Raw genomic sequence first — 70,627 nt, 5'->3', positions numbered from 1 at the left:
TTTAGCCCCTTTGTTCTTTCTAGTTTGCTTTAGCCCCTTTGAAGAACGATGAAGACAAACCTAGCTGTCTGACCTTGCAGGCCAGAGACCAGAATGCCCACAATCTCAATACCATGCCAGGTGCACTTTTCTTAACTGGACAGAACAGCATTGTTTTCGAGGCCAGTATTGAGATAACCAATAAGTGTACGTAGCGCTCGCTCTTTAATGAAAAAGAAAGTTCTGCCTGTAACCTTGCCCAGACCTTGAACTCATCCTCCCTAAGCCCATCGCGCGATGAACAAAGCAAGTAAGTGAAGGTCGAAGTCAGAATAGTAGGGTTAAAATTCAAACAGTAGTTTTTACCCAAGTATAATTGCTACCATAGTTCAAAGTCAATTTATTTAAAGTCTTATAAATAAATAAAAATTATTGAGAATATAACAAAAATAAGCTCAAGATGTTTTAGCTTTTCCTCATTCTTGGAAATGAAGACCTTCTGTAAGTATGAAGACTTATTGACGTCTTATAAAACTTTTAGAGAACATCCTTCTTTCCTCTCCTTTTGAACGTTTGCATCTTGCAGTTTGCATCTCCTCACACATGCAGTTTGAACTTCTGTTCATTTAAGACCATTACTTATCACCTTTCCCTCAGACTTCCCAGTCCCTGGAGTCAGACACACCCTTCACCAGAATCCCACTCTCGTGGAATGCTGTGTGGACCAACATCACCCTACAGCCCCTGAAAAACTGTCCTTGAACATGAAGACCCTCTTTTGTCATCCTATTTTAATACCAATGCCTTACGAGACCCAGTGTTACTCTTGTTAAACTATTTGAAGAGACTGGTCCCTTCCTGCTCATTCATCTTGACATTTATTATATTGGGAAATCTCTGGGCACTGCAGGTGGGAAATAAAAACCAGGAAGGAGATCTGACTCGGTGAGTTTCAGCTCCCCCCAGAGCGTTCAGCACAGCAGACACAAGGAAGCTTGTTAGAGCATTCCCCAGCACTGCTCCTCTGTAGGAGAGAGTAAGGCATTCACCGTGCACATGTGGAGTGCTGAACAACTCAATGCGAACAAGGGTATTTAGCAGCAATGACAGAGGGACTTCTCCCCTCTCCCCCCGGGAGGGTCCCTGTGTCCTCAGAAGGCAGGCGGACGGACAGGCCCGGCGCTGTTCTCTCTCCGGGCCTCCTACTCTCCCCCAGCCCCTCCTGCCACTGGAGCTCTGGAGCAGCCAGTTAGCAGAGGGTCACACTTGGGCTTGCTCTGTCCCAGAGGTGGGCCTGCAGTTTTCTCCATCCCTCTCAGGATTACGGGGGAAGATTCCAAAGCATTTGTAAGGTATGTCAGAGCCAACCTTAAAAAACAATGGCATCATGTAAGAAATGCAAACCTAAATCTTAGCACGTGGAGGAAAATGAGGCAGCACCAGCTCTCAGACCTCTTGGAATACAGCCAAGCACTGTTTCTGGCCTGGTACAGTTTGCCTTCCACGAGGCTCTCTGTCCCTTCCTCTCTCTCTAAAGTCAATAAAAACATTTTTTATAAAAAAAGTAATAAAACACAAATTGTTAGCTAGCCCAGAATCTATCTTCTCTTTCCCTCAGAAAAGAGGACAACAGAGAGACAGAAAATGTACTTAAAATAACCATAGAGGGAATTTAAGGAATAACTGGAGAGACTTAGTCCACATAAGTAGCCTAAGTCTATGAAAATATTTATCAAATCTGATGTTAGAAAAATTAAAAAATTTAGCAAGACCAATTTCCACAGAAATAGAGAAACTTGTCAAAAACTGCCCCCTAAAAAGCCCTCAGGCCTAGATGGTTTCATGGGGCAAATCTGTGTCACTATTAAAGTTCAATAATTCCAATACTTTTTAAGCTGTTCCAGGTCACAGAATAAAATAGAAACTTTTAGAATTTATTTATTTTTTAAGATACATTTTTATTTATTTTAGAGAGGAAGGAAGAGGGAGAGAGAGAGATGGAAACATCATGCCGCACATCATGCCCGAGACCTTGGCATGTGCCCCAACTGGGAATCGAACCGTCCCTGCCACTCTGAGCACAGTGGGCAGCTGAGGATGGGGGTCTGGAGAGAGGTGAACTTGGAGCACTCTGCAGACTATTGTTTTCTTGCTACACTCTCCAGTTCCCATTTTACACGGAGGAAAGCTGGTTTGATCAAGATCAGACAGCAGAGAGGGGTGCCAGCTCAGAAAGACCCCAGAGGTCAAGATTGGCTCGTTGGTGACTTCTGAGACTACAAATGTTCGATTAGACCCTCAGGACCCTTTGGAAATGTTTGTGGCTGGGACGCAAGCCTGAATCAGTCTAAAAGCTCCTTAGCAGGGTGGTCCACGCCACCTCCCAGACCAGAGAAGATGGTGGCAGCTTCTTCTGGAGCCTTGTCACCTCTCCAGGACCTGGAGTGTCCCCGAGGCAGCCCTGCCGCCGGAGGCCCGGTTTGAGGTGATCATGGTACCGCCGTCCCTGGTCCTGGAAGAAGGAGGTCTCGCACCTCTCAGCATCCTGAGGAAGCTGGCAGTCAGACGCTGTTATTGATCCCATTTAAAGGACGCTCCTCCTCCAATGAGCAGCAAGACCTGTTGACGTAATTGATTTGATTGGTTCTCTGATGTGAAACGATGTTCACAGGCTAAGATGTCCTGCTGTGGGAGCGCTCATTATGCAGCTCTCGGTTTATTCCCGAAGTAAAATGTTCTCGTGTTGCGCAGCCATGTTCCCAGAGTCCCTTATTTTCCTATTCGGAAGGGATACCAGGGAGGGTGGGGTCGTGAGGGTGGGGTCCCTCTCGTTATCTGGCCTGGGTGGCCATGAGGAAAGACATGGTGAAAAGAGGTAGTTGCTCTGAGAGGAAGTGGATGCTAATCGCGAAAACCGCTTTGCACACCCTCCCTGACGGGCAGCCGCTCGGCCTCGGGGGCTTCTGACGGGCACGGCTTCCAGCGCACGCCATCTGTCCGTGAAGCGAGCACTGGGTCCCGGGTCACCGGCCCCGGAGGCCAGAGCTGTCCTTTGGGTACGACGGCTTGGCCCCTGGGCTTCAGGGCAAACGGGACTTTGAACCACGCACTTACGTAAGTCAGGGTCCGAGCGTTAGAGAGCAGAAGCCCGGCTGTGGCAGGCGGCCCTACGGTTCAGTCCCCAGGCCTCTCTCCCACCAGCCTCACCGCCCCCGGGCTTGAGGCTCCAGAGACGTGCCACTCGCCCAGCTCAGTCTCCCTCCCGCGACATGGAGGACTCCTCGACTCGAACCAGAAGGTCATTTACAGACAAGATGGGAACGGATGAGCCAAAAGCCTGTCCTGTCTGACAGCCTCCACCTTTCGTGACGTCTAAGTCACCGTCCCCCTCTCCACCTGCTCCTTCCGGACGAAGATGCTGGTCAGTTAGAGCCCAGGCGTCTCGCAGCCTGAGGAAGGGCTGGTGCAGAGCCCCCTCGCACCACCCCGACCAGGCAGCACCACCCCGACCAGGCAGCACCACCCCACCAGGCAGCACCCCGACCAGGCGGCACCACCCCGACCAGGCAGCACCACCCCGACCAGGCGGCACCCCGAGTGCTGGGGAGGCGGCTGAGTCTTAGTGGAAGGGGCGGGAGCAGAGGGGTCCACAGTAAGGCGCCTGATGGATGGGTGCCGAAGCGGACACAGCCCGCTCCCCTCTGCTTCCTCAGCCCCAGAGCCCACCTCACGTGCCTCCCCTGGCAGTGCGGTCCTCTGTTTCAAAACCGGCCACAAACCAGCATCATCTGGGAGGTTCAGCGTTTGTTTTATTTTAAAAGTAATGGGAAAAGTCAAATAGGATGAAAGATGTGAAATGAAAAGTAATCCCCTGCCCCCAGGCCTTACCCTCCAAGAAGCACTGTGGGTGTTTAATTCTAAATTCAGGTCCCTGGGCCTCACTCCAGACTTCATGAGGCAGAATCTCCAGCGTCCTAGGAATTCGTGGTTGTTTTTTGTTTGTTTGTTTGTTTGTTTGTTAAAAAAAAAAAAGCTTCCTAAGTGATTCTGATAGACTTCCGGGTTTGGGAATGAACTCCTTGGCTACATAATACCGGAGTTCCCATTCAGTAAAATCTGTCTCCCCATCCCCGCCCCCAACATCATAGGATTCGGTTTGCCAGCTGCTAACGGGACAGCTCTCCGTGACTGAGGGACTCTTCTTGCTCACGCGCCTTCTCTCCCGTCTCCAGCGGCGCCTTCCCTCACTTCACCGTTTTCCTGAACTCCTTGCCCCACACAGCCGGGAGGCAGTGACTCATTCCATTGCAGCTTTTTGGTTGATCCCATAGACCAATCAGTGTTAACAAACCTGCTGATCCCTCGCCCAGGGAACACCTGCTTCTGCCGGTCCGGTCCCCTGAGACACCCGACACCAGCGTGCGGTGCGGGCTCCTCCATGGCAGGCAGGGAGGCACTTTTACCAGCAGCGGCAGAGAAAGGCGATGGAACAAGCATGTCCGTGATGACCACAGGTGCTCGTCCAAGTATCTGAAGAAAATAAAAACATGGTTAAAAGTATATTAATGCTACCAAAGAAATGTCTGGGAATCTAAATTTCAATTAAATGAAGTGGTTGTTAGTGACGGAGAAGGGGGTTTATTTGATACAAACTATCCAGACTCAGTTACTGCAGGACAGAAATCACCACCCAGACTTCGTGATGCCGAAGCCACCCAAACCGGGGAAGGAGCCCAGGCTGGACCCCTGTGACAGGAAATGACGTAAGCAGACAATAAAAATGGTTTCCAGGCCGAAGACAGGAAGCACGGACCTCAGGCTGGAATACCTGACCCCTGCGAGACTATCACACAGCCCTTCTGTTTGAATACACACGGCATTCCTCCTATCGTCTCAGAGAACGGTTCTGTCACTTTAAGAAGTCCCTATCTGGAGCGAGGGGCCAGGCAGGACCCCTGCGCCTGATTTATCTGCAGCAAATCTGGAGTCAAGGGCTTGGTGACGTGCCCGGTTCTAAAGGGAAACCTGGGTGCGCGTGCCGCAATCCTGACCGGCAGAGGAGCATATGTGATTCCATGTGAACCTGTGTCTGTGACGTCACGTGCAGACTGTTCCCCTGTGAGGGAGGGCTGAGTGCAGACCATGTGCCCGTGTGAGGGAGGGAGGGCTGAGTGCAGACCGTGTGCCCCTGTGAGGGAGGGCTGAGTGCAGACCGTGTGCCCCTGTGAGGGAGGGCTGAGTGCAGACCGTGTGCCTGTGTGAGGGAGGGCTGAGTGCAGACCGTGTGCCCCTGTGAGGGAGGGCTGAGTGCAGACCGTGTGCCCGTGTGAGGGAGGGCTGAGTGCAGACCGTGTGCCCCTGTGAGGGAGGGAGGGCTGAGTGCAGACCGTGTGCCCGTGTGAGGGAGGGAGGGCTGAGTGCAGACCGTGTGCCCCTGTGAGGGAGGGCTGAGTGCAGACCGTGTGCCCGTGTGAGGGAGGGCTGAGTACAGACCGTGTGCCCCTGTGAGGGAGGGCTGAGTGCAGACCGTGTGCCCCTGTGAGGGAGGGCTGAGTGCAGACCGTGTGCCCCTGTGAGGGAGGGCTGAGTGCAGACCGTGTGCCCGTGTGAGGGAGGGAGGGCTGCGTCCAGACCGTGTGCCCCTGTGAGGGAGGGCTGAGTACAGACCGTGTGCCCCTGTGAGGGAGGGCTGAGTACAGACCGTGTGCCCCTGTGAGGGAGGGCTGAGTGCAGACCGTGTGCCCCTGTGAGGGAGGGCTGAGTGCAGACCGTGTGCCCGTGTGAGGGAGGGAGGGCTGCGTCCAGACCGTGTGCCCCTGTGAGGGAGGGCTGAGTGCAGACCGTGTGCCCGTGTGAGGGAGGGCTGAGTGCAGACCGTGTGCCCGTGTGAGGGAGGGCTGAGTGCAGACCGTGTGCCCCTGTGAGGGAGGGCTGAGTGCAGACCGTGTGCCCGTGTGAGGGAGGGCTGCGTCCAGACCGTGTGCCCCTGTGAGGGAGGGCTGAGTGCAGACCGTGTGCCCCTGTGAGGGAGGGCTGAGTGCAGACCGTGTGCCCCTGTGAGGGAGGGCTGAGTGCAGACCGTGTGCCCCTGTGAGGGAGGGCTGAGTGCAGACCGTGTGCCCGTGTGAGGGAGGGAGGGCTGCGTCCAGACCGTGTGCCCCTGTGAGGGAGGGCTGAGTGCAGACCGTGTGCCCGTGTGAGGGAGGGCTGAGTGCAGACCGTGTGCCCGTGTGAGGGAGGGCTGAGTGCAGACCGTGTCCCCCTGTGAGGGAGGGCTGAGTGCAGACCGTGTGCCCCTGTGAGGGAGGGCTGAGTGCAGACCGTGTGCCCCTGTGAGGGAGGGCTGAGTGCAGACCGTGTGCCCGTGTGAGGGAGGGAGGGCTGCGTCCAGACCGTGTGCCCCTGTGAGGGAGGGCTGAGTGCAGACCGTGTGCCCGTGTGAGGGAGGGCTGAGTGCAGACCGTGTGCCCGTGTGAGGGAGGGCTGAGTGCAGACCGTGTCCCCCTGTGAGGGAGGGCTGAGTGCAGACCGTGTGCCCGTGTGAGGGAGGGCTGCGTCCAGACCGTGTGCCCCTGTGAGGGAGGGCTGAGTGCAGACCGTGTGCCCGTGTGAGGGAGGGCTGAGTGCAGACCGTGTGCCCCTGTGAGGGAGGGCTGAGTACAGACCGTGTGCCCCTGTGAGGGAGGGCTGAGTGCAGACCATGTGCCCGTGTGAGGGAGGGCTGAGTGCAGACCGTGTGCCCCTGTGAGGGAGGGCTGAGTGCAGACCGTGTGCCCGTGTGAGGGAGGGCTGCGTCCAGACCGTGTGCCCCTGTGAGGGAGGGCTGAGTACAGACCATGTGCCCCTGTGAGGGAGGGCTGAGTGCAGACCATGTGCCCGTGTGAGGGAGGGCTGAGTGCAGACCGTGTGCCCCTGTGAGGGAGGGCTGAGTGCAGACCGTGTGCCCCTGTGAGGGAGGGCTGAGTGCAGACCGTGTGCCCCTGTGAGGGAGGGCTGAGTGCAGACCGTGTGCCTGTGTGAGGGAGGGCTGAGTGCAGACCGTGTGCCCCTGTGAGGGAGGGCTGAGTGCAGACCGTGTGCCCCTGTGAGGGAGGGCCGAGTGCAGACCGTGTGCCCGTGTGAGGGAGGGAGGGCTGAGTGCAGACCGTGTGCCCGTGTGAGGGAGGGAGGGCTGCGTGCAGTCCCTCTGGGACCTGCCAGACCCCCTGCCGCACCCGGCCAGCCGTGCTCTGTGGGACTCCCTATGGTGCCTCTCTGCTCCCACAGCCCCGTACATGGTGTGCTCCAGCCCTCCGCTCCTGGGTCTGAGTGGTCAGTGGGAAGGCTGCAGGGTGTGCCTTCCTCTTGCTGAGCCCGCTTGCACTTCAGGATGTTGGCTTCTGATCCCCCTTGTTCACCTAGCAGCTGGGAAGTCACCAATGCATGACAGGCAGACCCCATCTCTGTCCTCCCCTCTGCCCACCTCACCACTTCCCACTTAGTGCTCAGAGAGCCGGTCTTAGAGACGCTACAGACACAGAGTGAGGGACCTAGAGTGAGGGAGCCAGGCACCGGGACATACTGTCCATGATGAGATCTGTCCCAGCCATCGGGGAGGAAACAAGTACATAGCCAAGACCTCTTCATTTAAAAAATTTCTTTTTGAAAACAAAGTGTCACGGAAATGCATTGGATGGAGAATAAAGTGAGGATTGCATTACTGCTCGATTCAGAGACCAGCGGGCTCTGTGTGTCATTTTCGATAAAGCAGGAGCTAAAGATGCAGGCTGGACTTCCCTGAACAGACACCTGTGCATCTGACCGGAACTTCCCCCGAGACAGGAAGCTCTGCAAGCACGAAATCATCGAAAGGAGGGGAAGGAGGAAGTGCTGGCCAAGAGAAAAGAGGAACAGGCACCACCAAAGTGGTTTAAAACGGACCGGAGGGCAGTGGAGTGCCGGCGTGCCACTGAGGTAAGCAGGAACCCCCTGTGCTGTGAGGAGACCAGCTCAGCTTCATCGCTGACGGCTTTTGCCGCATCAAGCCTGTCTGGGGTGGCGGGGGGTGGTGGTGCGGGTGTGCTGCTGGTTCTTTGCAGGTGTGTCTGCTCACAATGTGAGGTTTGCTTGGCTGTTGCGTTGTTTCCAAACAGAAGGGCAGGGTCTGACTTTGAAAATCCAGAAGTTTATCAACAAGTTGTGATTTTAAGACAAATGAAGAATTGTTGGGTAACCTGTTGGAACTATTTTCAAAACACACACACACACACACACACACACACCAAAAAGTCTTCTTCCAGATTGAGCAAAGAGAAGCTTATTGATGGTGAGACTAAAAGGCTTTTGTTTACTGTGTTTTCATTCTACCAGGTCCTTGTGTATGTATTGCGGGGTTTTCCCGTTAACTTACTTTGAAGAAAAGAAAGGGTGCATTTATTTTCCTGTAGAAAGTCCTCTCTGTCTAAGTGACACATCTCTGACGAGCAGTTGTAACACTGGGGTGTCCTGCAGCATCCGTTCTGCTCAGAGCAGCATAGAGGTCAAACACAGCTCCTCCTGGGAGCTGAGGGGCGACTCCCCAGTGGGTGCCGCCTGGCGCCTTCTAAAGAGCTGATGCCTCTCACCCAGGGTTTAAAATTTGGCTCCCATGTGAGCAAACAATTGTTGGAGTGTGTATGTGTGCTGTAAAACAGAACGAGTGTGATCAGCTCTCCGCTGTGTCCGAAGTGACACGCCAATCCCTTGTCCTCAGAGTCGGGCGTGTGGAGGAGGGATCCAGAAAAGTGCCCGAGAGTCCGTCATGTGTCGGTGGGTTATGGTCCCTAAGGTGTGTCAGACACATTCACATCTAGTGTGTGTCCGCCTGATGGATTGTAACCAGGAGTAGCATGGACAAGGTCTCTATTGGACTGGACGAGTCACAGAAAGCCAGGACCAGGTTGTGGGCTTCCTTTTTCCTGTTCATGGTTCTATGTTACCTAAGGCAGGCTGCTCATTCATTAACCAACCCTTGATCAACTAGCCATGCTGGTCACAGAGGTGAATTAGATCAGCTCCCAGCCCTGGAGTCACAGCGACACGACAGCTGTGTGTGTCAGGAATCTGGGTGAGAATAGTGTTCCGAGGAAGAAGTTTTACTTGAATCTTGATTCAGCAGCTTCTTGCTTGTTAAAGAAGTGACTTACCTGCTTTAATCTTGTCTTTTCTCATGTGTAATGTGGAGACTACAGCAGCGTCTGCTTCGTGTGGCAGCCACAGGGTTGAAGGAGATAGTAATCCAGGGAAGGGTGTTAGAAGGTGACCAAAGGGAACTCTGAACTGGAGATTAATTAATTAAAGATGATAATCCTTTCACAAGCACAATGAACTATATCCGGTGACTGTATTGTTAACAATATTGCATATTTGAACAGATCTTAAAATTTCTCACCTCAAGAAAAAAATTGTAACTATGGGAGGCGATGCGTGTTAACTGAACTTAATGTAGCAGTCACTTCGAAATATACACACCTGTCAAATTATGTGGCACATCTTCAACATATATCCAGTATATGTCAATTACATCAATAAGACAAAAACAACTACTGGGTGTAACCATTTCTCTGTATGATTGGGAAAACACTGTGATATTTTGTTGATAAAAATCAAACTAGAGCATCAATACAGTCCTTTCTGTTTCTCTGTGCAATTTTAAAACATTGAAGAAAACACTCTAACATTTTAATTGAATGGAAGTTGTTGGCTGGAAGTTTTGAGAATGGTGCTAGGAAGGCTTCCAACAATATTTTGTTTTATGTCACATTTATCTTCTCTTAAGCATAAACTGTTCCCTCCTGTAGAAGACATATCTTGAGGTATATTTTTAAAGGTGTTTTTTTTTTTTAATTGATGTTTAGCTAGAAGAAGGGAGAGAGAGTGAACATTGACGAGAGACCGAACAACCATTGGCTGCCTCCTGCACTCCCCCTGCTGGGGATGGAGCCCGCAGCCTGGGTATGTGCCCTAGAACTGGCCACCTTTTGGTGCATGGACAACGCCGGATCAGCTGAACCACGCCAGCTGAGCTGTATCTCGAGTTCTGAAGCGTCAGTGTAAGCAGGTTGGTGCGGGATTGGAGCCAGTTGTGTGTTCCTCGTTCCTTCAGCATCACTGATGCCTCCTCTGCGCCAGGTCTCTGTTCTCTAGCCTGGAAAGATGCCCAGGCCTTGCTGCCCTGTTTGCCAGGGGGGAGGCAGCCTCCACTCCAGGCAGGGGTCGTCAGCTGTGTGGGGAGTGCTGTGGCTTGGGGTGTGCGCGGCGAGGAAATGCCCGCCTTGTGGGGCCCGAAGGCCCTTGTGGGGTGGGCCAGTGTGCGCACGCTGCCCTCCGGAATCGGGGTGTCGGTGGGAATGGAGTGTCCTCAGAGGTGACCAATATGCTCCTTCTTCCCCGCAGGCCCCGGATGGCAGCCCGCCCTGCCGTGCTTTCCCTGGGTTTTCTCTTTTGCTGCTGCCTGCCCGGCCAGGCGGCCTCGCCTCCCCCCGCAGCCCCGGAAGGACCGTGGGGCCCGGCGCCCCCGGACGCCGTGCAGCTGCTGTGGGACGGGCACGAGGTGCGGAACCTCAGCCTCGACGACCGGCTCCGCCTGGCCACCGCCTGCCTCCGGGCGCTGCCCCCCGCTGTCCTCTCGGGCCTCAGAGGGCGATGCCTGGGGGAGCTCCCCGCGGCGGCCTCCACCCAGGACCAGGACCAGAACCAGCACCAGCACCAGCACCAGCACCAGAACCACAGCCTCCGCGACCTCACCGCGGGCTGCGCCTGTGAGTTCCTGCGGGGCCTCGGCGTCCCCCCGAACGCCACGGCCTGCGCCGCGATGCTGCAGGGCTGCGCGGGCGGGGCCGGCGTGGCCGTGGCCGTGGGGCTGTCGCTGCTGCTGGCGGCGGCGGCGGGCGGGGCGGCCTGCGTCTGGCGCTGGAGGCACCGGGGCCGGCCGCCCCTCGCGCTCCCCGGCTTCCTGCGGCGGCGGCGCGGGCGGGGGGACTACTCTCAGACGCTCTCCGCGGGCCGCCCCGGCGGCGGCGCCAAGGCCCCCGGCCCGCACCCCCAGGACCCCCAGGGCCCCCAGGACCCCCAGGACCACTACGAGAACCTGCCTGCGGGCGGCCGCGGGCCGGGGCTGTACGAGAACGCGGGCCAGGCCGCCTGCGAGGAGCACGTCTACGGGAACCAGGCCTCGGGCGACTATTACAACTTCCACGCGCCCGGCACACCTGCCAGCCCGCAGGACGAGGACATCTACATCCTCCCGGACGCGTACTGACCGACTGCGGCCACCGGAGCCAGCCGAGCCACTGCCCTGGGCTTCCCGTGGAAGGTCACTGGGTCCTGCCCAGTCTCCGTGGGCGCCTGGGGAGGAGTCTCAGCTCCCGCCCTGCGCTCCCTCCCTGCCTGCGCCCCCCTCCTCTGCCTGCGCCCCCTCCCTGCCTGAGTCCCCCTTTGCCTGCGCCCCCTCCCTGCCTGCTAGGCCCGCAGTTCCCCAGGACGCTGCCAATGTCTCCCCGAAACACCTTCAAGGGCCACATCAGTCTGTAGCCTTTGCAGAAGACCTGATGCATTTCTGACTGCGGGATTCCTGGCTCCCACAGCTGGTTTCCATTTCCCTCCCGGGGACTTCTCTGCTTCCTCACAGCCACCTGGAAAGGCCCACTGGCGGTCCCTGCCCCCTTCCTGATCGCGCTCACCTGCCTCTGGTCAGAGCCTCTGCAGGGCCTGCCAGCCCAGGACACTGTCCTCCTCCTGTCCTGACCTCCGGATTCTGCTGCCCATTTACACACAGTGTGCTGTGGCACGTTATATGTGCGATGTCCCAGGAGAAGGCCTTGAACTCCTCACGAATGCCAAGTGCCTCACACTCAGAGTCCGCCAGGGTCTGGATCGAGTCCAAGGCACTCATTCCTGTTCAGGGGACAAGAATGCACATTTTGCTAAGCAGTTGTTGTTTGTTTTGTTTTTAAACGAATGTGTCCGTCCAAGGAGAATGTACTGAGTGCCTCTGTCTGCTTCTCACTGAGCTGGGCCGTGGGGCTGGGGAGAGGGGGGAAGAGGCCTGGGTCCCAGAAAGAAAATTCAGTAAAAACCAACAGAAGCCGTGCTGGCGAGTGAGCTGACCCCTCCTCTCCACCCCGCGAGGCTGGCTGGGCTGTGCCCGCAGGCACTGTTCCCCCACACACAGATGGACCCGAATCGGGTTCTGACTAGGTGGGCTGAGGGAGACCCCTGGGGACCTGTTCCTGGGTCCTGCCATCCTGTGACTGACCCAGCATCACGGCCAGTTGCAGATGCTCGTTCCTTCCAGCCCTCCCGCCACCAGTCCCTCCACCTGTGGGTCAGCAATGCCAGCACCTGCCAGGCAGCACCCTCCCACCCCTGGGCTGAGAGCCACTCTCCAGGGCCCCTCCCAGGTCTGGTCCGGCCCTGCTGGTGCCCCCTTCTGGTCCTGGTGGTCCCAGCCCTCTGCTCTGGCTGCTTCCTGCCCCACCTGCCTCCGTCTTTAATTCCTGACTTTTCCATCCCTCAGTTCCTTTTTGGCCAATTTTCTATATTCGATTCTCCCTGTTAAAACGATCTGATTTGTGTTTTGTGCCCCCCCCCCCCCAAGTGGACCCCAAGTGGCACAAGGAAAATGTATAGCAGGTGCTTTAAAGGAAAGAAAATGTGTTCTGCTTTTGAGAGCCATGGACTTGGGATGGAAAGCAGGTTTGGATTTAAGAAGGTCAAAGGGGCCTCTCTGAGGACAGACTTGAACTGAGACAAGGAAGAAACAGTTATTTGTGTAAATGTGATGGGCAGGATGGGGCCAGCTTAGGGGGAGGATCAGAGGCATGAAAGATTGGGGCACTCTGGGGACCTAAGACACAGTGTAGCTGAGTGTAGTGGGGGCCTGTGGTGGCACCAATGGGGGTGACACTGGGTGGGGTTGCAGGAGGACCCGGAGACAGCTGCTTGCAGGGCTGGTGTGTGGCTCAGAGGCCAGCACAGCAGGGATGTGATGACATTTGCGTTTTGAAAGGAGACACTGCTGAGGAATGAATGACTGCGAGGGGCCAGGTGGAAATTTGTGATAAAAACACATAAAGGTTAGAAATGGCTCCTTTTGCCTTCTCCAGAGAAATGGTTACAGCGCTCTCTGGACAGAGCACGGGGCCATGTTCAAGGCCCAGGAGGACGCCTTCTGCTAGAGGAACCACTCCCCAGACCTCCACAGCCCCTGTGACGGGGACAGCCTGACCAAGGCCCCCAGTGCCTGTGCTGGGAGGGCCGGGAGGGGCTGGGAGGACAGGGATCTGGGCGGCAGCAGCCAGAGTCCTGGTGTGTGTGTGTGTGGGGGGGGGGTTACCAGAGAGGCTGGCCCTGGAGAAGCCCTGGGAGGTCTGGCCTGAGCAGTAAGGGGGGCTATCGTGCAAGGTTTCTGTGGTTGAGGCAGAACCAGGATGGTGGAGCGGCCGTCACCTCGGCGCAGAGTGTAAGGCAGAGGGGGGAGGGGTTCAGGTCACAGCTGAGAGCAGGTGCCATTGCCGCTGTTGGCCGTGGTCCCAGAGCCCAGATCTGTGTCGCAGGCCAGATGAGCCCGCGCTTTACACCACAAGCCACACGCGCTGTCTCCTCTCCCTCCCCCGACATCCTTCCTCATAATCGTGGTAATGTGGTCACTTTTGCTAGTAACACAACACAAATCCAAACGGCTATTCTCAATAGATGTGGACAGACTTTCTTTATCTTGCAGAGACAGCTTGACTCCTGGGTCTTTAAGAAGGCAGAGAAATGTAATAAAGGATGCAGATAGGACACAGAAACTGAAGGGGTGCAGGGAGGAAGAGGGAGGAGGAGACTTGGCAAGGGGTGAAAACGAGAGGAAGACAAAAGAGAATAGGAAACAGGGGAGGACAAGCATGGAGCATGTGCTGAAAAGAGAAACTGAATACAATCTCCATTGTTCTCTTCGACCCCCATTACTGCTAACAAGGTTAGCTGTAAGAAGAGCGAAGTGTTTGCGTGTATAACCTGGTTGAATGCAGACACCAGCTAGCTGCTAGCAGATACCTGATCCCTGTGCCCTAGGCAGGGAGTGATGGGTCTCTGACCTGCCTGCCCGGCCTCCCACCTGCCTGAACTTGGGACATGGCTGCCTGGCGGCCGGACGCTCTTCTCGCAGACGCCCAACTAGTGAGCTCATCCCATTTAGCTCTCCCACAACAAGACACCTGCCAGCCAGGCAGAGGCTGAGGGAACAGTGTTCCAGAAAGAGACAAGGAAGCCCAGAGCATGGGATGTGTTCAAGATCCTGAAGGAGATACACGCCACGTACCTGTAGTGTGAGGACGAGAAAAATGAGAGGCAGGAGTCCCGTGAGCTTAGGCCCCTGGCACAGGGTGGGGCTTTGCCTGACAAAGCTGGTGTCCACAAGGCACATGGCTTGGAAGAGAGAATGACGCGGACTTTTCAGCCACTGGATATTGCAAGCCATGAATTTCTAAGCTGAATTTCTAAGCTGGGACAGAAGGTGGGAAGAAAGGTTCTGAGGTTCAGGATATAGACCTGGATATCAGCGAGCACTGTCTGAGTTTCCAAATAAGCAGAGCTCTGTGGTGTCTAAAATTATATATAGTTTATGGATTTCAGAGAGGAATGAAGAGGGAGAGAGAGAAGTACCAATGATGAGAGAATCATTAATGGGCTGCCTCCTGTATGCCCCCTACTGGGGACCGAGCCTGCAATCCTGGCATGAGGCCCTGACTTGGAATTGAACCCTGACCTCCTGGTTCATGGGTTGATGCTCACCCACTGAGCCATGCAGGCCCAGCTATGGAGTCTTACTAAGGCTCTGCAGCTTTTACTTTAAATTCAGCTCCTGCAATTTTGCTGTTTGAGATTCTCCCAGCAGAGATGGGAACTGAGCAAAGGAGAGAGGCTCACACAAAAGGAAGCGCAGGAGATGGTAGTTGCAGATGCATTCAAGGCTGCTGAAGGTGTGACTCTGCCATTGACCCATGCCGTTGCCATGGAAACCAATGCTTCCTGGCCCTGTGGTATTTCCCTTTTTTAAGGACAGATTGGCTTTCCTGAATAGTTAAGGCTGCAAATCGTGGGAGCTGGGCGATCCGTCACCTCTTGGACCCTAAGTCCCTGCTGGTGACAAAGGCAAGGGCTAGCGGGGCTGCCATGAGCCCCCCGGGGCCTGGAAGCTGCCTAGTGCTCCGCTGGTCCCTGAGACCACCTGCTCAGCGTCCCTGTATACCAAACGGAGCACTGTGTTGCTCAGAGCTCAGGAGGAGGAATGCAATGAATGAGGTTTGACCTCTTAGCAAAGGATTTTTAAAATCTCAAATCAGGAGATGGGAAACTCGTAAAGGTAGTGCACACAGACATCTGCTCTGGGCTGCAGGGATGGCCTTGGAGCAAGGTCCATCTGTCCTAGGGAGGATCAAGAAGACTATTGGGATGTCCTGAGCAAGGAGAAACCTGACATGCCATAAAGGGAGAGTCTCCTTCTGAAACCAAAAGATGTAAAAGCAAATGCAAAGGGATAATTACTTTCTCATTTGCTAGATCAACCAATTAAACCTCAGATAAACATTTGGAAGAGGGGAGGAAAAGTGCATGGGGAGAGAACTTAGAAAAAGTAAGATGGAGACATGCACAAAGAGGAAGCCTTGTTGGGTTCCTATAACCCCCTTAGTCGTTGTCAAAAGAGAGAGTTTTATAAGAAGTTGAAAACTCGGCCATCTGCAAGGCGAGGCAGGGAACATATGGTTGTGAATTAGGGAGCCAAAGGCCTGGGTTCTCGGGTTCAGCAGGAGAAACACTGTCTGAGTCGCATTTCCAGATGTTCTGCAGAGAAGCAAACTATTTCTCAGCCCTAAGTAACCCTTTCCCACTGTTTCTCATGCATCCTGCAGGTCTGTGGGGAAGGTGAATTCGGCTTAATTTTCCTTTTTAGTAAAAAGTCCTTTCTAGTGAAACATTTTTGTATGACGATACATCATATTAAAGGAAGCCGGAGAGGAAGTGGGACTCTATTCATTTAAGAATGGTTTTCATTTCCTCTTTTCATTAGCTCTGTTGCTTAACATAGCCATGCCTCCTTTACCCACAGGTGTTGAAGAGGAAAGCTGGGAGGCTCGATTTAGAATGAATCTCCTTGAATGCACTTAACAGAAAAATTAAAGCTGTAATAAAGGTTGTGTATTTCAATATGTGGGCTGAGATCCTACTCTTGCTTCCTTCCCAAAGCCCAGGTTAAATCCCAGGTCACATCTGAAGCCTTCTTCAATCCTAGCAGTCCAAAATGACCGACCCATTTCCTGACTTCCTCCTTTGTCTGTCTATCCATCTACCCATTTATACATACACTAGTGGCCCAGTGCACGAGTTTGTGCACATTGAAAGGAAATTAATTAGAAGTATTTTAATATTGCTATTCGCTTCCTCTATAATAGAGTGTCAACCACATTCATGATCAATAGTGACAGACTGAAACACACGCATGCACCAGCAAGAGCTTTATATGTATCACACATGCGAGAGTCAACTTAGCCTTTTATATACATAGAATAAACTTGCTTAATTAGACCTGCTTTCTGATGTAGCTAAACTTTTCCAGCCCAGTGAAGTACCCCAACTTTTCTTTCAGGTAATTGTCAGTAACACAGCAGTAAATATCAACATGAAGTAGATTATTATTGTAGATCACACAGGGAGAACAAAGGGTAAAATATGTAACTGCAGAGGTGTTTGACTATATTCTGATCAGTGAGAAAAACTGAAGTAATTTTCAAGGTCCACCATCTCTTCTTTTCAGTCGGGTCAAGTTTCTAAACTTTCTTTTTTTTTTTTTTTAATATATTTTATTGATTTTTTACAGAGAGGAAGGGAGAGAGATAGAGAGCCAGAAACGTCGATGAGAGAGAAACATCAACCAGCCGCCTCCTGCACACCCCCCACTGGGGATGTGCCCGCAACCAACGTACATGCCCTTGACTGGAATCGAACCCGGGACCTTTTTTAGTCCACAGACCGACACTCTACCACTGAGCCAAACCGGTTTCGGCAAGTTTCTAAACTTTCTAAATCTCCGTTTTCTGGCTAATGAAAAGAAAATAGGATTCCACTGAGTCTCCTATCTACCTACTCTAGGACTTCTGTGAGGATCAAATGAGATGAGACACAGGAAAACCTTCAGACATTTGTTTAAAGTGTGAAATGTTTGCATCTGGCTATAAAGTCATGCTCCTGGGCTGAAGAAACTGCAAGGAGGCTAGTCACTAGGAAGGGGAAGCCAGGCATTGCTCCATGATGTCATTACCCGGTGATCACAGTGACCATGTCCAGGCTGGACTGGGCTGGGCTGGGGCCACATTTTGTGCCATGGGGTCTCGGCAGTGTCAGCTGTAATTTGGTGGGCTGTCGCTCTGGGGTGGTGGTGGGGCCTGTGTCCCACTTGGGGGAAGCCAAGTGTTGCTTTGTGGGCGCCAGGTCCATGGTGCTGTTTCTTTGTAAATGGCCAGTGCATGTCACGGCTGCTCCTGTATTGAGCGTCTGCCCCTGGTGGTCATTGCATGTCATAGCAACTAGTTGGAGGGACACTTTTATATTTTATAGATATATAGATAGAGAAATACAGCCATTCACATTTATTCAACAGATAATTATTGAGGGCCTATTATACTTACAGACCCAGGACTCAATGGTGAATAAAAACATTTGATGCCTACAGTCTAGATTAAAAACAGAAAAACCCCACACTAATAAATGCATTATTAGAAATATAAATAATTGCTATGAAGGAAAGAAAAACAGTGACTTTAAGGCTTGCAGAGAAGATCTTGACCTGACTTACTGAGTTGGGCATGCTGCTACCCTGGGTCACTAATGGACTAAGTGCATAGCAGAGTTTACCTGGGAGAAAATAGGAATTAATGACTGCGTTTCTGCGTTTCCTTCTTACTGAACATTGCCGTTTGTGCTTCAGCTTTCACCTCTTTTGCTGAAAGGTGAAATCTCAAGTTACTTTGAAGGTTTCTTAAACTATTAAAAATAATTAGAAAGAAACATAAAAATATGGGTTGAGAGAAATTCATAGAGCTTTCCTTCTACACAGGGCTGGTGCACAAACAAGCATTTTTAGGTGTTTAATTCTTAGGAAACCTATAGCTGACCTACAGTCTTGTCAGCTGTGATGAGTATTAGCATGTGGCCTTGCTATTAGGTCTCTGAGCCAGAGAACCCTCAGCTGAAAGACTTAAAAACCCCTCAAGGCTGTTGTGAAAATGGGATGAGATGACATGTGAAAACTTACATTTTGTGGTGGTGCCAGCCTGTGGAGCACAGACCCAGCCTCCATGCCACCTGCCTCAGTGACGGTGCCTGCGTTGTGTTGGGCTTTTCTTCAGGGAGGACGGCTGATGGTTTCCTTCTTTAGAGACTGTGCTTTCAAGTATTTTTCTCAAAATAAACTTCATTTATTATATAATCATTTCTTTTGGAATTGCAGCAATCTCATAACTACCAATCAGAACTTATGATCAGCATCGTCACAACTGACTTGCCATATTTTCAAATTACAAACAAAAAACAAAATGAAAACAATTGCCCGCCATCCATTCCACTGTTTTATCTAGTGTGTGTGTGTGTGTGTGTGTGTGTGTGTGTGTGTGTAAGGGGAGAGTGGGGGAGGAGAGATCTATTTTTATTTTTTTAATATATATTTTTTATTTTTCAATTATAGTTGATGTACAATATTATATTAGTTTCAGGTATACAGCCTAGTGAGTAGACATTTACATAACTTATGAAGGGATCACCCCATAAGTCCAGTATTCACCTGACTATTACAACATTATTCACTGTATTCCCTCTGCTGTACTTTACATTACTGTGACTGTTCTGCAACCACCAATCTGTACTTCTCAGTCCCTTCACCTTTTCACCCAGTTCCCCAACCCCCTCCTTTCTGGAAATCATCAGTCTGTGTTTGTTTTGTTTGTTTGTTTTTGGTGTTTTGGGGTATTTTTTGCATCTGTTTCTGTTCTGCTTGATCATTTTGTTTTCTAGATTCCACATTTAAGTGAAACCATGTGGTGTTTGTCTGCTCTTCTATTTCAGTCATTGTGATACCATCTAGGTTCATCCATGTTGTTGCAGATACAAGATTTCCTTCGTTTTATGGCCATCATTTCCGTTGTGTACCTGCACCACTTCTGTATCCATTCATCTGTTGATGGACACTCAGGTTGCTTCCATATCCTGAGTATTGTAAATAATACTGCAATGAACATATGGATGATAGGTATATACTTATTGACATTTTATTATTCATAGTTTGAATCTTTTTCTTCTTGTTAAAGACCTTTTAACATTTCCTGTGATTAACTCTTTTAGCATTTCCTCCATGTCTGTGAAGCTCTTTATATGACCTTCAGTTCTAAATGGGAGCTTTGCTGGGTAGAGAATCTTCATTGTAGGTCCTTTCTGTTCATCACTTTGAATATTTCTTGTCATTCTCTTCTGCCTGGCAAAGTTTCTATTGAGAAATCAGCTGACAGTCATATGGGCACTCCCTTGTAGGTAACTAAATGCTTTCCTCTTGCTGCTTTTTAGATTCTCTTTGTAACCTTTCACATTTTAATTATGAATTGTCGTGGTGTGGGCCTCTTTGGGTTCCTCTTGTTTGAGACTTTCTGTGCTTCTTGGACTTGTATGTCTATTTCCTTCACCAGGTAAGAGAAGTTTTCTGTCACTTTTTCAAATAGATTTTCAATATCTTACTCCATCCATCTCCTTCTGGCACCCCCCTTATGCAAATGTTGGTGCTTGAAGTTACTCCTTACACTATACTCATTTTCTTAAATTCTTTTTTTTTCTTTCTGTTCTGATTGGGTGTTTTCTGCTTTCTTATCTTCCAAATTGCTGGTTTGACCGTCTGTTTCACTAATCTACTGTTGATTCTCTATAATGTGTTCTTCACTTCCGTTATTGTACTCTGCAACCCAAACCTTTTGGAATGGAGCAGAGGAATCTGCATTTTTATGCATCTCGAAGCTGTTTTTTCTATGATGTAAGTGTTACGGAAGCAAGAGGCTTCATCACATAGACTGCTGCTAATTATGATGTAAGAGTATGATGCTCACACGATTTCCACCTGTTTCCAATCCGCCAGCAGGACAGCCACGGGAGGGGAGGAGCACCTGCCACTCACTTCACCATGGGCCTGAGACCCCTGCCCTCGAAGGCTCAGCTGACACTTCCAGGGAAACACTGGCAGAGTGAGTCCTTTCTGATCTTTAATTCCACCCCCTCTCCCCCATTTGTCTGTTTCCTTTGATAATAGGATGGCTCATTTCATAGTCACTTATTCCCCTTTCTCTTCCCTGAACCTGATCTCAGTGACAGCTGCCACTTTCTCACTTGGCCTGGCCACCGCCTCCTCTCAGCCTGGCTGCTGCTGTGGGGGAAGAGACCAGAAACCGGAACAAAGCAGAAGTAGAGGCACCTGTGACCTCAGGCACCTGGGGGGTGACTTTGTTCTGTGCAATCATAGCACAAGGCACGAATCTCTCCTGCGCTTGTCCTGAGCTGCCCCACAGCCTGGCACAAACCTACATATGTAACTGTGATCGGTAAGTGCAGCTGCAGATGTTCAATAACAGGGTCTGAATGCACGAGCAGCCACAGAGCAATGCAGGGCAATGCCCTGTCTTTTGTGTTCCAGATGGCTCCCTGTGTCTCTCTCTTGCTGCCCTTCTTCCTACACAAATCTTCCTGCCACCAGAGGTCCTCGCCTGGGCATATGTTTTCTGATATTTTCTGAAATAACCTCTACTAACCACATGCAGTCCTGCTCCATCTATTTCTGTATCTCTTAACTTCCAGATTGTCTAGACTTAAAATATAGCTAGGTCATTGGGCAGGGAAAAATAAACTGAATTACAGTATTTTTTATTTCTTTGAAACACCTGCTTTATTCAAATAATACATGCATAGTCATTTTTTTTAGCAAACGAGGTCACCCCCAGACCCTTCTCTTTCGGGAAGAGGCTTTTGCCTTCTGATTTTATGTGTGGGCATTGCAGGATTTGGAGGCAAAGGTTTGGTCAAGTTATAAGATAGCAAGGGGTGATAGTTGAACTGTAGTTACAAAGAACTTCGGTCTTGATGCGTGTGAATGGCATGTTAGTGTTACTCATGTGATGTTGGCTGAGTCCTTATTGGTCTTTGAGCCTTGATTTTTTTTTAATCTGCAAACTCAGAAAGAAGAATTAAATTACCTTTCAGCTCCTTTGAAGGCATCTGAGTCTGCCTCTCACTCCACATTTGCAGTTGGGGGCCCACCTCATCCGGAGGCACCAGCTACTCTCCGTAGACCTGCCCAGCCCTGCCCTGATCACTGGCTCTCGGATAAACCCCGGGAACATAGCTGAGAGTGGGCGCTGCCAGGCCTGCTTCGTGCCTCCTCACCCGTGGTGTCAGGTTGCTCTTACCTGTTTCTGGGTCTGGCCTCCAGAACCAGTTTGGAGCCCCTTGAGGATGAAGACAGAGTCCCTTTTGACTCTCCATTCTAACTACAATCTGTAAACCTAAAACCAACTCCATGGGAGTAATGTATACACACAGAGTTGATTACATTAATGATTATGCTTTCAGAGCAGTCTTCACCAGGGTGTGTCAGAGCCCCACAGCATCAGGCGAAGTGTGGAGCTTAGACAGCTGTTTTCACTGTCCTGGGACCTAACTCCTTTTTAAAAATATCTTCTTATTGACTTTAGGGAGGATACTCACCCTGTCTGTCAGTTTTCTTCTTTGTGAAATAAGGTTGATGACATGACCCTGAAATACTATCCTGGATTAGATGGAATAGCACATACAAAATGCCTCCCACAAAAAGAGATAGAGGAAAGGTAGCTATCATTAATAGACTCATATTTGTGTTATAAAAAGAAAATTGGGGTGCAGGTATTTATTTTTAAAGACACCTTTTATATTGGTTATGTGTGGGTTGGAAACATCACAAGCAGGCATGAGTTAACATGGTTTTTCCTTTTAATTAAGAATAAATCAATGACATGGTGGGATGTGTGATTTCTTCCAAAGGGAACATGCCACAATCAATAGCATTTTTAATTTGAGTGAAGCACAGAGTTGGAATCAAAGCCGGGGTGGAGTCAGAGAGGGCGCTTGACTGGAAATGGCCGGGGCGGCATCTAGGGTAGACACCTGCTGTCGGGCTCTGTGGGTGTGCCGGGGCCTGCCGGGGGTGTCAGTGAAGCCCCGTCCACCAAGTCCCAGGCGTTTACATTTCAGTGTAAATCCCAACAGAGAGGTGGCAACAGTGATGGAAACAAAGCATTTATTTCTATTTGTGACTTAACCAGCCACATTACCACTAATTAATACTAAATTAACGGTCTTTGTTCTTGGCCCTGTGTTAGCCAGATTATTCCCACTTGACCCTACTTGATAGAATTTCACTGTTTAATAGAGCTGACACTGACACAGGCTGGTACAGATGTAGAAAAACTAGATAAATACAATAATGAGTGAGTATTAATAAATGTTCAATAAACACGGAGTAGCAAAAAGCCAGTTTGCAATGAACAGTGATGTGGGACAAGGAGGAGAAAATGGAAAGCAAAGACAGACTGAAGAGTCTCTCAGCCACGCCTCTGAGACGTGACCTCAGGACCTGAGTCTGCTCCAGGTCAATGCTGAGGCCCACGTTGCAGACTGACATTCACGGTGGCCCCTCTGTGTTCTATTAACTGCATTTTTCCTTTAAAAACTTTTCCCATCAACTAACCCAGATTCCTCTGAAAGTGGAGCAGGCTCCCAAAGCTCTCTCCCCGTTTTCTCAACAGGAGCTGGAATGTTCTGACTTTTGGGTAATTCCTTGATTCTGAGGCTGTGATTGCTGTTCAGTCACAGAGATCCGTGGGAAGGGTGAATGTTACACAGGCTTTTCCATTTCAGCCACTCGGCAAAGGGGAAAAGCTTTCCCAGAGTCCCCCTGTGCCTGGGGTGGGGACTACGCTGCCTCCCAACATTCTTCCCTTCTTCTGTGACAGAATTCCCGATGTTCCCTGGGCACCTGTTCACCCAGAGTAAGGACTACATAAAGTTCCTTCCTTCCCACCCGCCTCCAATAGCACTCCCCTCGGACCTCAGCGTCACGACCGTATGGGACAGTCCTGCCTGTGGGCGGTGCAGGGAACATGGGCGGCCACACATGTTAGCCAACCCAGAGGGAAGGTGGCTGCAATAGTGAACCATGCGAGCGGCAGGAGAGTGGCTGCATGCGATGAAGCCGGGCTGCCCTCCAGTGCCGGCTCTGGCTCCAGCGATGCGCGCTGTGCTGCTCCCTTTGTGGGGCCGGCCTTGGTGAGCAGCCCGCCGGGCCGGGAGGGGCTGCCCGCCCGGTGGCCCCGGCGCGCGTCCTGGGAGCCCGTTTGGTGGCGCCTGGACGGCCCGCACCTCCCAGGGAACAGCCTTCTGTCCGCGTCAGCCGGGCGCCCACGTCCCTTCTCCCTCCGTCATCCTCCCTCCCCGTCTTTGTGCTGCAGTGTGTGCGCCTCCTGCAGAGACCGCGCCTCCGGGTGCAGGAGCCTGACCCGGAGCTGCCGCGCCCGCCATGGAGCTGTACGGGAAGGTGAGCGAGGGCCCCGGGGTTCCGCGGGCAGCGCCTTCGGACCGGTGTTTGTGTGTGTGTGTGTGTGTGTGTGTGTGTGTGTGTGTGTACGCCTGAGCGTCGTGTGCATGCATGTGACAGTGCGCGCGCACGTGTGCCTGTGTGTGCACGCGCGTGCGTGTGAGGGTGTGTCCGTGTGAGCGGGTGCGCGCGTGCGTGTGTCAATGTGAGTGAGTGTGAGAGTGTGTGTGTGCGCGCGATTGTGCGGGCACCCACTTTGCTCTTGTGAGTGCTGCTCGTCGTCTTCTCCCCGCGTGCTTGGGTGACAGTATGTCACCAGCCCCCTTGTCTGTGGAATAAACTTTCTGGGTCGGGGCGGCAGGTGCAGGGCGGAGAGTGGGACCCGCGCGGGCGTCCAGCGGTCCTGGGTGTTGCTGTTGGTCTTCAGCACCGGGCAGCGCTCCTATCGGGAATACAGTGGAACCAGAAGCCTGCTGTGAGCCGAGCTAGGGTCACGGTCGCCTGCACGGGGGTTGGGTGGAGGTGGAGGACGGGCGGCCGGGCTGAGCCCGGTCCCAGCAGAAGTAACGGGCCTAGCGGCCGGGGGCGGCGGCGGTCCGGCCGCTGAATCGCCCGGAGTCATAGTTCCAGGCTCGCAGGCTCCAGGACACATCCCGGGCTCGGACTACAACTCCCAGGAGCGCGCGCGCCGGCGGGAGTGCGCATGCGCTCAGGCGGGGACAGCGCCGGTGCTGATCTCGGGCGGGTCGGCGGACCCGGAGCGGAGCGGGGAGCGCGTGCCCGGCCAGCGCCGTCGTCCCCGCGAGCGAGGACCGAGAACAATGAGGCACGAAGCTCCGGTGCAGGTGGGTCTGGGCGGAGCGGGCGGCCTCGGAGGGACTGACCGGGGGTGCTCGGCCAGGCGACTCGGTGCGCGGACACACGGTCCCCGCGCCGCGGGCTGTGCGGGCTGGGGCTCCGCAGGGACCCGAGCGCTCCCGGGAGCCGGGAGCCGGGAGCCAGGAGCCGGGAGCCGGGAGCCGCACCGTCTCCTCGGGCCTGTGGCCGCGGGGCGCGCACGGGCGTCGGACCAGCGGGCGCCCAGCGGTGCTGGGGTCTGGACGGCCGAGCGCCTCGGGGAGCGGGAAGGAGGAGGGGCGGCGTGTGCTGGTCCGCGGCCCGCCCTCCGTCAGGGCCCGCACAGCCTCCCAGCACGGGGGCGGGGGAGGGCGGTGCGGGTTGGGGAAGGGCGCGTAGGGTTTGGCGCACCCGAGAGGCTCTTGCCCTCTTACCCAGGCTGGCTCATCCCTGCCCTTCACCTCTGACCCCCGCAGGTTCACCTTTGACTGGGCAGGTTCAGCCCTGCCCTTCACCTCTGACCCCAGAGGTTCCCTCCTGCCCCCAAGCCCCTGCTTCCCCCCAGCGCTGGGCCCCGTCCCTCCCCCTGGGGTCGCTTCCCTGGCCACAGGGCTTGAGCATCGCGATTACATTTATTTTCAAGTGAAGACGGTGAAAGGTGAAAGGTGAACGGGGCATCGGCCTGTTTCCCCGCCGCGCACAGCAGAAAGGCCCGGGGGTGGGGTTGCAGGAGAGTGGGGCTCTCCATTTGCCACTGGTGTCTCTCCGAGGACCCACCTCTGCTGCCACATCCAACAGTATAAATACTTGACCGTAATTCCTGCTTAAACGTTTTCCACTGATACTCTTCATGAATCAAGGGCGTTGAGCATATGCCTCTGTTTGCCTTTCATCCATTTTGTAGGCCATGTGCATTAAGGTAGACAGTGATTGGGTTGTTAATGAAAAATCCAGTCTGTAGGATCTCTTTGTTGAAGGGCTATGTGATGGAAGCCCTCCAGTTGCCTTGTGAGTTACTGGAAACCTGATTTCTTCCCGAGGACCGGCGCCCCATTGTGTGTTTCCTGTCACTCTGCTTGTGACTTGGCTTTTCATTATGAACTGATGTGAAAACAGTCTGGACAGACAATAAAGGGACAGGCGGTGGCAATCAGGATGTATTGGCTTATGATAATCTGCCCTTGCTGGCAATCCTGCCAGGAGCTAACTGGCTCAATTAGTTGTATTTGATTAGAAGTAAACATTGACAATGGAGTTTGCAGGTAGATGGGTAGTAGTTAAGTCAACCCTCTATATGCACTGAAGTCAAAATAAATTATGAAAACACACTGCATCTTGATTTTTATTTTGTACAAGAGTTGCTTAGAATCTTTAGAGGGTCACTAAAATGTTACAAAATTGAATGAAATTAATGCCTTAGGAAATGTTTTAAATTATTTCATATAACTATATAGTAGGCACTGAAATGAAGAATTAATATAAAAATAGGTGATGAAATAAATTTGTTCAGGAATGCAATTATTTTCAAATTTATGATATACTTTATTCATTGGACTAGATTTTTGAGATTTAAAAAATTAAATGCCCCAAAACTATCATGAATAATATGGACATTTTAAGAAATAAAAAAATCTAATTTTCTGTAATATATTTATTTAAAGCACATTCATTGATTCAATTGAACAAGTATTATAAATTGTTGTTTTGGGTGGCCAAAACATTATAATCAGGTTTTCAAACATAATGATAGGAAAAATAAAACCTATAAACATGCTTTATATTTCTTAAGTGCCAATAACATCTCAGCACCCATACTTCTGAAGCACAATCCTATTCTGGGAGACTTTGCTATATGAAAATGCAATGAGATAAATAGTTGACATTTCTTTTTCTTTTCTTTTAAAACTGAATAAACTACATCATTATTTTAAATATACGTCCCAATTTTTACTTAGGTTTCTGGAATATGAGTAACAAGCAAAATTTCATCCGATGATTACATTATCTTAAGATTCTTTTCAGCAGTTAAAAAGATTTAGTTTGTTTATTGATGTGGAACAAAGTGAGCTCTTTAATTCTTGATTTCCTATTTTACTTGTTTATTTTCTTAAATAAAAGAAGCCTTTGAAAATTATATAAGGTCTTTTAAATGTGTTCTGTTCAAGGTAGTTGTTTTTGAAATAGGCATATATTTTTTAAAACTATTGCTCTTTGAGTTGATACAAAGTGATGGATAATAATTGTTTTTTATAGTGACTATTAAAATAATGTACAGTGATAATACTTGGCACCTGTATTTCCTTCATAACTAAATAACCAGGAGTTGCACTGGTTAAGTGTTCCAAGTGATGGGCTCGCATGTCAGTGCAGGAGATGGTCAGTGTGTGCCTGCTGCTTCAGTGCCTGCACCAATCCGGAGGCCGAGTGACCTGGGCAGGAGCAGCACTCACGAGGCAAAGACTGATGGACAAACTGTCATTTGACTCAGGAGCCGACCGAACAAATTCCAGTTCATTGAGAGCTCTGTCTGCACCAAGCACCACTGTGCCTTGCATTCAGATCGCGGGGTGTGTGTGTGTGTGTGTAAAAATATAAAACCGTCCTAGAGGTCACCATTTCTCATTACAGCCACAATGCTGCAGCTTATTAAGAATGAAGAACTTTCCCAGCATGGTGGGTTTGAGACCCTGCCAGAGCTCTGTCTAGAGAGCCCAGGCTCTTCCTTGTGGTTTTGGGCTCCCCAAGAAGATGCGGAAGGGGATTGTGCAGAGTGAGGGCTCTATTGATGTAAATTAATCCCTTCGTTCTGTTTGGAAGGAAGATTTGTCTCTATGTTCTGTTTATAAAACAAACACGTATGAAGTAAACCAAATATTTCAGAAGGGCTAGTGTTGTAAAACAGCTGGCTTTTGCTTCCTGATTTTAATTTCCTGCAGGTTTGCTTACTCTCTCACAGGACCAAGTGGGATGGATCCATCGTCTGTCATTAAATGCTTAGTGTTCAGTTTTGTTACCCACAAACTTTTTAAGTCATCTCATCAATGCAGAGCCTTCTGACTATTTGGCCAATTTCAAAGGAAAACATCTACCCAATGTATGAAGCAGGGTGTCAAGACAAAATAAAAATAAAAGAGGTTGTTTGGCTAAAAATGAGAAGGATTGAAGAAAGAATATAGATGCAGGCTGAAGATGAAGTTGAGGTGAAAAGCCATACTCGCTATTAAACATAGTCATGCTGTATAGAAACAGTCATTGTTTCATTTGACCATGAAAAGGACATAGCACTCTTGCAGTTCATTACTGTTGAACTTCTGACCCTGTCTAGCTTCAATGATGATCCCTTTATCTTTATAAGAAATGGAAATTTAGTTCCCATCTCTTATAGAAACGGAGAAAAACCTGGTTGACATTGGAGAAATGGTCCTCCTCCATTTGAGCAAATTTCTTAAGTGCCCACCTTTCCGCTGTGAGTATAGAAAGGGAGGTTAGCCTCATGGTGTGAAAATGACTTTCCAGTTCCACGTTTCAGTCCAAGAAGGTGTGGGTTCATTACATGCATAACCACAACTTCCCTGCCATTTTAAGCGTATACTGGAACTAGAAATTCCTTTCCTCACCATCATATTCCAGGAAGGAACGAGATTTTCGTGCTCAGGGATGGGTTTTCCTGTGATTGTTCTGACACCAAGGACACTCAGCTTACTGTTTATCAACAGCTGTGCTATTTCAGTTGTGCCACCTGAAATAAATGCTGTGGAGGTTAAACATTTCCCCCTTTTCATTCGCTAACTGGGTTCCAAGGTTCTAGAGCAGGGGAATGTCTGGCATGCAGGCCATATGAGGCCCGTGAACTCATTTTGTCTGGCCCTGCCAAGACATTAGGGGTGAGTTAATTAAATGTTTGACCAGCTATAGCATCTGATTTTAAGTTGACAATTCTGTATGGCCTGTGAATGATGTTATAAATATCTGATTGGCCCTTGGCAGAAGGAATGTTCCCCACTCCCGGGCTAGAGGTACCATTGTAGTGGGTCACTGTTTACTGCCAAGGACGCTGTTAACTGTGAAGATAACACCGTTAAGATTCATTTTGAATGACATAGACCTTCAGCATTTCTCATTTGTTCATTTATATTTTTTTGAGATATTCATATACATTGAAATGCAAAAATCTTTCGTGAGCACTTTGATGAACTTTGGTAAATGGATATACCTTTGTACTATACAGCACTCTAAATATATAGGACATCTCCAACCAACCCCCACACTTTCTTTATTCATGTTCTTTTTCCAGCTAATCCACTAACACAATAGTCTTAACTTTTTTCACTTAAATCAGTTCTATTGTAGAACTTTAAGTAGTTCTATAAAATATGCAATATCAAAATACAGTACAACATACAGCAGGCACTCTCAAGTCCAGCTTATTTTCCTCAGAGTAGAGTCTCGAGGATCCAATATTGTTGCATTTATCAATAATTCACTACAGTCCATTGATGTGTATTATACAGTTGTATCAATCTGCCATACTCTTTCAATCCATTCAATGGACTTGAGGTAATTTCCCATTTGAAGCTATTACGATGAAAACTGTAAACATTATTGCATTGGTCTTTCTATAACACAAGATTTACATATAACTTGGGTAAATGCCTAGAATTGGAATTGCTGGTATCAAAGGTAAGTGCATGTTCAACAGTATAAAGAACAGTGAAACCTGGAGCCCTGTGTAGTATCCTGACCTTCCCGTTTGACCTTCCCACCAGCAATGTGAACATTCCAGTGGCCCCACAGCCTCGACAGTGTTGGCAGTGTCAGTGGCCTTTCTAATGTCAGCCCCCTCATGGTGCTCTGTGGTGTCCCCCTGTGACATGAATTTGCATTTTCTTGATGACGAGTGACGCTTTGCATATTTCCATCTGTTTCCTGGCCATCAGTATGTCTCCTTTTCTGACATATCTGTTTAGCCTTTTGTCTGTGTCAGGCTGTCTTTTTATTGTTTAGTGGCAGGAGAGCTTTATAATTTTGAAATTAGTTCTTTAAGTATATTTAAAATATTTTCTGCTAGGGTGTAGCTTGAATATTCATACTCTTAATATATTTGTATGAGTTTACCACCCAAAGTCAAATCTTGGATGGAATCTTTATAGCAAATCTCTGGAAACATTTTTTGAGAGCTTAAATATTTAAAAATAACATTTAATATTTTTTAAGTATTGAACAATGACTATTTCTTGGGAAACACATATATTAATATTAAAATTTGGTTTCCCGTCGGGAATTTTTAGAGTATTTCACTAGGTGTTTTTGAGGGAGGTTTTCCTTATATGAATATGAATAGCTGGGTGTGTCCATTATGTCTCTTTCTTATTATCTGGAAGGGACTCTTGCGAGAGACATTCTTCATCTCTCGGTTCCAGTTGGAGGCAGCACTGCAGCTCCGGTGCTTTCTCATGGTGCATGGGAAGCAGAGTACAGCTGTGTTATTTTCAAAATGACTGATGGAGAAGGTCAAGGCCACCTTCCACAGCTGGCTGAGCAGGACCCCGCTCTGCTCTGAGGACATGCTGTCTGCCCTAGCTGGTATGACTCAGCAGATAGAGCATCAGCCTGTGGACTAAAGGGTCCCGGGTTTGATTCTAGTCAAGGGCACATGCCCTGGTTACAGACTCAGTCCCCAATAGTAGGTGTGCAGGAGGCAGCCAATCAATGATTCTTTTTCTTCATGGATGTTCCTCTCTCCTTCTCCCTTCCTCTCTGAAATTAATTTTTTTTTTTTAAAGGAAGGACACAGTGCCTTCTTCTTACTGGGTGGACCTGCTCATGTCTGACAGGGAGTTACAAGGGGTCACATCACAGCTGACCCCTCAGTGGGCCCAGCCTCTCCCTGGTGGGGGTGGGGTGGGGAAGAGTTTCCAGAACTCAGCTTGTCTGGGCAGCGGGCATCCAGTGTGCAGACCTTTTGCAAAGCTCAGCGCCCAGGGTGAAGGATTTGCGCCAAGATGGCCAATTCCTCAGAGAAGACCTCCACTGTAGAGGTCGCATGCATGGATGTACACATTCAACACCATAATAAATTCATTGTTTTGTCTTCTATCTGATTTGCATTTTGACCAGGGTCTTCAATGAATACATTAAATTCTTATTGATCAAACTTATAAATGACACAAATATGGAATGGATAACTATTTTTTATGAAAGGACATAAAATGATCAGATCTGAATTAAATCACAGATAAAAGCAAACAAAAGAAAACGTAATAGGGTCAATATAAAGACTGACATTTCTATTAAAAATAAATTGCCCAAGGATGGGCCAGGATTGAGGAGACCTGTGTGTGTGTGACAATTTATGTGAAAAGTACTGAGCCTTTCAGGAATCTTTACAATCAGTCACGTGTGTTGGGACATAGCGGCATACTTTCCCCTGTGCCAACCACATGCGGGGCTTCGACCCCGGAGAGATGTCCGTGTGAGCCTCGCCGCTGGGACTACCCAGCAGGAGCAGGTGATGCTTTGGGGCCGTGTTGGCCCCTGAGACACCAGGGGTCCCTCTGATGGGGGAGGAACCGCCGGCAGAATTTAGAACACACGGGCAGGAGCTACAGGAGGGAATTGTCACCAAACCCTAGAAAGAAATGTATAGTATTGCAGTTGTTTAGCCATGACAGGTTGCTCCAGAGCCTGGCTCCCTCCTGCCCCCCCTCCCCCCCGTGGGAAGGGCAGGGCAGGGTCTCCTGAGCCTGGGTGCTGGGAAGGGGGCTGGGGTGAGGGAGGTGGCACTGCCCTCAAGACTTGTTTTCCTCTGTGGTGCTTTTGTTGGAAATCAATTCAAGATGAATGGAATTCAAAGAGTTATCTTCTCTATATCCTTTATGAAATCCAGTTTGCTCTGTGGGAGGTTACTTCATGCCTATTCATATTTCCAGATTTCAACTCTATTTTTCCACGAAAATGTGGAAAATATCCGCATGAGTTGGTGTGTAGGGCGTCAGTAAACTCGCTCAGCGAGTGCCTGTGATTCCCTCTGTTCCCGTCAAACTGCCTCGTCTCTGTCCTCAGCAAGGCGCCAGCCTCTGTCCACCCTCTGAGCCAGGATTTTCTTTATTTCAAAGTTTAATAACACTCGTGTATTCCCATGCACAGCTTCTTGGCTCTGTGTAAGTCTTATTGGGGATATAAACGAGGAAATAGTAACAAAAAATCTTCCAGAATAGTGGTTAGCAAACTCCTCTCATTAACCCTTCAGAGGCTCGGGGTCCCCATCCCCGCAGCTCTGCCTCTCTCACCCCAGCCCTCTGTGCCCACCCTCCCTCTGTGCCACCCTCCTCACTGCTCCCAGCACAGAGCATTAGCAGCGCAGGATGGACAGCGAGTTCCTGTCCCGGGAGAGCTGCCCGGGGGTGTCTGTTCTCACTGTGCCTGACTGCACGTGGCCAACCCAGAACCAAGATCTGGGCTGCTTTCCATAGAGATGGTGACAGGCTCCCAAAAAGGCACTGGCAGGCTGACTGAGCAGCTGCATGAGGTGAGCGTTCCCTGCTGGGAGGACATCGGCAGGAATGTGTCTGGCATCAGCCCCCAGGTGGTCTGGGCACCAGGGGCCTCAGAGCCACACCCCCTGGCTCGCCAGACCTCATGGTTAAGTCCTGGGTTCGCCCTGAGTCAGAAAGGGAAGTGGGGGCACCTGCCCTTTAGTGGCCAAGCCTTCCCTCTGGCCAACGCTGTGCACGTCGTAGTGAGTGGAGACCTCTGCGTGGTTACTTAGGAAGCGAGTGTGAGTGCAACCAGCATGCTATATGTCGACTGGCTTTCCTTTGTCCTTGTTCTCACACACACAATTGAGATCTCCTACTGGCAGTGTTTGTCGAAAGGGAATATGTTATCTCACTGTCTCCCTTTCTTCATGGCCCTCAGATGTCTGTAAGCACACACACATGCACAGGCACACACACACACACGCACACGCACACGCACACGCACACGCACATCGTACACCTGACCACAACAACCTTGGTGTGGGAAAGGCTGAGCACTCGGTTCTGTTTCTAGTGTCTGCCCCCTGTCCGCTGGCCTCTCTCTTTGCTGCCCCCCGCCACCCCCCCCCCCCCCCCCCAGGAAGCTGTAATGTTGATCCGATTCTGTGGGAAATGGAAAGGATGGTGTGGTCTTGCTCTGCCCTGAGGACTCTGTCCTGAGGACTGTGCTGGTGCCTGCCTGTCCAGTGCAGTGACCATGGGCGCCTGTGATGTGTGGCAGATGGTCATTTGGATGATTATTTCATTCCATTTCACTGACATTATAAAAGGCGACGGTGACCAGTAGTGATCACTGGAGAATTCGTGGCATCAGAAAAGGGGCAGGAAGACTATGTGACTCGGTGTTCCTTCCACATGCCTCTTCTGTGTGAGCCCGATGGCACCGGGAAGGAAGGCTGCTTGGTTTCTGGGGATGTTAGGACGATCATTAAAAAGAAAGAGAAGTCACAGCCTCTGAGAGGCACGTGTGATTAACACAGAGCATTCTCTGCTCCATGCTGCTGAGCCTCCAGCCCTCCTTTTAATGTGGGGACAACGAGGCCCCGCCCCCTGCACAGTCGTGAGGGCAAAGGAATGATGGCCCGGCACGTTGTGTGAACCGTATGTGCTTGCCATGTCATTGTTCTCAATTTGGGAGAGCTGCCGTGTGTTCGGCCGCTGTTGTAACGCAACAGGAATAGAGGACACAGACACCGGGGTGTGCTTGCCCAGGAGGCCGGAGCCTCTAGTCATTTGTGCTGCCTTTTCCGGGGAGGAGTGGGGGTGGGGGGGAGCCCACATGCCCAGCTGCCCTCACATCTTTGCTTCTCAAGTCGCCCATGGGTGTCCCCTTGGTGCTCGGGTCGGCTGAGTGCCGAGCGGGACCAGCACCAGCGCAGAGGGGCGGCTGTGGGCCTGCCCCACCTTGCAGGGCACTGAGGGCCATGGACACGCCTCAGGGACAGAGCCACTGCCCGCCCCCAGGGCCTGACATCTGCTCACCGCCCATGCGAGTGGGAGCTGCTGCCGTCCATGGTGGGCTGACCCCTCCTTGTTCCCCCACAGATGGCCACCGCCCAGGACGCCCGGTCTGGCCAGAAGGACTCCTCGGACCAAAACTTTGATTACATGTTCAAGCTGCTCATCATCGGCAACAGCAGCGTGGGCAAGACCTCCTTCCTGTTCCGCTATGCCGACGACTCCTTCACGTCTGCCTTCGTCAGCACCGTGGGCATCGACTTCAAAGTGAAGACCGTGTTCAAGAACGAGAAGAGAATCAAGCTTCAGATCTGGGTAAGTGGCTGTGCTGAGTGTGCTCGGTCCTGGGCCGGCAGCTCGTGAGGAAGAGGGAGTTTTAAAATTGAGGCTCTGGTGTTACTTAAGGGTGGTCAGACCGACAGGTCAGCAGACAGCTGCCACCCACACATTGGGTTGAACTCACGGATCCCAAGCCAATCCCCGGGAGGTCAGGAGCAGAGGGAGATGGCCTGTGGCAGGAGCTCCTGTGGCGGTGTCAGGAGTCTGCCCGTTCTTAAGAAGAGACCACATGGCAGAGAAAATAGGGGAGTTCCTTGGGAATTCCGGCGTGAAGGAGATGAGGCAGTGTGTGCTCTCAGCCCCTGTGCTGCAGGAACCCTGCATGTGGATACCGAGGTGACTAGTTAGGGTGTTCCCCCTACCTTCTTGTGTTGTCCAGACAGATCCCTGTTTCTAATAACATTTCCTGGGCTCCTCTCACTGTAATTAGCAGGGCTTTCCCTATTTTTATCTGCATAAGCGAGCGAGGAGGTAAAGTCTGACAGGCAGGAGAGTGTTTGCGTAGTTCCGGTGCATCTGATGACTTGTGAGCTCAGCTTCCACCTCCCCATGTACTGAAGGTCCACTATCCCCTCCTCATCGTGACCCTGGGTGCAACTCCAGATCACACATTACCAGCTCACGCCCCAAGGCTACTGTCTGACTCAGCTTCTCACAACTCACCCTGTTACACCTACCACTTCCCAGGAGAGCGCTGATTTGTGGGAAATAAGAGTCATGCTTTTTCAGGGAAAACACTTTGATGTAGATGACAATTGATGGTTGTTGTCTTAATTAACCTTATAATCTGCATCCAGCCTTCACAATTTGATAACATTATAGCCAGTGCAACTTGCATTCCAATTTTTATGAAATAATGAAATAGAAGAACAATTTCTGAAGACAACGTGGAGAGAGAAAAGAATTAGACTTTACTTGGGCCCTAAAAACAGCCATAGGCATGACCAGCAGCACCGAGTGGGGGTGTCCTGCACCCTGAGGCCATGGGAAGGCCTCCATGTAAGAATCACATGGGTTTTAGAGCATGGAGGTCTTCGAGGACAGGACTTCCATCACCTGCTAGTGGACCCTCCCCTTACCCGTACCTGGGAACCTCAACGGACAGGCAGCAGGTCCCGCTTGTATGTAACTGGTAATTAGCTGGTCAGACGGACCGCTAGTCAACCTGCCACATTTCCGTTTGCAAATTTAGGCAAATTGCTCCCAGGAGAAAACATACACACAAGTGCCTGATTGGGCTCCATGTGGACGCAGGGCTGAACATCCTGATTTCCCAGCTTCCAGGCATTCAGGGCCTCCTGAGGGCCCTCCTTAGCCGCCCACATGTGACCTGGCTCCTGAAAGCCTTCCTGCTCCCGTTCATCACCTTCTCGGTTCACGTAACTGCTGCCGCTCGTGTGTATTCTGGGGCATTGCAGACACCAGAGCGAGTTTCCTGGGGGACGAGAGCAATGAAGTCAACACTGGTGTCAACCTTGTCCTTGGTTGTCAAGAGCAAGCACCACGAGGGTGGAGGACGCTGGTACCTTCACGCACTGCTTTCCTGGCTCCTCTGTAAGTGTCCTCTGAGCAGAGCTCAGCTTCCTCCACAGGAGGGTGTGTGACACAGGAGCAGCACCTGCTCTCCTCCTCCTGGTTGCCATGCCTTGAATTTGATGGGCTGTGTATTGTACCCCTGTGGACACAGTGTGGCTGGTGACTAGACTTAACTCTGTTAAAGCAACCACCAGAGTGAGTGTGGGAAGTGCAGTTAAAACTCAGTTAAAAAAGCAGCTGCGTCGGGAAGTTGAAGGGCCAGGAGCCCTGGGGGTAGAGTGCCCAGCCTGGATGGAGCCCTGGGCACAGCCTGTGAGTGCTGTCGTCCTCCGTGAGCTAGCTCCTGAGGCTGAACGCCCGGCCCCATGGAGGTCTGGTATCTGTGACTTCATCACGTGCAGACTCAGCAGATTAGCCGTGTAGAACCAGTGCTAGGGTGGCAGCCAGAGCTTCCCATCAAGCAAATGTCATGTTGGGCTGGAACAGGTGCCCAGCTCAACAGCAGCCCTGTTATTCAGCATCACATGCTGTTCCCATTTCGTAGAGGGAAGCTGAGGGACATGGATCCCAGCTGTATTCCTCCGGTCGCAGGCAGAGCCGGAATGGGACACTGGTGGCCTGTGCTCAGTCACCACCACCCATGGACCTCCCAGCGCTGGTCAGGGAGGCCCAGAAGCCTTAGCGTCAATAAGGTAAACAGTGATTCTCTTCCCCATCGCCGGTTTGGAAATATTGAAACAATGCCCCTAAGAATATGAGTTAGCCCTTCCAATGAGTTTCAAGGAAACTGTTATTCATGAGGTTTCCCGAGGAAAACCTGTCAGCAGTGTCATCTTCACTAGTAACCCATCCTCACCAAGAACTCAGAGTGAGTGGGCCATCCTCACTTGGGGAATACCTGAGCCCACACTGGCTGCAGGCCCACATCGGCTGTAAGACCCACACCGGCTGTAGGACCCACAACTACCCACAGGGCCCACATGGCTGCAGGAATCTCAGACCCCAGCCTGTGGCAGGCAGAGACCCAGGGTGTGGGCAGAGTTGGTGGCTGGTCAGGACTATAGAGATGTTACCAGCATTGCTGACACTACAAATTAGATTTTCCAGTTTTCAGTTCTCATGCTGCCTGTGATTCAGCATCACGTGTGCCTCTTGGGGCTGCAAGAATCACCTCGTCAGGATGAGGGAAGGAGGGAAGTGGCTGGGACGTGGCAGGTTGTGGGAGGAAATGCCAAAGGGAAGAGGGAGAGGGACCCGAGGAGCTCCATCAATGAGGGAAGAAGGGGTGAGTGGGGTCTGGATGGGGAGGCTCGGTTGGATGGGCATCCTCTCATGCACTGAGAGGTCATGGTTTGATTCCAGGTCAGGGCACATGCCCGGGTTGCAGGCTCGATCCCCAACAGGGGATGTGCAAGAGGCAGCCGATTAGTGATTCTCTCTCATCATTGATGTTTCAGTCTGTCATCCCTCTCTAAAGTATATTTTTAAAAAAGGTTAAAGAAGTCCTCAGGACAAGGCCAGGGAAAAGGAGGAAGCAGGACCTTCCAGCCTCTGTCAGTTCACCCGGGACTGGTTCCCCTCTGCAGCCCATCTTTAACGCCTTAAGGGCCGGTGAGTTTGGGCCTCTCCTCTGGACGAGGAGGTGCTCAGCAGGTCGCAGGTGATCAGTGACTGTCGCTGGAACTGAGCACATTGCACAGGTGTCTTTCATCCTACAGGTGGCAGGCCTGGTAGTTCTGCTGAAGGACTTAGCCCTCAGCACTCATTCACTGGGGTTTCTATCTAGACACAGAAGGTCTAGGAAACCAGCCCGATAACCGTGTGAGGCAAGGAGAACTATGGTGCTGCCCAGCTCTCTGGCCTGGCTGTCTCTGCATGTACACCGTGCGTGCGTGCGTGCGTGTGTGTGTGTGTGCGCGCGCAGACACAAACTGCAGTGAGTAATCATCAGCAGGTGTCCTGACTGGTCTCTTTTTTAGAGCTAATTAACAGAAGTTTTAGCAGTTACTCCTCTGACAACTGAGTTCTATGGCTGTTTGTGTCTGTCTTTTCTTTGTTTTGTTTCTCATACTCATCCTCCCTCCTCACCCCAACCCTCTACCCCACAACACACAAACACAGTTTAATTCTTAGGGCTGCTCTTCTTCTCAAATGGGCAAGAGAAGAGGACTCTTATCAATACTTCTCTGGAAACAGATTTGTAAGTAACAGGGTGGACTCTTTGCCCACCCAGGACACAGCCTAGTGATGCTAACATGTTGAGGTGAGATCCCAAAATGGGCATTTGGTCTACGGCCATACCACCCTGAAAGCGCCCGATCTCATCTGATCTCAGAAGCTAAGCAGGGTCGGGCCTGGTTAGTACTTGGATGGGAGACCAAAATGGGCATTTGTATTTTTTTCCTAATGTTTTGAATTAGATTTTCTCTACTCTGCTCACCTATGAAATCCCTAGAGAAACAGGTCAGATAAACCCATTTGCCCCTGATTGGATTAGTGTGAGGAACTGGCCACCTTATTCTTTAGCCATAAGTGAGTCACTCTTTCCTCTTCATACCATGAGGTTGTGTTCTGATGGATGCAGGCACTCTTGGACTGGGCGGATCAGTCTAAACTTACCCTAACCAAACAGTGACCTTTTCAAGGACAGAGCACCATGGACAAGCAAACCTGCCCTGTTTCCACTAAATAGTCACGTGTTAGAGCATGAAGACAGTTCCTGATGGGTGACATTTAAAAACACAAAGCGTGTGCAGCACAGTAATGTGGGAGTCGGGTTGCTTACAATGTCAGTACATCCCCACATAGAGGCATGTCCCTTTCTACTGCAGTGTTTTCTATCCTCCAAGCTTAGCTAGTAGAATGTTTATGCACTTAAATGTTTAGCTAATGTATTTGTCAAAAAAATAAATAAATTGATGTGCCATTTATCAGGAATGGGTGTGTATTTAGACAATATATACTAGTTAGAAAGTTACATTCAGGGAAAAGGAAGCTGCTGAGGTGATGTTTGGAGCAGTGGGCCGAGCATGAAGTCAGCGGCACACGGGACACAGGCCGTGAAGGAGCAGCCGGGGCAGCGAGGCGCCCGTTTTCATTGTGGAGGTGACAGCGACGTTCCATTCTATGGAAGTCAAACCAGGCGCTCTCCTGCTTCACCAGTGTCATGAGACTCCCCTGGGCCTTCACATATGTCACATGTGTATAGATTTACACACTGTGTCTGACACACATGCAGTCACTATTCAAACCTGTACCGAAGGATAGCGAGGGTGCTTTGCCGAGCGTGAGGCTGTCATTGTCCTCATGGGGCTCAAAGGCTCTGTGACCACAGCCCTCCGAACGAATGCATTTCCCTCGTGACCCAGTTCCCACACCCGCAGACACCCTGGAGTCTGCACTCGGCACTGTGGGTGTGCCTGGTTATTTCCTCTGACCCCCGTGAACCTACAGCTGCTGGTCATGGCCCACTTCATGTGCTTTCTGGCCCCTACAGTCACTGCCACGTAGGCTGCGTGCTTGTCCTGCAGATGACCTGCCGACACGGACAGCACAGGCGGCCCCGCCCTCTGCACTGAGGAAGGCTGCCCTCTCTCCTGTGCGGCTCACCCTCTCCCCCTGCCAGTTCAGCCCACAGCATGGCCTCCTAGGAGCCTCTCGATGCCCAGCACACACCTGTGGCAGCTGGAGCTCTGCATTCCAGCCCGACGTCTGTGGTAACACTCGCCAGGGGCTCTCTGTCCCTCTCCTGCTCACACACCGTCTCCACTTCCTCTTCCCTCTGTTCCTCCTTTTCTTTCTATAGGGAACATTATAAGCTTTATTGATTTATGTTAGAGAGGAAGGGAGATGGGAGAGAGATACACACATTGATGTGAGAGAGAAACAACCCTTGGCTGCCTCCTGCACGCCCCCTACTGGGGATAGAGCCGGAAACCCCAGGCATGTGCCCTGACCGGGAATCGATCGACCTGGTGGCTTTTTGGTGCACTGGACGATGCCTAACCATCTAAGACATACCAGCCAGGGCAAAAAAAAAAAAAAAAAAAAAAAAAAACAGTACAAAAGATAAAAGTCCTTTGTAAAAAATGAAATATAGGAGAATAAGCAGAAAATAAAACCCACTCTAAATCAACCCTCCAGAGATAACTGCGAATGTTTTCACAGAAGATTAACTGCCTGAGGTAAGGGAAAACGTTTTTATTTCATTCCCAAAATAAATGGTCGCCAGGAAAGCATAAAATATTTAAGCATCCTGCTTCCCTCCCTATTTTTGAAGACTGGTCCACGCTGCTCTGTGCCTGCCTCTTTATGGAAATGAAGAAAGTAGACGCAGCTTCGGGGAAGGAACCCCGTATCAGAGGAGTGCCGAGTGCAGGCAGTGTGCTGCAGGTGCTGGTGGAGACCTCGCCTCGTGGCCAGGTGCAGGGTTTCCTGTGGCAGCGGCTCAGCCTCTGGGAGCCCCGAGGGAGAGCGTGTCCCTCTGCCATGGCCGCAGTGTTGCTCTAACATCTGCACATATGTGCTAAGATGGGAAGATTTGCTTCTTTTTTATTTTTTTAAATATATTTTATTGATTTTTCACAGAGAGGAGAGAGAGGGATAGAGAGTTAGAAACGTCGATGAGAGAGAATCATCTATCAGCTGCCTCTTGCACAACCCCTACTGGGGATGTGCCCGCAACCAAAGTACATGCCCTTGACCAGAATCGAACCTGGTACCCTTGAGTCCACAGGCCAATGCTCTATCAACTGAGCCAAACCAGTTAGGGCTCGGTTGCCATTTTACATTGCTATCCTTGCTGTTTCTTTAGAAGTTATCTCATCTTTTGTAGACATGTAGGGAATGTGACATTCTGATTAATGAAATGCTTTGATGTGTAGAAGTTTAAAATATACAAAAATATATCTAGAATAGATAAAATGAAATTAACATGGACCTGGCACAGTACCTAACTGGTAATAGGCATTCACTAAATGTTTATTGAATGAATGAATGAATGAAGAATGAATGAATCAGTCATTATATAGTCAAGATACTGAGCGTGATTTCATCTTTCGTTGATAATTCAGAAGAGTTGCTTTGGGTAGAACTTAGCCACATCCAGGCGAAGGTGTCCCTGCTGCTTGAATGCTAATGCTCATGGGCTGTGCATTTGGAGCCACTTGCTGGAGACACAGTGTGTCTGTGCTGCCATCTCCTCAGCTTCCGTCTGTGGCCTTCCCCGTTGGGTTGCTATAGTCTGCTTCCTTTAAAGCATTTACATTATTTTTGTTGACAGTCTCAACAGCAGTCTGTTTTGTTTTGATTTCTCCAAATATAAAATTACCCACTTTATCATGTACAGGATTCTATCTACTTTCCTCTGTCTGAACATTCAATAAATGTGTTTTGCTTGTGGTGATATTATTTGAGTTATGTTTCTTTACTAATGGCTACTTCCATTTTCCGTGTAATCCAATACAGAGGAAAGGAACCACTAAGACAGAAAACAATTACAGGAGAGCCCAGACCTCACAATGAAAGCCGTCTCCTTGGTGTTAAAACTGCCTCTTGTCTCCACAGGGCCTCCTCAGGGATGGAAAATGCAGCACAGATTTTAAAGTAAAAAGCATGTTGTAGCAGAGAAATACATTCAAGACAAAGACAAAAATGTCAAAATTCAGACAGAAATGTTCCCAGCTTCTATATTTCAAGCTGCAAATGTTTCCCATTTCACAGTCCTTTTCTTGACAGATAGTCAAGTGTTTGCTAATCAAACCTGTCATTAAAACATTTGTTCTGAAAACCTGATTGAGAATCAAAACATTTAAACCAACTGGAGAGATTTACTTTCGTAAAGAGGGAGACGAAAACAGCTCCTGGGAGAAACCTGCGTTTCGGTCCTTTGTCCCTTGTTTTCTCCGTAGGAGAGTGCCAGGTGGCTTCCATCGCAGGGGCCTGTGTTCACGGAAAATAGGCCGCTGGCCGCTATTAGGGTGAGCTGGTCAGGGGAGCAGCAGCTCCAGGGCTTGGAGCCATTTCCCAGCAAAGGAAGGGGAGGGGCCGTTCACTCGCCTCCACGGCCACGTGTGGTTACAGAGGGGCAGGTTCCAGTGCGAATTGTTCTTTTTCTAATATCACCTCCGTCCTCATCAATAAATGGCCGAAGCAGTGAAGCGCTGTCTGACCTCGTTTTCTCCCTGATGGCACAGGAGAGGAAAGCTCATGAGCTCATCATCCTGAAATTGTTTCCATACCAAAACCAGCCCAGGCCAGCGTGTCTGTTGCCAGCTTTGTCCTCTCTCCTGCCCTCTGCCGTTGGAGGAAACTCTGCATTTCGCACTCACTCCTTAGCTCGGTGCCTTTCCATGCTCCCGAGAGCTTTCCTGTGACAGTGACTGCAGTTAGTTAGATGGTGTTTCTGGGTTCAAGATGAATGAGGGTTCTGCCCTGCTAGGCCTTTAGATCTTCTAGATTAGCTTCGATGTTCGTTCCTGAACGCTGTGTTTGTTCTCTCTCATGTTTAATTGCGACATGTTTTGGCTCTCTTCCTATGGTTTCCTGTCACGTTTCTGTCATGGTTTCGCCCTGCAAAGCCTCCATGTGCTCCTTGCGGAATTGGTGTGTGGATGACACCAGGGCTGGTTCTTTACTGTGTCTTTGAGGGGAGCCATAGGGAAGAGGTCAGGGGAAGAGGGGATCATCATCCCTCCACGACTCTAGGCCCTGACAAGGACATGCCTGATGGGAGAGGGCACCGGGCCCCAGCTCCACTCCTGGCTGTTTCTCCGATGGGATGGGGCGCAGGTGCTGTGCAGAGAGTGGGAGGGGTGGGGGTCCTTGCCTGTAAGAGAGCTGCTCAGTTGCTGCCAGAGAATCTTTTACCCAGAGAAGAAGAAAGTCATTTAAAGTTAATTAACAGTTGAAAAAAGGAAAATTTCGATAATTTTCTGGAAAATCTGAACTCAAGTCACTGTGGGAGTTTTAAAACAGAATGAGTTGTTATGAGAGGTTTTGTTCCCTAATGAGCTAAAATATATCACCCAGCTGAAACTGGTTTGGCTGAGTGGATGGAGCATCGGCCTACAGACTGAAGGGTCCCGGGTTCGATTCCGGTCAAGGGCATGTACCTTGGTTGCAGGCACATCCCCAGTAGGGGGTGTGCAGGAGGCAGCTGATCAATGATTCTCTCTCATCGATGTTTCTGGCTCTCTATCCCTCTCTCTTCCTCTCTGTGAAAAATCAATAAAATATATATATTTAAAAATAAATAAAAAATAAATAAAATATATCACCCAGTCTCCAACTACACCTTATTTCCCAAACATAGTCTTTGGGAATTTGTTCAAGATTGGTTTCCTTCTGCCGAGTAAATGTGTTCATTTGTCCCAATTACATGCAGTAATGACATCCACGCTTTCTCTAATGTATAAAACTAGAGGCCTGGTGCACAAAGATTTGCACAAGAACGGGCCTTCCTTACCCTGGCTGCAGGCACCGCCTTCGCTCCGGCTGGAGCTACCTTTCCGCCTTCCCACACTGCCCAGAGTCCTCCTAGTGGCTGGGGCAGTGTGGAATGCCATCCTGCCCAGCCCTGTGCCCCTTGGCGCCTGCATCTGCAAATTAACCTGCCATCTTTGTTGGGTTAATTAACATACTCGATCCTGATTGGCTGGTGGGCATTGCGAATGTATGGTAAATTTACATCTTACTCTTTTATTAGTGTAGTTACCAAGAAAAGTACAAAAGATGTTTAAATAATGGCTAGGTAGCTTCTGTATAGACGTGAAACTATGCATTATTGTCTTTTTAAAAAATATATATTTTATTGATTTTTTTTATAGAGAGGAAGGGAGAGGGATAGAGAGTTTGAAACATCAATTAGAGAGAAACATCAATCAGCTGTCTCTTGCACACACCCCTACTTGGGATGTGCTCGAAACCAAGGTATATGCCCCCTTTAACCTGGGACCCTTCAGTCTGCAGGCTGACGCTCTTAACCACTGAGCCAAACCAGTTAGGGCTGTCTTCCTATTATTATACTTGGGATTCAGCTCTTTTATGAAATAATTAGCTATTAATGTGCCAGTTTACAAAACATTTTAAAATTAGAATATTTAACCTAATCTATACGATTTCTAACACCACTTGGTACATTGAAGATATCACTCTTGGTCTCGGGTACAGTGTGAATGTGTTTTCCAGCTTGTGATGTGAGTGTCTCTCTCCACTGTGCGCACAGGGTCTTTCTGTACCTGAGGAATGGCCCGAGTGACCTGTGCTGGAATCTGCTTGTCTTCCTCCCCGGTGGGTTCTGAAGGCTCTCCACACAGGGTTGCTTTGTTTCTGCTCTTTTGGGTTCCGTGCTGTGTTCACCTGCCCTTTGGATCCTTATTTCCCTGATAATTTCGAATGAGCACCTCTAACCAGGGCGGCCTGATCCCTGTCCACCACGGCCTCGCGGGTGCTGCCAAAGCCATGGCATCAGCTCCCGTTTCACACCTGACACTCTCCCAAACCATGTGCGGATTTCTTCAGTCTGGTCCCACCACCTTCTCTGAACTCAGACTGAACCACTCCAATCAAGGGACGTTGGGAGCAGCCCTGAGTCCCCGCTGCTGACCCAGGGCAGGGTAGCGTCCCAGCGGGAGGGGGAGAGATGAGCCATTCCCATGGGGAGACCAGGAGACGCTGGCTTCACTCTATGATAAGGAACCTGTTTGTGGGCATTTGAAACATTAGCTTTCCCTTCAGGCCTGTTGAGTGTTGGGATAAGTGGGGAGCACACTGAGTAAGAAGAAGAGGAGGAGGCCGCAGGCAGGGGAAGATCATACTTCCGCACAAACTGGGTTCAAAGTGCCAGTCTGTGGAGGGATTCCAGGCCCGTTGGGGTCCTGGGGACCACAGCAACCAAGCCCTGTGGGCTGCTGAGTGGGCAGTAGTGCCTTGAGCTACAGGACACAGTTCCTGTGACCCACACAGGCTATTCTGGCGACGCTCAGACTTGGCTCTCCCAGGCCTTCTCCTGTGGCTGGGCCTGAATCTGTGGGGCTGTCTGATACCACTGGGTGTGTGCCAGGCCCACACGTTCCATGCCCTTAACCCTCCGGAGCAGCTGGGCTTGCAACATCAAGGGACAGGCAGGAGCTCAAGGTCTGTCTGAGGCCGACATCTGCACAGAGAAGAATCTAACCTCACTTTACAGCAGAATAAACCGAGAGCCAGTGCTTGCTGTACACGCAGAGACCTTCCCATAAGTGTAGCCCCCACAGCGACACACTGGCAGTCACACAGACGGAGCTAACGCAACCTTCTGTCTTAACCTGCACCAAACACCACAGAATTGGATGTGTGTAATCTTTCTTTTCACTTCACTTTCTACAGTGAGCTGCTGCCAGTGGGAGTGAACTAATAGAAGGTGCTTTGAGGTGGATCTTTGCCAAATAACAGTTTTTCATAATTTGCAGACATAACCCATGAAAATGACTCAGAAAGACATGACTGAGGCAGATACCAGCTATGTGTGGCTGCTACAGCTAGACTCTATTGGGCCTGTTGGGGGTCATTCGTCACGTTCTAAAACATGCATGGCCTGTTTTCAGAGCTTGTACTGTTCTTTCCAGGACACGGCTGGCCAGGAGCGGTACCGGACCATCACCACAGCCTACTACCGCGGGGCCATGGGCTTCATCCTGATGTATGACATCACCAACGGGGAGTCCTTCAACGCCGTGCAGGACTGGTGAGTGGCTGGCTCCCCCTCAGTGGCTGCCCATGGGGTAGCAGGCTCTCACACGTGTCCTCTAGGCAGCCCCGCGCCAGCAGCACCCGGAGTGGCATGTAGGGCCCGATGTGGTGTTCTACACGCGGTCCCTCAGGGCCTGGCGTCCTGTCTCCCTGCTCTGTGGGGCCGGGTCCATCACTGCCACTCTAAAACAGTGCGTGGTGGGCAGTCATTATCTACCTCGTGGGCCTTGGCGCCCAGACCGGCCCCACTGGCTTTGCGAGCAAAGCTGCATTAGAACAGCCAGGCTCGTGGCCTTTCCTGGGCAGGACCCCACACGACAGTTCGCTGTAGCCCAGGCGCCATGTGCCCACGTTGATGCAGGTTTTCTTTAAATTGAAACGTTTCAAAGGTTTGGGATGAAGGGAAAGGTGACCCAGAACCTGTTCTGACCCAGCCGCATCGCACGTCTGAACTCTGTGTGGCTGTGTGATGTTACACGGGGCTCCCGCCTAGGATGGCCCTGCCTGGTCGCCAGCTCCAGGGAGGACTAGGTGGCCCCTCCCCTGAGTCCAGTCCTCAGGGCTGACGGGTGGGTCCTCTGCGGAAGAGCCAGTTTAGCTCCAGCTTTGGGGACTCAGAAGGTCCCTGAGTTCATTTCCACGAGTGGGCCAGGCCGGGGTCAGCGCCTCAAGTCCCGTATCCGCGGTGCCTCTCACCCACCAGGACTCGGAGTCTCCCCACTGGGGCTCAGCTTGTCCCCTCTAGGACTCGGGGTCTCCCGCACCGAAGCACTTCCACCTGCCTCAGCCCGCTGGCCCAAGCTCCCGAGCTCCCGTCCTAAGAGCGAGGCCATCTTGGCTGCTGAGACTGTTGCTGGATGATGCCCACCTTAGCCATCTACAGGCCAGCTTTATGGCTCGATGCAGAGCTGTTGATAGGATGGCTGTTTTAAGGCAGAAAACCTGGTGGGCAGATTGATGTTTTTTAGAAACCACCAGACCAAGGGTAGAAGCCTGACCCATCTTCCCTTTGTTTTAATAACTCACTCTGGGCCGTTCTGAGCACCTTAACCAGGAAGAACTTCACCTTCAAACATGCAACCTTCAGCTTCTCTCCCCTTTTCCTCCAAGAGCAAATAACACACTGAAACGCAGGTGTTTCCATTAGACAGGAAAGGACGTTAGTCTGAGGACTGCTGAGGGGGGTGGGCATTTGCTCAGTGTTTCCTGACTTCAGTCAAGGTCAAAGGTCCTCTCAGCTCCCACCTGGGTCCGCTGCAGCTCCAAGGGGCAGTGACGGGATGACCCCAAGTTTTCCCTCCCAGATCTGAGCGGTGACATTTCTTTTTTTCTTTTTTCTTTTTTTAAGGAAGAGGGAGACAGAAACATTGTTGAGAGAGAAACATTGATTGGCTGCCTCCTGCACAGCCTCCAGCGGGATAGAGCGCGGAATCCAGGCTTTGCCCAACCAGGAATTGCCCCAGCGACATCTTTGTGTCTGGGTGCTCTTTTCTAGTTTCTAACCGCTGAGCCATGCTGGCTGCTCTGACGGGGGTGGCCCACGCTCCTTGTATAGACAGTCCAAGCTGCACATGCCTTTGTACTTAGAAGGCACGTGCCTCCTTTCAGACACTGACATTAAACCCCAAGCACATCGCGTGCCCTGCACGGTCTCTTCCCCGTGTGAGCTCAGGTGCGGAGACTTTTCCAGAAGCTAGCTCTTGGTGTGGAGACAGCATGAAGTGGGCGTTAGGGTTAACATGCAGACTGTCTGAGGGGAGCTGCGGACAGGAGCCTCCTGCCTGGCTGAGCTCTGAAGGTGGGAAGCGAGGGCAGGGAGTATGTCCCGTGGCTCTGCCCGCCCTCAGGTGGCCGTGGGGAATGTGAAGGTCAGAGGTAGACCTGGACTCTCAGGTGAAAGTATTTCCTTCACACGGTGCTGCTCGTTCTGCTCTCTGGAACAGACTCATCTGTGTGGTTTGCGTCACAGTATTTATTGCAGATATAGGCATTTTCTCCCAGGCTCCCCTGGGGTGTCTCTGTTTCGATAGACCTTCTTCCCTGTTAAGTCAGCTGCCTGTCTTTGGGGGGTCCATCTGAGGGACATTGCTGATGCTCCCTGTGAAGAGAGCGCGTGCTCAGCCCTGGGTGATCCGCTGCCTCCGGCGACCCTGGGAGAGGAGGATCCAGCTCAGAGAACAGCCTGGGCTTTGAACGGGCCGCTCACTGGGCTTCCTGGACCCTCACAGGCCGTTCAGGCCCCGTGCACAGGATCTCCGTCCAGGCTGCTGCCCCGCAGCGAGCGCGCTCATTCCCCGCACGGACGCTGGGCCCACCTTCTAACACCCAGGCCGGCAGCGAGGGGGTGCGCTCTGCAGCCGCCCTGGGGAGTGAGCAGAGAGGCCGCGTCACAGGTCTACATGTGCAGTCCCAGCCTGCTCTCGTGTTTCTCACCTGACAACGCCCGCCCAGCGTGGGCCCTGGCCCTGGTGGGGCTCCGACTGCGGGTGGGACAGCACCTTTGCAGTTCCGTCCGTTAAGGTATTTATCCTGTGTCCAGTCGTAAACCACACCCTGCACCCCCACACACACATAAATAAATAGACATTAAAAGGAACTATTCAAAAGAGGAAATTAGAAAATAGCACATTTGTCACAGGAGGATCCTCTCTTGTTGCCAGAGAAGATGGTCATGGCGCACAGTGTGGGACTCCGTTAGATTCAGACAAAACTGTGCTGTTGCCACTTGGCTGTGCCTTCCTGTGCCACCGTTTCCCGGAGCACGAGTCACGCACTCCATGCAGCCCCACAGTGCCACGGTTCCTGCTGCTCCCGTAGTGTATTGTGCCCTATGACCTAATTTTGATCTGTAAATATCACAGATTTTTAGGATACTTTTCTTTTCCAAAGCAACCACCAGGGGGTGCCAGTGAGGGAAGAGAGGTTGCAGGGCCTGAGTGGTTAGCTCGGTGGTTCCCACACGTTTTCAATCCTCATAGCAACTATGAGATGTGAGTAGTCACAAAGGAGGCGAAGGGCACGGTCCTCCAAAGGTTGGCCTGACCCCTCACTTCAGACACTAGTTTTACATGGGGGGTCCCAGGGCCTCCTCACTCCTGATCCCCTAGCTATACCTTCAGGGTTTCCCATGAACACTTTAGATTTGATCATCACTAGGATGACTTACAGAATTCAGGAAAGTGCTGTCCTTACCATTGTGGTTTGTTTTATTATAACAAAAGGATATGACTCAGAACCAGCCAAAGGGAGCGATGGTGACGGTGAGATTGGGAGGGTCCGGGTGGGGGCCCAGCCATCCTCAGGGAGACGTTGCCAACCAGGGGGTTCCCCCAGGTCTGATGCCCAACTTCCATGGGGCTTCACTGCGGAGGGTGACCGGTTGCACCATTGCCACAGGCTGGCCCCCTCCTGAGAAGGCAGCCTGGGGTCACGGACTCAGAGTGCCAACAGTCTGGTCACACAGTTGGTCTTCCTGGCATGACCATCCCTCCCCAATTCCGATATCATTAGCATAAAGTTTACTATCGGGTGAGTCATCTCGTTAGCATTAACTATCAGGTGGGTCATGTCATTAGCATAAACCTTCAGGAGTGCTTTAGAGAGCTATCAGGAATAACAGACCCTCCATTCATTTTGGCTTCAGAGGTTACCTGCTGGGAACGGGGACGAAGACTGACCAGATTCTTCATTATAAAGCATTCCTTTATTTATTTATAAATAATGAGCACATACTATTGTGCCAATCTAGAGTGCACATTACAAAACACAGAAAACTAGGTGCTAAAAATGATGCATTGGGTTTCAGTAGTTTCGGAGAACAGAGTACAGTATTGTATTGCATTTCTGTGAAGAGCACTTTGTAGAAAACGTTCCTAAAGGCTTATACCCGAGTGGTGCTCACCCGCCCCGGCCATGCCCACCATGACCACACCTGTTGGCGTCCACACCTTAAAACCAGCTTCCTCACTCCTGAGGTGAACCATAGAGACGAGGGTGGTGTGACAGGGTCCTGGGGAGACAGCCCCTCAGATGCAGATGTCAGAGTGTCAGAATACTCCTTTTTTATGAGCAAGTCATAGAACAAATATTTATATCTCTGGTTCCATCCCTAATCCCACCTCTCATCCAACACCTACCCTCAGCCTGCAACCCTGAGTTGCTCTGGGCTTGGTCCTGAATGTGGCATTGTTGTGGGGTCGAATCCTGGATTCAAAATAAGACCATCGGAGGCTGATGATTGATTAAAAAAAGCAGGCAAGGATTTATTGAAAAACTGGCCAGGATGGCCGTGAGAGCACCACATGCAGGTTGAGTCCACACGACTGCACTGTTCCAGGTGTAGGCAGTCTTTTTAAAGGTCCAAACCACAAGAATTTTCCTTTGTTCTAAATTGTAAAGGCTGGGAACATTGGAATGTGGCCCTATCTTGATGATAATACAGAAGCAGAACTCAGAGGTTAATCTCTAAAGGTTATCTATAGTTTCTACCCTTGAAGCTACTGAGTCAGTGGGAATCAATCTCCTGTATTTATGGTCCCAGGCACAGGAAAATTGCCTTAGCCTTCAGGTCTCCACCTGGAAGCTGACATAACTACCCTGTAACAGCAGGGTTAAAATTCAAACAGCAGTTTGTACCCAAGTATGGTTGTTACCATATTTCATTATCTTTGATAGATTTGTTACCTGTTCAGGAGTGAAGGACAGCCCAGCACTCCTGATTGCATATCATATAATTAAGCAACGTGAAAAATCAGTGCTCTGCTGAAATTGGAATTATTTTCTTATCTTTCCCTACTTCATAAACTGCTAACTTTAAAGACGTATATTAATATGGTAATTTATGTAACTCTCTGTCTTCACAGTTTATATCCAGAGTTGAGTCCTCTCTAAATTGCTAGAGCACAGAATTTTATAGCCCATCAGCTTATGGTTTGATAAGTTCCAACACTGACTAAATTGCTAGAGCACAGAATTTTATAGCCCATCAGCTTATGGTTTGATAAGTTCCAACACTGACTTAATGTATGCAGCTGGATAAAACAGCTTATTTTAGGGAAAGTTTCCTTAAGCCAGAAGGAGAGGCCGGGCGGCAGGTCTCCACTGTGGGACCCCAGCAGTGCCTGACATCCAAATCGCTGCCCAGTGCCCGGACCAGGACCAGAACCATCGCCCGGGGGTCCTGACCAGACCGGCTTGGGGCGACGAGAGTTCTAACCTGGCTGTTCTAGTCTCATTGGACCAAACTAGAGTCACATATTCTAGTCTAATCGGACCGAACTGGACTCTCACGTGTTCATCTTAACCCTCGGGGAGGTGTATCTCATGGAGCTGCCGGCCGTTTGCATGTTCAGGTTTGGCAGATGGTCTTTATGACCCAGCTGTACAAATAGCCATGAAGACGGACTACTCGGCCGAGTGTGTTTTTACTTTGGACGGATCTCGGGGCTACGTCGTCTCCCCATTGATCGAGAAATCCCATGGCCCAGGTGTAGACGCAGCGTGTGCAACAGGGCTAGCGGGACTTGGGCTCGGGGCCTAGGCCTGGGCCCAGCAGCAAGGACAGGACCTGCCGCCAGCCAGCTGCCTCTTGAGGCCGGACTCCTTCCTCCGGGTGAGGCTGGGCCGTGCCACCGGAAAGGGCAGAGGTGCCGGGTCCCAGCCAGGGGAGAGGCAGACCGCACGGGGCTATTCCCACTCCTGGGACCAGGTCCCGGAGGCTCTGAGGGGATGTTCTCAGTGGCAGGCACTGTTCAGAGCTCTCTAAGAGCTAAGAAACATGGAATAAGTAACTGATTGGATGATTGAAAACATAACTTGAGGGGCCAGTCAGTCCTGTGTGGGGAGCAGCAGGAGGCTGGGACACTCCCTCAGGAATCTGGAGTCCGTGGAGCAGTGAGCAGCGAGCGAGGTGCAGGGAGAGCCAGAGAGGGGGCCGTGCGGACAGCCAGCTCCCAGCAGGGCCAGTCGGCAGAGGCCTGTTCCCAGCTCCCGGTGTCCCTCACGCGGCCCATTCGAGGCGCAGGGGCCAGCAGTTCTTGGCCACGAGGCCCACGTGGGCACTGAGCTGGGCCTCGTGAGCAGCTGGCCGCGCTCAGGCACAGGCTGGGCTCGCGGAGTGATGCTGCCAGCACGGGAGGAGGAATGGACTTAGTCACCGTGACCTGTGCCGAGGGCGGTCGTCTCTGCATCAAACATGAAAACTCCTCCCCTGCTGCCTCGTGACAGGAAACAAACCCAACTCAGCAAAAATCCTGTGTGTGTGTGTGTTTGTTTGTATGTTTAGAGAGAAAGAAAAAAATACAAAACGTAGGAAATATGTAAACTTGGAGGGGATTATTTTGGTTTTGTGTTTCTCTAAATGACAACAGATTTTTAATGACTGAGAGGACCTGGTAGGATCTGGCTTAATTGCTATTTGCTGAGTAACCATGGTGACCGGCATCTTGCTTCTGATCCCATTAATCTCGCTGAGTTTAAAGTGAATCCCAAAGGAGCTGCATTTGTGACTGGGAAATAAATTATCGTTCTACACGCACATTAAGTGGTGGCAGCCACCTTCTATCCACGTGTGTCCGTGTCCAACAAAGAAGTGAGGTGGTCCCTACGGAGGGGATTGAAAGCTTCCCCCATGCAGGGTCATTTTGATCCAAACAGGGAACACGTGGAAACACGCAGGCCAGGACTCGCTCCCATCTCGACAGGCGCCCAGGGAGGACCTCAGTCCGATAAGAACGAGGACAACAGTGGAGCTTCTCGAGGGGAAAGCACATTGTCGTTTAGCCGATGGGGTCGGGTGCGTTGAGCTGGGTTTGGGAGGAAGAACGGCCTCACCTGGGACTGAGACTGTTGTGAAGAGATGCTGGGAGTCAGGAAGTCGGGTGACCTCCTGAGCTCGCCCCGCCCACCGCAGCCCGGCTGGTGGGGCCTCGCTGGTGAGGCCGAGGCTGGGGAACAGGCTGACGTCTCGTTGCTGCATGTTGGTTTTCTTCCTCACGGGCCCAGCACATCTTCACTCCCTTCCCGGGGGCGAGGGAGGGGGATGTGTGCACGCTGGGCATTCCTCCCAGGAGCCCGGGCCCGAGGCGCTGAGGTCTCTGGCAGAAGTGGGCACCCCATGAACCTGGTGAGAGGTGTTGGCATCCCGGGCATAGGGTGGGCTTGCCGAGGTCAGAGGAGGCCAATGGCACAGGCACTGGTCCTCCAGCCGGGAAAGCCTGTCCCTGACCTCGGCCACCCCTCACACAGGCCGACTGCCCCCTCTGGCGGTGGCCCCTGCTGTGGCCTGAGGGAACCTTCTCTGGGAGCTCGGGGATGCCCAGGCCTCCCCGCACCAGGCCAGGCGTGGCTCCGAAGACCGAGGGAGCAGGGGGCGACCTACGCACCCCGAGGCACCGCTCTGTTTGAGCCCCTGGAGGCACGTGGGGTTTCTGTGGAACACGCTGTGAGCCCGCGGGCCCAGGTCTCCCATGTGCAGGGTCAGTCACAGCGTAGTTCACCGGGACCCACCGGTTCCCGGATCCGCACGGCACAGAGCGCTGCCTCTGCTCCTGGTGGAGGGGCGTGTGCCCTGTCTCGCTGTCGTTAAGGGGAACGTTCACTCAGGCACCAGAATTAGGAAGCTCACGTCCCCGGATTTTTCTGAGAAAACCGGGTGCCTCCGAGGTGGAGCTAAGATCACATTCACTAGATGGTTTCATCTCCTCTGGAAGCTCGCTGCATCCAGTGCCCTGGGCTAACCCTGCCCGCCCCTCACACATCCTTCTGGGCACCTCCCTCCACGACAGAGCAGTTGGCTTTCTGAAGGAGCTCATGGCTGTTTTCCATTTAATAATCCAGAAGGATCTGGAACTTGCTGGTAAGGACACACCCAAGCTCCCCTTCTTCACGCTTTGCAGGTATTTTCCTGGGAACTTTCGTCAGGTGTTTTGCTTTCGACGTGTCCCCTCTCTCCTGACCACTCAGTGCAAGGGACGTCTCCCACCTGAGCCTGGTCCTTGACAAGGTTGTCGCCCTCACAAAGGGAGATGAAGACCTGCTCCTCTCGGCTTCCCCGTGACACCTGAGGCCCTGAAGCAACCCCCTGCCTGCCTGTGACAAGCGGTGCTGGAGGGCGGGGGGTCGTCTGAGGCTGCGACTGCCGCTCTGTTTCCGGATGTGCAAATGGTTCACCCGCCTGGCTCACTGCCTCAGTGTGCAGTGCGGGTGGAACAGTGACCCGGCGCGGCTCTAGGATTAATTAACGAAACAAATGCAAACTGGTTAGAATAGCACCTGCAAATATGGCCTTTTGGTAATTATTATCTAAGTTAAAATCAAGAGTTGGTCACATGGAAATTTATTCTGAATCCTAGGTTTCCCATATATAGTAAATTAAAGCACCAGCCCATTGTACTGTAGCTTTGATATTGATCAACCTGTCGTTTTTCTCTTAAAAATGACTACTAGTTCTTATAGTTCATTTTAAAAATTACCATTACCTCACAATTCCTAGCCCAGTTGACAGGTTATTCAGTTGTCACGGTAACAAGGGAAATTAGGCTTCTGTGTGATAGATTTCTTGGAACTGAGTGGTTTCTCAGAAAACGGGACTTTTTTTTCCTAAAACAGAGGCTATCTGGGCAGACTGGGCCAGAGTGCACTCAGCTGTGAAGGGGGATGCGGGAACAGGAAGGAATAGTCATAATATCAGTTCATCAAATGCAGAAGAATCCTTCACGCAGGCCTTTGTACTTTGATTTTTAAAAACACATTTTTTATTGATTTCAGAGAGGAAGGGAGTGAGAGAAATAGAAATATCAGTGATGAGAGAGAATCATGGATCGGCTGCCTCCTGCACACCCCACACTGGGGATCGAACCCGCAACCAAGGTGTGTGCCCTGACCAGGAATCAAACCCTGACCTCCTGGTTCCTAGATTGGCACGCAACCATGGAGCCATGCCGGCCGGGCTGGTCCTTCATTTCTGACTTGTTATTCCCGATAAGTGCTGATGGGTAACATTATACTATTTCATTCTGGTATTAAATTTGGGCTGTTATCAGCAGGGGTGAGATTTATTTCCCTCCATTTGTGCTGTCCCACTTTCTTCTGATCACTTTTTTGCCTGTTCTTTTTCCTTTAGGTCAACTCAAATTAAAACCTACTCTTGGGATAATGCGCAGGTGATCCTGGTGGGGAACAAGTGTGACATGGAGGACGAGCGTGTCATCTCGGTGGAGAGGGGCCGGCGATTGGGAGAACAGCTTGGTAAGCGGCACCGATGAGGAGAGGAGCTGGCAGTCCCCGAGGCCAGCTGCGTGGGGTGATGGGCTGGGGGAGTCGGTCAGCCCGGCCGTGGGGACCCACACACCCTTCAGGGCAAGTGGGTCCCCCCACACTCGGGCATCATGAGAGTGCAAGCCCCTCACAGAAGCAAACGGGGCCACCCAACTGTGACCCAGTCTAGGGCCCCGTTCTTACTCTGTGAAAACAGGCTCTGCACGGGCGCCCTTCCCCCACATCCTCGCAAGTCTTCCTCCTCGTCGGTGACGTGGTGCGCACTGCCCGTCCCCTGAGGCAGCATCTCCTCGGGTTTGACTGCATTTCCCTGTGACCTTTTTGTTGAGCATCTTTCCTGGGCCTACTGTGCGTCCTTTTTGAAAACATATGTTCAGATTCCCTGTCCGTTTTTAATTGGATTTTTTGCTATTGAGTTGTATGCACTCTACATATTTTGAATATTAAACCCTTATCAGATATATTTGGAAATATTTGCCCCCGTTCAGTAGATTGCTTTTTCATTTTATAATTTCTCTTGCTGTGCAGAAGCTTTTTAGTTTGATGTAGTCCCACTTGTTTTGTTGTTATTACTGTTTAGATTTTGTTGGTTTTGTTCTTGCTTTTGTTGCATTTAATGCTAGTGTCAAATCCAATCATCTTCATTAGGTCAGGGCACGAGAGCACTATGACCTCAAAGCATGCACCTGCAGCAGAGAAAAGCAGGCACATTGGACTCAGACTGCGGTTCCGGGCTGTCCTGATGGCCAAATCCTTTGGATGCCACCGGGTCAGTGCCTCCGGAGTCATGCCACTAAGAAGGGATGTGTGGGCAGAGAGACGAGAGGCTGGAACCAGCAGCCGAGACCATGTGCTGAACTGAGAGATGGTTGTCTCCAGTCTCAGGCCGGTGCTCTAGCTTCCTGGGTGGGTCCTGGCGTCTGAGACAGGAAGCAGCCCCATGAGCACTGGGAACCCCCGAAGGCCAGTCCACCCAGGGGTGGTTCTTGGGTCTACACTGCCCTTTGAAATCCAGACCATGCAGGCCTGTGGGCTGCACAGACAGAAGAGAACTCTCCACTCGTTCTGTAAAGAAGCGCAGAATGTAAGAGAAACACCAGCCAAAGAGGGTTTGAAGTGTCCGTCCCTGTCTCACTGACCCTGCTCTACTCGAGGTCCTTCAGCTCAAGTCCTGCCACCAGTCACATAGACTTTAGTCATGGACTCAGAGTAGCCAGTGTGGTTCAAGCTCAGATGAGCCATCTGTCTATACGTATCACCACCAAGTCTCATCCCAACACATGAGAATGGCTGTTTGTGCTCTACCCTTCAGGGCTATTGAAGAACTGCCAGAGGGATTTTGACATGGATGCAGAATATTAGTCCCTTCTTTGCCCTTGGCCCCAGGAGCTGGGGTGAAATCACGGATTTAATCATTCTGAACCTGTGGCTCCTCTGAGTTGGGGCCAGATGTAATAGAGAACTTACAGGGTGTAAATGCAGACTAGATTAGGGAAGTATTTCTGTGTTCAACCCATTGCACCCTTAATCAATGTCCCCAAGTGACCAGAGCAATCATGGGCACTGATTGGCACACCTGGAGGAGGGGCGGGTGTGAGTGGAGAGATTAGATTGATTGGGGAGCATCATGCCAAGCTGCCTGGGCCCAGGTGCTTCCCCACGTCCAAAGTGTGAAACCGTCCCTGCGTTTTTATACTTGACATTCTAGCTGCTCATTTGAAATTTCTCAGGGTCCTTCCCTAGATGTTGTGAGAGCATTTCTGCCGATAGATGACAGAGCTTTGAGAATGTTACCACCAAGAGACACAAGCTGGGCAAAGCCCTGGAAGGCTGGTCTGCTAATCCCACTCAGGCATTTCCTGCAGGAGGCACAGCTCTGAGGAAATCAAGGACACGGTAGCGCCCCTGGTGGCCGTTCAGATCCTGGACACTCACCAAGCCCCCCCTCCGACCCTCTACTAGGTACAGTAGACTCTGCTCAGGAATCTAAGCTTCAAATTAATGGAATAACTATGAAAATTAATTATTTTGGTAGAATCTTCTTTGGAAGGAAGAAAACGCAAAATAACATCAGTCCTAGGAAAGATTTCACAAGGTTCCACGGTGGCCAGGGCTGGGAAAGGAAGGAGAGACAAATTCTGTGTCAAGGATCCTGAGTGTCGGCTCCTGACCCCGGCGAGGGCTCCTTCCGGCTGTGCAACCTCGCTGGGAGCACAGGAGGATCCTTGAGAAAAAGCGCCTGAGCATCCCCGAGCCCAGGGTTTGTGGAAAGGGCAGCACACGTTTCCCCACCAGACCCCACCGCCTGTCCTACCGTCACGTTCTAACCCACCCCAGTCTGGTCCGTCTGGCAGAATGACCGGCTCTGCTTCCTGTGTCTCTGCAGGGTTCGAGTTCTTTGAAACCAGCGCCAAGGACAACATTAACGTGAAGCAGACATTCGAGCGCCTGGTGGATGTCATCTGCGACAAGATGTCTGAGAGTCTGGACACGGATCAGGCCGCCACCGCCGCGAAGCAGAGCGCGAGGCTGCAGGAGACGCCTCCCCCGCCGCAGCCCGGCTGTGGCTGCTAATCCCTCCGACCCAGCAGCATCTGCGGAATGCCGGCAGCCTGCACTCACCGCCTCAGAGACAGGGAGAGCTGTGTGTCAAAGACTGTTCCATGCACTGAATGCTTGGGCAGTTCCCTGAGTGCAAATGGGCAAATACGTGATCGTAAATCCACGAGACTCCACCCACACACCTGGTATTTGCATGTGATCTGTTCTTTGTCTTCTAGGGTCTTTATGTTTCAGATTTCTTCTCGCTAGGCTACTGCTGGGACCTCAGGCTGTACATTCACTTCTGCTGACTTTGGGTTCGAATTCCCTGGTTCCTGGAGAGGATGGTAACAAGGCGTTGCTGTGTTGGGAGGGGAGACGGGAGATCTCAGGATACCTTGTTTGCTTTACTCTTAATTCAAAATCAAGCAGGCATCGGACTCATGCTTTCTGAGTAAATCGCCGTTTTCAGGACAGGTGACTGTGTAAGAAACGTGTCTAGTTATGAATAACTGGGATACCACCATCTATAAAGAAATTGAAATATCGTTTAAGGCCCTTGCAAGATTCCTAAGATACCTGCTAAAACTGATCTAGACTGATCGTGGCTTAGACGTTTAAATGCAGGGCAGCCACCAGGACTGCTCTTTCCACTGATGCTTCCCGACACACTGGGCATTGGAGGGTGCTGGCTGACCGGAAGGATTCCATTGAAGGCTGTGCAACAGGAGTGCTGACAGCAAGGGTGTAAGTAGCTGTAGAATGAGCTCCCTCATCACTTAACTAGCTAGCCCCCCATAACACACACTACCCCCATAACACACACTATCCCCATAGCACACACTACCCCCATAGCACACACTACCCCCATAGCACAGTACCCCCATAACACACACTACCCCCACATCACATACTACCCCCACAACACACACTACCCCCACAGCACATACTACCCCCATAGCACACACTACCCCCACATCACATACTACCCCCACAACACACACTACCCCCACAGCACATACTACCCCCATAACACACACTACCCCCATAACATACACTACTCCCATAATGCACACTACCCCCATAACACACACTACCCCCATAACGCACACTACCCCCACAACACACACTACCCCCACAACACACACTACCCCCATAACATACACTACTCCCATAATGCACACTACCCCCATAACACACACTACCCCCATAACACACACTACCCCCACAACACACACTACCCCCACAGCACATACTACCCCCATAACACACACTACCCCCACAACACACACTACCCCCACAGCACATACTACCCCCATAACGCACACTACCCCCATAACACACACTACCCCCACAGCACATACTACCCCCATAACACACACTACCCCCACAACACACACTACCCCCACAGCACATACTACCCCCATAACACACACTACCCCCATAACATACACTACTCCCATAATGCACACTACCCCCATAACACACACTACCCCCATAGCACACACTACCCCCATAGCACACACTACCCCCATAACGCACACACTACCCCCATAGCACACACTACCCCCATAGCACACACTACCCCCATAACGCACACACTACCCCCATAGCACACACTACCCCCATAACGCACCCTACCCCCATTACTTGTGGATACCAGACATGCATCGTGGTCCTTGATGCTGTTCAATTAGTGTTTCAACCGGATTTTTCTTCCTCTGGACATCTATCCCCCCACCGCCCGCCATTACTTTCAGAGACAAACCTTGATTGATCTGAGTAAGTACTGCCGAGCACTCTGGTTTGGGGATGTTTCCTTGGCTCCTAAGGAGATGGAAACATGGGGCTGGGGTGGTTTCATTAGATAGGCATCCATGGAGTGGATCCACATTTCAGCCTCTGGGGGAATGGGGGGGTGTGAGGTGCTGCAGTTTAAGTCCTAAATGGGAAGTCCCCGGCGTCCCCCCATGACCCCTGAGGTGACTGAGAAGGACCACTTGGGACAGGAGGAGCTCATGCTGCTGCTCCGCCAGTAGCTCCTCTGCCTCACTGACCTCTCAGAGTCTCTAGGTTCCTCTTTAGGGTCCCCATGCGTCCCTCTGCTGCCTGGTGCCAGCCTGCGGGCCCTGGAACTCCATTAGAAATGTGTCCAGCGCTGCCAGGCTGTCTCAGGGTGGAGGGAGCAGCTGCATGTGGAAAAGAGATAACTTTGAAGTCATGATTGAAAGCCCTTCCAGACAAAGTGTTTATTTAGTTTTCATCTTATCGAGAGGCTCCACTGGGGGTTGGGGAGCGGCCTGTGTCTGGAGAATCCTCCCACGTAAGTTTGCATGTGTGGTTCCAGGACCTCCCTGTGCTCTGCCAGGGTGCTCGGGGCCTTTCCCGTGGCCCCGGAAGGCACAGCCCCACCATGTGGCAGCCTCGCCTCCCCCCCCTCCCCCGCTGTGCACAGCGGCTGCACCCCACAGCTCACCGGACAGCGTGGAGTCTTGCTGCTGAGCTGACCATTAGGGTCAGCTTGTTAGAGTTCTTTCTATTTTAGGTGAATTTTGACCAAAGCCAGTCAAAGACATGCACCTGCTTTATGTTTTGGAACGAAGTGAAACAAGTTGAGTAAAAGATGAAGTTTATGACCAGAGAAAACCATCAGTATCCCTGCAGACACCCAAGACTCCAGAGGCCACAAGAATAGCCTCCCCCGAGGGCAGAGCTAGGTCTGAAGAGTGTAATGAGGACAAATTTACCCATTCTTGATGGTGTCTCATCAATGTCGTTTTCTCTCAAGTCTATAGAAATGCTTGACACTCCAGTCAAATACTATTTCCCTTTTTGGTAGGTGAAACTGTTTTCACTTGAGCCACAAACTCAGTGTTCCCATGTGCACACACATGGGTATATGCACACACACAGACACACATGCAGAGACGCGTGCACACACACTTCACGAAGGGAGATGCCTGTATTCTGCGCTTGCTCAGTGCTAGAAAAAAGGGAGCTTTTGCTACACTCCAGCTGTCACTCACAACTGTTTAAAGGTCTCTAAAACAGATTCTCACACTGATTTGGGTGTCTGTGCACACAATTGATTCCCAATAAAAAGAGGATATAGTGAAAACCCATTTTGCAAACATTCTAGACAAAATGCATTCTTTCTGAAACTATGTTAGAGCTCAGGCAGTGAGACCAGACCATCTGTCTGGTGGGTAAATCAAGCTTTCTGTGTACAGCTCTCTCCTCTCCCGCTGGGTGTACGTTGCTGCATGTGTTAACGCGCTGCCTCGCAGGACCGCATGGCCAAGTTGGCGGGGATGTCCGCATTCTCCCCTCTCCTCTACACTGCCCTGCAGCGTCCCCGGGCGTCACTTGCTGAAGTGAGGTGGGGCTTTACCTTGTATTTCATTTGCCAGAGTTCATACTTCCCTTCACTGTGGACAATTGAGAGTTGGCTGTGACTTTATTTCTTAATGAACATTTTCCACATCCGTGTTTTTGGTGGCCAGGGGTCGCTGTGGCTCATGGCTGCACTCCTCCTGGCACCCGGTGTGTGAGCTGCAAGCCCTGGCCTTCCAGGGAGGTGAGCGTGGCCTTTGTCCGTCCAGGGGTTCCCTGCGCCTCTTCACAGCGAAGGGGGTCTCTGCACCATTGGGTGATTTTCCGCGCGTCGTCCCATCACCCCTAGGACATGTGCTGATGGAAGGTCTTTGTGTTCCTGTGAATATGTCCTTAATGTCAGATGTGATGTGACACCGTTGAACTGTTCACATGTACAACTATTAATGGTGTTTTTGGAACTGAAATGTCTTAAATGTTGCATGAAATATGTTACAAAAATAGATTTTTTTTTCCTATTTTCAACACCTCAGAATTGAGGGTTCATGGGCCAATAAGTGCAATATTTAATGACTTATTCAGTGTATATAAATGAGTGAAAGTGAACTATAATGAATGTGCAAAGTGCTGTGGGTGGTGTGTGACCTACTCAAATGCTCTCCAATAGCTTGTCTAGCGTGTGCTTTTTACAGTCAGTACCTTATCGTGTTGTGTGACTCTCCTCTGTGCTACCTCAAACTTCTTTATTTCCTATGAGACCAAACGTTTAGTACCTGCAAAAATATGTCCATTTTGCCTTTTAGAATTGTGGGTTTAGTTTTTAAGACAGAATGGTTGTTAGTTTATATAGCAATTTTCTTGTTAATTCAGAATTCCCCGTTAGCCTTAAGAGGCCAATTTAGCTACCTAAGGAAATACATGCACATAAGAAAAGTCATTTTTATTCTCAGAAATGTTGATCACATGTTCTGTCTACTAAGAATTTTCACTCTTGTATTTGGATGTACAGTTATTGTAACTGAATATTGTATTTTGTTTGCAAATTTAACACTGTCAACCCTGGGAATCCCAAAATAGTCGTGTCTTTTTAGGTTGTAGCTAATGATACATTACGTTCAGTTCTCAATTGTCTGCACCAGGGATATGGAGATAGAAAAGCCAGGTTCCCACATCACTTTGGTGTCGCAAAGCCTCACATGCACCCTGAGATCTGTCAGCCCCGCAGCTGTGGCCTGGAGCTCCCTGCGATGCAAAGTCCAGCGACAGGCCTAGTGGCTGGTTCTGAACACTCCGACTGTTTATGTATGTGATGTTTAACGTGGGGCAACAACCTTGAACTCCTCTCTGCCATCCCAGTTTTTAGGCACAGATTCATCTTAAGGTCTTGCTTTGCCTCCTCAGTTAGCAAAGGACATCACAACACCTCCAACAGAGGACTCATTCACTCAGAAGGACGAAAAGCGGTGTCTTGACGGTGTGGCCATCGGCACCTCCTGCATGGCCTCCGTTCCTTCCTCTGCTGGGCCATCGCCCGTGAGGACCTGCCAGTCATGTCCGATGGCTCTGGGTGCCCACTGGAATGTGAGCCTGGCTTACCTGGGGTAGCCAGAAACTCTTACTCAGCTCTCAAACCAACTGAGGAAGTTGGTGGTTAGTGATGGCTCTGTACCAAATTAAGGGAAGAAAAATGCCAGCTGGCAGCCATCAGAATCATCATAAGAGTGTTTTAATGTTCATTCCGTCATCGCACAGCTGCCGAGGCCCATGTGCCCAGCACTCAGTGTGGTGACTGGAGGCGGCGGGTAGTGGACAGGATGCTATCTAAACGTGAAGTTAGGGCAGGAGTGAGGGCACAGGCAATGGGGCCTGCCTGATGGAGGGAATGACTCCATGATGTCAGAGGTGGCCCCAGGAGAATCTGACCCAAGTAGATTGTGCCCAGCACGTAGCAGGACAGGGACGGCTGTTCTTCATGAACAGAAAGAGGACAGCTGGCAGCTGTAAGTCATTGTTCTCGCAGCCAAATGTGCCCATTAATTCCTCACCCCCCCCCCTCCCCGTTTGCCTCTTTCTGTCCCACAAGGAAGACAGGCTGCAGCACCGTCGCGCTCTGTGCTGCGCAGCCCCAGACTTGGCCACAGAATACGCATCGTCCTGAAGCCATGTTAGTAGCATTGACATTGTTCCCAGGCACCAAGGGTTCTTCCTTCCACCATCACCTGCAGAGGGCGCCGTGGCCCCCAGAATGTGCCTGTGCTCTCTGTGCCAGAGTCCTGGGGTGACAGACAAGCTCCCTCTGTGATGGTGCCGGCTCCTTGGGGCACCGTGGAGGGTGTCCTGAGCAAGTATTAGCAACAGCTCTGTGCTTCCCTCCAGTGGGTGTGGTGTTTGGTTCAAAACTGCAACTCAGAACACAGCCTCCCCCACCTGTCCACAGGGCTCCTGTCTGGTTCAAAGCTATAAAGTGTATCCACATTGTAAAGTTTTAGTTCTCTTTACTGAAATTGTGTCAGAATGGTATGTGCTCTATTAGGTATTAAATTTGTATGTGAATTCTGTATAGAAAGTGGTTTTGGTTCTTTGGATTTATCTTGTTTTAATTTTTGGAGATTACAATAAATATCTTAAGAGATTATATTCCTGAATTTCCCAGCCTTCGTCTGATAATTTGTATATCCCCCTTCAAGTGGTATTATTGTTCATCTTAGGATGCCTATTTCCATTTCCCATGATGTTCCTCGTCTAGGCACAATGCTGAGAAACATGAGACAGAGTGTGAGTAAATTTTCATTTAGGGCTATGGGTTCTCAACATCTGAATTTCGACGTAGGCATCAGCATTAACTGTGTTGCTTGTGACCATTTAAGTCAGGTAACTTTCTGCCTGTTGTGACTTGAAGGAGGCCAAGCATTCCTGGAGTCATCACCTCATTAGATACCATTGTCTCCCTGAAGATTTTTCATTTGTGCTTTTAAGTCATAATGAAAAAAACAGAAAAGGGCACAAATCCATTTCTAAAAATCTCTGACCTCTCCCTTCTCTCCTTATTCTCACAGGCACACACACACACACACACACACACACACACACACACACACAAATGATCAGAAGAAAGTGGAACAGCACAAAATGAAGGAGGAGAAATATATCCCACATCCTATATAATACTACATAATAAAAGCCTAATATGCTAGGTATACGGACATCCGTTCATCCATTCAACCAATCAGCGTAATATGATAATGATATGCTATGGCCACTCAACCACTTGCTAAGATGTGTGTGCACTGACCAACCAGGGAGCAGACAGTCAACTGGTCGACCAGTCACTATGATATGCACTGACCACCAGAGGGCAGACACTCTGAAAATGAGGTTAGCTTGCTACTGGTGTCCCACCAATTGGGACTGAGCAAGATGGCCCAGACATGCCCTGGAGCCCTCCCTCAGTCCCTCCCTGGCTGGTAGTTCCATTCCCAGACAGGGCACACGCCAGGTTGTGAGCTCCATCCCCAGAGTGGGGTGTGCAGGTGTCAGCCTATGGATAGTTTTCTCTAATCATTGGTATTTCTCTCTCTCTCTCTCCCTTCCCCTCTGAGATCCATAACATAGTAAAAAAAAAAAAAAAAAAGAAAGAAAGAAAAACTTTCTTAAATGCCAGTAAACAAAAAGCCAAGTTCACATATGTTTATATATATTCGATTTGATATGTTATTTTGAATAAATAATCTTCAAAATTTCATGTTATATTTTCTGAAGGTGCTAACATCAGATATTTTAACCCATAAAAATGACAAGTTTAACGCAAAAAAAAAAAGGTGCATTTGCAGGAATTTTTAGTTCATTACAAATAACTCCATCTATGGGGGGAAATCACAATTTTCTGTTGAAAACTACCGTACTACCATACCGTATACAGGTAATAAATTTCTTTTATTTTCATTTAACAATAAATGTGTACCGTATTCTTCATCATGGAAAAATAAGACATCCCCTGAAAATAAGACCTAGCGCATCTTTGGGAGCAAAAATTAATATAAGACACTGTCTTATTTTGGGGGAAACAGGGTAATAACTCCATCTATGGGGGGGAAAAATCCCCATTATTAACCGGTACTACTGGTAAAACCAGTTTTGTGGGCTGATCGCGCCACCTTGTGGACATCTTTGGTATTGAGTAGCTTAATTTTTTTTTTTTTTTTTTAAGCCACCTCAAAGCAAAACTAGCAATCTGAAATTACCCGTGTGATACCCTGTGACCCGGCAAATATTATAATTTTTTCTCCCAAATAGCAGGGGCAATTTCCTATAAACCAGAGCCTTCTCCTGCACAACTATCAGCATCGGTGTGTTCACGCTGATGCGTGTCTGCTATCCAGTCTTCTGACGGGATTGCAATGTGGCCCGTTGTCCCAGGAATGCCCTCAGCAGGCGGCCAGAGCTGCCACCCTCTTCCCGTGAGAGGTGCCTTTTGCATGGAGTCTTCACCCCTCCCGGTACCCGTCCTGGGACCTGTCACAAACTCTTAGCACTTTGCTGAATGAGTGGATACACATGGGTGTGCCCGGGCAGTGTGGTTAAGTGGTTGAGCTTTGACCTATGAACCGGGCAGTCCCGGGTCCTATTCTTAGATTGAAGTTCCATCTCCGGTGTGGTTGTGCAGGAGGCACCGGTTAATTATTCTCATCTTGAATGTTTCTCTTTATATTCCTCTCCCGCCCTGAAATCAATTTCAAAAAGATATTTTTGTTGTTAAGGGAACCACAGTGGTGCCTGTGCCAGGTTGCAGAGCTGCGGGTGGGGACGGCCTCTCAGGTGAGGGGCAGTGGCAGTAGGCCTGGGAGGGGGCTCTTCAGGAGGCAGAGGAATTAGTGTCTCGGGAGGACTCTGTCCTGGGGCTGCCCAACCATGGCTGCAGGTTCACAGGCTGGGGGTGAGGGTTCAAGCACAGAGTCCCTCCTGGAGGCCCAGGAGCCTCTAGTCACTAGGCTAGTGCCTGGGAAGTTCACCTCTGACTTCCAAGCTAACATTTCTTTTGTCTGTCTTTTGTAGGTTTGAGTGCAGAGAAGACCATTAAGGCCACCGCATGCCCTCCGGCTGGTGTTGTTCAGTGGTTGAGCTTGGACTTATGAACCAGGAGGTCATTCGTTTCCATTCCCAGGTTCCTGGTTCCTAGTTACCATGTTATCATTGTGGCCATTCCAAAAATAACACTTTGTGGTTGTGTCCGTGTTGCTGAAATTGCAGCTTATACAAGGAATAATTGTACCGAAATAGAAACAAAGAAATGAACAAAAAGCCAAAAGAAAGAAAACCCTCCAAACCCTGGAGTGTGTCCATGGCGAGAATCCTTTCTTCCCTGGGTGGACTGAAGTCCCTGGTGTGGATTTGACACCCATTCCAGGCCCAGCCCTGCAAAGGGAGGCTTGGGTGGGGCCCTTCCATGGTGAAGGTGTGTGTTCCCTCTGTGAGTCCGGCCCGTAGAGGCTGCCATTCTTGAAGGCATGTGTCCTGGGGAGGCCGCCATTGACAAGGCAGCCATTGGTGGACAGGTGTCTTTTCCTGATGCCACCAGTACCGTGTGGGCTATGTTTGTTGATGGTACGTCCAGATGCAGGGTCATCATGGTTACTACCATGAGAAAAAGATTCACCATCAAGTTTTTTGTGGAAATGCATTTTTAAAAATATAAATAAATAAATATATATTGTACTTGTGTTGCACAAAATTTGTGCACGGGGAGGGGTGTCCCTCAGGCCAGCCTGCACCCTCTGCAATGTGAGACTCCTTGAGGGATGTGTGACTGCCTGTTTGGGCCCAATCCAAACTGCCATCCCCTGTAGGCCTGGTCCTCCCCAACTACCATCCTCTGCTGGGCTGGTGACATGTAACTGCTCTTCTTTCTGTCCTAATTGCCCCTAACTGCCCTCCCCTGCAGGCCTGTTCCCCCTCAAGTACTCTCCCTGCATGTCTGGTCCCCATCCAAGTGTCCTCTCTTACAGGCCTGGGTCCTCCAACTGCCTTTCCTTATTGTCTTGGTGTCTCCCAACTTCCCTCCTTTGCTGTCCTGTTCACCACTAACTGCCCTCCTCTGCTGTCCCAGTCACCCCTAACTGCCCTCCTCTGCTGTCCCAGTCACCCCTAAATGCCCTCCTCTGCTGTCCTGTTCACCCCTAACTGCCCTCTTCTGCTGGCCTGGTCACCCCTAACTTGCCAACTCCCCTCCTCTCCTCTGCTAGCCGTGTTGTGGTGGCCATGTTGTGTCCACATGGGGGCAGCCAGGTTTTACCCCATGATGGTGGCCATCTTGTGTGTAGGATTGATGTTGAATTTTCATATTCCTGTTTTATTGGATAGGATATTTATTATTTCCTAAAGTAAGAGATGGGGAGAGAGCAAGATCCATGATGAATGGTTATTATGGATCGGCTATGTTTTGCTAGAGGAAAGAGGGATATTTGCTGTCATGTGCTAAGTGTTGTAGAGGGCCTCCTGGGAAGGCACATGGACATTCTTTAAATTGTTAGCTGAGGCGAAACTGGTGTGGCTCAGCGGATGGAGAGTCGGTCTGCGGACTGAAAATTCCCAGGTTTGATTCTGGTCAAGGCATGTACATTGGTTGTGGGCACATACCCAGTAGGGTGTGTGCAGGAGGCAGCTGATGGATGTTTCTTTCACATGGATGTTTCTATCTCTCTATGCCTCTCCCTTCATCTCTGTGAAAAATCAATAAAAGATATTTTTAAATTGTCAGCTGAGCCTGAAGCACTGTCATAGTCTGTGTCCCTGGTTACACACACACACACACACACACACCCCAAGAGTTCGTGGTGGGGGGAGGGTGTTATTCAGTTTCTGACTTACGTTTGTGCAGGTGTCAGTAGGGGCGGGTCTAGATATGTAAATCCAGGAATGCTAGGGCCTAGGTAAGAATGCAAATAAGCTCCTTTGATCCCAAGTTTTGGTGTTCCTTCCTGCTAATTTGGTATCTAAAAATAAACCTGCTGCGTGGCTTAGTGTTCTCTGCCACTCTATCAGAGAGAATGGTGTCCACCTTGCTATCAGCTCTATGAGTCTCTTGCTGCCTCTGGTCTCTTTCTTTCTTTAATTTCTTAAATTAACTGTTTCCTTTTCCGTGGTGCAGATGGACAAGGAAAAGAGAAACACCCCCAACAAAGTGGAAGGAATGGGCTCTGGCTGATGTTGCTCACTGGTTAGAGTTTTAGAGTTTTGGCTGCTCACTGTTGGGATTCCTGGTGTAGAACACATCCTGGATGCAGGTTTCATGGCCAGCTATAGTGTGGTGTCCTGTGACGTGGAAAAATCCATGCATGTCTGACACATTCCTGTCTGTTGTTTGTTCCCTCTCTCCTCCCTTCCTCCCTTCCTCATTCCATGCTCTAAAAAATTCAATGGTAAAAACATATTGTCTGCTGAGAATGAACCGAAAGCTACAGAATGAAACAGTGGAAAGAAGGAAAAGGTGTGTCGGGTTTGAAAGAGCAGCCTCCCCCTCAAGATAGGCAGCATCATGAGCAGAGCCTGGAGCTCTGCTGATGTTATTGAACACGATGTTGGTGGAGCCTAAAAATAAAATGTTGGTCCACAACCGGTTTGTCTCATTGGCTACAGCATCATTCTTTGGAGTGAGGCGTCCCAGGTTTGATTTGTGTTAAGGGCATGTGTGTTGGTTGTGTGCACATCCACAGTGTGGGGTGTGCAGGAGTCAGCTGCTGTATGTTTCTCTGTCCTGGATGTTTCTAGCTGTGTCTGTCTGTCTGTCTGTCTTTCTCTCTCTCTCTTCCTCTCTGTAAAAAAAATCAATAAAAAATATTTTTTAAAAACTAAAAATAGCCGAAACCGGTTCGGCTCAGCGGTAGAGCGTAGGTCTGCGGACTGAAAGGTCCCGGGTTCGATTCTGGTCAAGGGCATGTATGTTGGTTGCGGGCACATCCCTGGTGGGGGGTGTGCAAGAGGCAGCTGGTCGATGTTTCTCTCTCATCGATGTTTCTAGCTCTCTATCTCTCTCCCTTCCTCTCTGTAAAAAAATCAATAAAATATAAAAAAACAAACAAACAAAAAAAAAGCAAAAAGCAAACAAACTAAGAATAAAATGTCCACTGAATCCGGTGTGACTCAGTGGATAGAGCGTTGGCCTGTGGACTGAAGGGTCCCAGGTTCGATTCTGGTCAAGGGCATGTACACTGGTTTTGGGCACATACCTGGTAGGGGTGTGCATGAGGCAGCTGATTGATCTCTCTCTCTCATCGATGTTTCTAGCTCTCTGTCCCTCTGCTCTCCCTTCCTCTCTGTAAAAAATCCATAAAATCTATTTTAAAAAAACTAAGAGGAAAATGTCCGAGTGTCCCTGAGCTGCTCATGTGCTGAGAAAACACAAGGAGCCCGCTGTAAGGAGTTTCCTGCAGGGTGTCCTAAGCCACAACGTAAGTGGTGAGCCTTTGTTGGTGAGGCCCAGAGGAGCAGGGGCAAGCGAGGTGTGAGGGATGCGGGGCATGGACAGAGGAGAGTCCCGCATGTTCTCCCTGTATCGTCCTGCAGCGCTGCTCCCAGAGCCAGCCCCTGTGAGAAGATGAGAGCAGACCTACCTAGTGTCATTGTTTGAGGGACATACTTGTCAAAGGCCAAATAAACAGAGGGACTGATAGGCAATGGATGCCTCAGTGTCCTGGAGAGATGAGTTCTGTGAACCTGTTGGCACCACCGTGGTTTCCTCTATCTTTTCCTAGGTAGGTTGTGATTGGTTGAGGATTGCAGAACCCTGTATTTCCTTTTCACACACACCACCTACTTCACGGTGACTTTGTGCAAGACACAGAGGTCTTTGGACATGCATGTGCACAGCAGTGGGTTGGAAAGTGATGTCCAATGTATTGTCTATAGTTGTTATTTGAGTACTAAATCGTAGGCTCCAGTGATGTGTTTGATGTGTGAACCATTTGTATTATCGATCCTTTTTATTTGAGTGAATGAGATTTGTCGTCCAAAGTTTCCTTTGTAAGTGTACTTCAATGATCTTGTTAAAAAGTGGATCTGTCTGAATGCTTGAGTTGGGAAATGTTTGTGAACTTGCAAAGTCTCCCTGTGTCTTGGTACCCAGTGAAGTGTGGGTGATGTGTGGCATGTGGTCCTCGTCCTCCTCTCCCCCCAAAAGATCTCGTATTTCACTGCCACCACAGCCAAGTTTGGTTCCTTATTGGTAGTGAGAATTCTGGTTTGTGAATGTTTCCAGTGTGTCACTTGAAAAGTTGTGTCCACATATGCAGAGAAACAGGTGAGCATGCCACCCTGGATCCTTTTGCTGTTGTTTCAAAGCAATGAAGCGAGATTCATTGTTGTTATAGGTTGTTGATGAAGCCCTGAGCCACTTTGGTGAGGCTTCCTAGAGAAAGGACTTGAATGCTTGCGAAGAGCTCGAAATGCAAATCTTTTTATTTTATTTTTTTTTACAATCTATTTAATTTATTCTTATGGAGAGGAAGGGTGAGAGCTATAAAGACAGAAATGTGGATGAGAGAGAAGCACAGAGCAGCTGCCTCCTGAACACCCCCCACCAGGGATGTGCCCATAACCAAGATACATGCTCTTGACCAGAATGAACCCAGAATGAACCTTGAGTCCACTGTCTATCCATGGGACAGACACTCTATCCATTGAGCCCAACCAGTTTCAGCAAGATTATACATATATATATATATATATATATATATATATATATATATATATATATATATATATATTCATATTTTTTATTGATTTTTTCAGAGATGAAGAGAGAGGTATACAGAGCTGGAAACATCGATGAGAGAGAATCATTGATCAGCTGCCTCTTGCACCCCCCCCACTGGGGATGTGCCCACAACCCAGGTCCATGCTCTTGACTGAGAATCAAACCTGCAGGCCGACACTCTATCCACTAAGCCAAACTGGTTTTGGCTCAGGAAGATTTTTATTTTTTATGGTGAATGTTTCTTCTGAGGCCATTCTAAAGACTGCATTCTGTAATCAATGGTGTGTGACAAGAGTGAAGCAGCACATCCCTGAGAAAAGGAGCTGCTACAGTCCTATCGTGTGTCCTCAGTGGTCAGAGCGCCGGCCGGCCATGTGTGAAGCTGAGAGTGTGTGATGCTGAGAGTGTGTGAGGCTGAGAGTGTGTGAGGCTGAGAGTGAGGAGAGCTGCACATGCAGAAGGTGAGCACAGTCCCCCAGGTGTGATGCGGGAGGGTAGGGTCCACAGCATCCTGTAGGATTTGGGGGTGGGGGCACAGGTGATGGCGGTGAGGCTTTGCTTTTGTTTGTAGCGTCTATGTTTGAGATTTCCATGTTCAGGCTGCTAAGAGGATCCTGTTGAGCACACCCAGCTGTGTATGTTGTATTGCTTTTGGTT

At 50.3% G+C, this 70,627-nt stretch overlaps 2 protein-coding genes across 3 annotated transcripts; both read left to right on the top strand.

The window, feature by feature from the left end:
- Window positions 1-10,582: 10,582 nt before the first annotated feature.
- GAPT (GRB2 binding adaptor protein, transmembrane) lies at window positions 10,583-11,293 on the top strand. The gene is made up of 2 exons (XM_036410299.2): window positions 10,583-10,663; window positions 10,703-11,293. Exon 2 carries the CDS (start codon window positions 10,811-10,813, stop codon window positions 11,255-11,257), a length of 447 nt encoding a protein of 148 aa, XP_036266192.1. The 5' UTR covers window positions 10,583-10,663; window positions 10,703-10,810; the 3' UTR covers window positions 11,258-11,293.
- Window positions 11,294-23,401: 12,108 nt separating this feature from the next.
- On the top strand, window positions 23,402-62,867 carry RAB3C (RAB3C, member RAS oncogene family). Of its 2 annotated transcripts, none has more exons than XM_036410525.2 (5): window positions 23,402-23,635; window positions 33,556-33,783; window positions 44,949-45,067; window positions 54,194-54,318; window positions 56,735-62,867. In XM_036410525.2, the coding sequence occupies exons 1-5, from the start codon at window positions 23,618-23,620 to the stop codon at window positions 56,920-56,922; spliced, it is 678 nt and encodes a 225-aa protein (XP_036266418.1). In that variant the 5' UTR covers window positions 23,402-23,617; the 3' UTR covers window positions 56,923-62,867. The 2 variants fall into 2 exon arrangements, with proteins under 2 accessions (XP_036266418.1, XP_036266416.1); XM_036410523.2 differs by lacking the exon at window positions 23,402-23,635 and adding an exon at window positions 24,315-24,480.
- Window positions 62,868-70,627: the final 7,760 nt, after the last annotated feature.

This window comes from Pipistrellus kuhlii, unplaced genomic scaffold, assembly GCF_014108245.1.
Source record: "Pipistrellus kuhlii isolate mPipKuh1 unplaced genomic scaffold, mPipKuh1.p scaffold_m20_p_4, whole genome shotgun sequence".
Taxonomy (NCBI): domain Eukaryota; kingdom Metazoa; phylum Chordata; class Mammalia; order Chiroptera; family Vespertilionidae; genus Pipistrellus; species Pipistrellus kuhlii.
The sequence above is the reverse complement of the archived record's forward strand: the minus strand, read 5'-3'. Positions and strand labels throughout refer to the sequence as shown.

What these genes read in the sequence shown, in the direction of transcription:
- GAPT (XM_036410299.2), top strand. Translation starts at nt 10,811, where the DNA reads ATGCTGCAGGGCTGCGCGGGCGGGGCCGGCGTGGCCGTGGCCGTGGGG.
- RAB3C (XM_036410523.2), top strand. Translation starts at nt 24,457, where the DNA reads ATGAGGCACGAAGCTCCGGTGCAG. An exon ending in GGCACGAAGCTCCGGTGCAG is followed by an intron (nt 24,481 to 33,555) that starts GTGGGTCTGGGC and finishes GTTCCCCCACAG; the next exon opens with ATGGCCACCGCCCAGGACGC. An exon ending in GAATCAAGCTTCAGATCTGG is followed by an intron (nt 33,784 to 44,948) that starts GTAAGTGGCTGT and finishes TGTTCTTTCCAG; the next exon opens with GACACGGCTGGCCAGGAGCG.